Source organism: Silene latifolia, chromosome 10 (assembly GCF_048544455.1).
Source record: "Silene latifolia isolate original U9 population chromosome 10, ASM4854445v1, whole genome shotgun sequence".
Classification (NCBI taxonomy): domain Eukaryota; kingdom Viridiplantae; phylum Streptophyta; class Magnoliopsida; order Caryophyllales; family Caryophyllaceae; genus Silene; species Silene latifolia.
This window is the reverse complement of record NC_133535.1, coordinates 8,079,318-8,151,406: the sequence shown is the minus strand read 5'-3', so window position 1 is coordinate 8,151,406 and position 72,089 is coordinate 8,079,318.

Sequence of the window (72,089 nt, the reverse complement as noted above, 5' to 3'; positions counted from 1 at the left end):
TTAAAGCTCGTTATTTGAGGTTGAAATCGAATAGGTTGATTCCTGAAATAAGCTCGGACACGTGATTAAAAAACAGGGTGAAAAAGAAATAAGGTCCAGAGACGACATTTCGAACGGCCGAAATTGAAGTGTATAATACACGGTTATTCGGGATTCCGGGGTCCGGAACAAAATTCTCCGGAAATCACATAGAAAGTTCATCGGGTCGATAAAGCGGCCCCGCAATGTTTGAGCACCAACGGAAGACATTTGGGGGTGCCGGTGTGCCACAAGCCAAAGATTCGCCGAAACTCGGATTATCATGAAAAATGTGTTAAAGCTCGTTATTTGAGGTTGAAATCGAACAGTTGATTCGAAATGAGCTCGGACGCGTGATTGAAAAACAGGGAGAAAAAGAAACAGGGTCCGGTACGACCTTCCGAACGGCTGAAATTGAAGTGTATAATACACGGATTTACGGGATTCCGGGGTCCCGGACAAAATTCTCCGGAAATCACATAAAAAGTTTCTCGGGTCAGATAAAGCGGCCACGCAAAGTTTGAGCACCAACGGAAGATATTTGGGGGTGCGGTGTGCCCACAAACCAAAGATTCGCCGAAACTCGGATTATCGTGAAAAATGTGTTAAAGCTCGTTATTTGAGGTGAAATCGACAGGTTTATTTCGAAATCGAACAGGTTGATTCCGAAATGAGCTACGACGCGTGATTGAAAAACAGGGAGAAAAAGAAACAAGGTCCGGTATGACCTTCCGAACGGCTGAAATTGAAGTGTATAAATACACGGTTTTTCGGGATTCCGGTGTCCCGGAACAAAATTTTTCGGAAATCACATAGAAAGTTCATCGGGTCAGATAAAGCGGCCACGCAAAGTTTGAGCACCAACGGAAGACATTTGGGGGTGTCGGTGTGCCACAAGCCAGCATTCGCCGAAACTCGGATTATCATGAAAAATGTGTTAAAGCTCGTTATTTGAGGCTGAAATCGAACAGGTTGATTCCTGAAATGAGCTCGGACGCGTGATTGAAAAACAGGGAGAAAAAGAAACAGGGTCCGGTACGACCTTCCGAACGGCTGAAATTGAAGTGTATAAATATACGGTTTTCGGGATTAAGGGGTCCCGGAACAAAATTCTCCGTAAATCACATAGAAAGTTCATCGGGTCAGATAAAGCGGCCACGCAAAGTTTGAGCACCAACGGAAGACATTTGGGGGTACCGGTATGCCACAAGCCAGCATTCGTCGAAACTCGGATTATCGTGAAAAATGTGTTAAAGCTCGTTATTTGAGGTGAAATCGAAACAGTTGATTCTTGAAATGAGCTCGGACGCGTGATTGAAAAACAGGGAGAAAAAGAAACAGGCTCCAGTATGACCTTCCGAACGGCTGAAATTGAAGTGTATAATACACGGTTTTTCGGGATTCCGGGGTCCCGGACAAAATTCTCCAGAAATCACATAAAAAGTTCCTCCGGTCAGATAAAGCGGCCACGCAAAGTTTGAGCACTAACGGAAGATATTTGGGGGTGCCGGTGTGCCACAAACAGCATTCGCCGAAACTCGGATTATCGTGAAAAATGTGTTAAAGCTCGTTATTTGAGGCTGAAATCGAACAGGTTGATTTCTGAAATCGAACAGGTTGATTCCCGAAATGAGCTTCGACTCGTGATTGAAAAACAGGGAGAAAAAGAAACAGGGTCCGGTATGACCTTTCGAACGGCTGAAATTGAAGTGTATAAATACACGGTTTTTCGGGATTCCGGGGTCCCGGATTAAAATTCTCCGGAAATCACATAGAAAGTTCCTCGGGTAAGATAAAGCGGCCACGCAAAGTTTGAGCACCAACGGAAGAAATTTGGGGGTGACGGCGTGCCGCAAACCAGCATTCGCCGAAACTCGGATTATCGTGAAAAATGTGTTAAAACTCGTTATTTGAGGCTGAATTTGAACAGGTTAATTCCTGAAATGAGCTCGGACGCGTGATTGAAAAACAGGAGAAAAAGAGACAGGGTTCGGTACGACATTCCGAACGGCTGAAATTGAAGTGTATAATACACGGTTTTCCGGGATTCCGGGGTCCCGGAAAAAAATTCTCCGGAAATCACATAGAAATTTCCTCGGGTCAGATAAAGCGTCCATACAAAGTTTGAGCACCAACGGAAGATATTTGGGGGTGCCGGTGTGCCACAAACCAGCATTCGCCGAAACTCGGATTATCGTGAAAAATGTGTTAAAGCTCGTTATTTGAGGCTGAAATCGAACAGCTTGATCCCTGAAATCGAACAGGTTGATTCCTGAAATGAGCTCGGACGCGTGATTGAAAAACAGGGTCCGGTACGACCTTCCGAACGGCTGAAATTGAAGTGTAATACACGGTTTTTCGGGATTTCGGGGTCCCGGAACAAAATTCTCTGGAAAACACATAGAAAGTTCCTCGGGTCAGATAAAGCGGTCACGCAAAGTTTGAGCACCAACGGAAGACATTTGGGTGTGCGGTGTGCCACAAACTGAAGTCGCCGAAACTCGGATTATCGTGAAAAATGTTTTAAAGCTCGTTATTTGAGGCTGAAATCGAACAGGTTGATTCCTGAAATGAGCTCTGACACGTGATTAAAAAACAGCAAGAAAAAGAAACAGGGTCCGGTACGACATTCGAACGGCTGAAATTGAAGTGTATAATACACGGTTTTTCGAAATTCCGGGGTCCCGGAACAAAATTCCCCGGAAATACCATAGAAAGTTTCTCAGGTCAGATAAAGCGGCCACGCAAAGTTTGAGCACCAACGGAAGACATTTGGGGGTGTCGGTGTGCCACAAGCCAGAATTCGCCGAAACTCGGATTATCGTGAAAATGTGTTAAAGCTCGTTATTTGAGGCTGAAATCGAACAGGTTGATTCCTGAAATGAGCTCGGACGCGTGATTGAAAAATAGGGAGAAAAAGAAACCGGGTCCGAGACGACCTTCCGAACTGAAATTGAAGTGTATAATATACGGTTTTTCGAAATTCCGGGGTCCCGGAACAAAATTCCCCGGAAATCACATAGAAAGTTTCTCAGGTCAGATAAAGCGGCCACGCAAAGTTTGACCACCAACAGAAGACATTTGGGGGTGCCGGTGTGCCACAAACCAGAATTCGCCGAAACTCGAATTATCGTGAAAAATGTGTTAAAGCTCGTTATTTGAAGCTGAAATCGAACAGGTTGATTCCTGAAATGAGCTCGGACACGTGATTAAAAAACAGAGAGAAAAAAAAGTGGTCCGCACGACATTCCGAACTATTTGAAATTGAAATGTATAATACACACGGTTTTTCGGGATTCCAGGGTCCCGGAACAAAATTCTCCGGAAATCACATAGAAAGTTCATCGGGTCAGATAAAGAGGCCACGCAAAGTTTGAGCACCAACGGAAGACATTTGGGGATGCCGGTGTGCCACAAGCCAGCATTCGCCGAAACTCGGATTATCGTGAAAAATGTGTTAAAGCTCGTTATTTGAGGCTGAAATCGAACAGGTTGATTCCTGAAATGATCTCGGACGCGTGATTGAAAAACAGGGAGAAAAAGAATCAGGCTCCGGTACGACCTTCCGAATGGCTGAAATTGAAGTGTATAATACACGGTTTTTCGGGATTCCGGGGTCCCGGAACAAAATTCTCCGGAAATCACATAGAAATTTCCTTGGGTCAGGTAAAGCGTCCACACAAAGTTTGAGCACCAACGGAAGATATTTGGGGGTGCCGGTGTGCCACAAACCAGCATTCGCCGAAACTCAGATTATCGTGAAAAATGTGTTAAAGCTCGTTATTTGAGGCTGAAATCGAACAGGTTGATTTCTGAAATCGAACAGGTTGATTCCCGAAATGAGCTTCGACGCGTGATTGAAAAACAGGGAGAAAAAGAAACAGGTTCCGGTATGACCTTCCGAACGGCTGAAATTGAAGTGTATACACGGTTTTTTGGGATTCCGGGGTCCCGGATTAAAATTCTCAGGAAATCACATAGAAAGTTCCTCGGGTAAGATAAAGCGGCCACGCAAAGTTTGAGCACCAACGGAAGACATTTGGGGGTGACGGTGTGCCACAAACCAGCATTCGCCGAAACTCGGATTATCGAGAAAAATGTGTTAAAGCTCGTTATTTGAGGCTGAAATCGAACAGGTTGATTCCTGAAATCGAACGGACATGTGATAGAAAAACCGGGGGGAAAAGAAATTGGGTCAGGTACGACCTCCCGAACGGCTGAAATTGAAGTGTATAATACGCGGTTTTTCAGGATTCCAGGGTCCCGAAACAAAATTCTCCGGAAATCACATAGAAAGTTTCTCGTGTAAGATAAAGCGGCCACACAAAATTTGAGTAGCAACGGAAGACATTTGGGGGCGCCGGTATGCCATAAACCAGCATTCGTCGAACCTCGGATAATCGTGAAAAATGGATTAATGCTCGTTATTAAAGACTGAATCGAATAGGCTAACTCCTGAAATGACCTCGGACGCGTCATAGAAAAACGTGGAGAAAAAGAAACCGGGTCTGGTATGACCTCCCGAACAGTTCAAATTGAAGTGTAATACATGATTTTTCGGGATTCTGGGGTCCCAGAACAAAATTCTCCGGAAATCAGATAGAAATTTCCTCGGGTAAGATAAAGCGGCCACGCAAAATTTAAGTAGCAACGGAAGACATTTGGTGGTGTCGGTATGCCATAAACCAACAATTGTCGATCCTCGGATAATCGTGAAAAATAAATTAAAGCTCGTTTAATGCTCGTTATTAGACACTGAATCGAATAGGTTAACTCCTGAAATGACCTCGGACGCATGATAGAAAAACCGGGAGAAAAAGAAATTGGGTACGGTACGACCTCCCGAACGGCTCAAATTAAAGTGTATAATACCCGGTTTTTCGGGATTTAAGGATCCCGGAACAAAATTCTCCGGAAATCACATAGAATGTTCCTCGGGTGAGATAAAGCGGCCACGCAAAATTTGAGTAGCAACGGAAGATATTTGGGGGTGCCGGTATGCCATAAACCAGCATTAGTCGAACCTCGCATAATCGTGAAAAATGGATTAATGCTCGTTATTGGAGGCTGAATCGAATAGGTTAACTCCTGAAATGACCTCGGACGCATGGTAGAAAAACCGGGAGAAAAAGAAAGCGGGTGCAGTACGACCCTGGGAACGACTCAAATTGAAGTGTATAATACACGGTTTTTCGGGATTCCAGGGTCCCGGAACAAAATTCTCCGGAAATCACATAGAAAGTTCCTCGGTCAGATAAAGCAGCCACGGAAAACTTGAGTAGCAACGGAAGACATTTGAGGGTGTCGGTATGCCATAAACCAGCATTCGTCGAACCTCGGATAATCGTGAAAAATGGATTAATGCTCGTTTAATGCTCGTTATTGTAGGAATATGTGTCCTCTGACAATAATGCGATCACAACTGTTGATGATGATGATCACATGTTTAAGTCTCATTTTAAAGAATACAATTGGGAAGTAATATTTTACAGTCAACTGGTCCACACATATCGGTAATGATTGGCTGACTAGAGTTTGACATTGCTGTCGTGAGACGGTGGTGACCAGTTGATCCCCTTAGGTCATATCTAAAGGGTAACACTCTTAATTGATCATTTAATTGATCGTATAACGTTACGAGTCAATTAAATTATTTAAAATTGACGGAAGATTTTGGAAGTAATATTTACGTGTCTCATTGAAATTTGATTAAATGAGATACGGTCTGAGTAATCGAATTGTTTCATTACTCAAATGAAATTATTGTTAAGGAAACAATTGAAATTGAATGAATTATTATAAATACAAATTATTGTGATTTATAATTGGTAAAATGTTTTGGTACAAGTAATTGCGAATTACTAAGTCGATTTTGTATATGACGAATTTTTATTAATACGTTGATTTTTAATATGTTAAAAATACATAACAAATTTATGTAACATATGACATGTGACATAAGACAAATTGACATTTTGACAAAGATAATATGGAGTCCATATTATCTATGTGTGCCGAAATTAAGAGGAGGATTAGGCAAAAATTGTGTTGATTATGTTAGTGGAAAACATGATCATTACCTACTAAACTAGCCATGCAAAACCTAGTTGTCATTGTGAAGACAAAGTAGTGCATGCATTGGTCCCTCCTCTTCCCCTTATCCGGATTCCCATAGGAGAAAAACCAAGGGTTTTGCCATCTAATTTTATGATTTGCATACTTCATTTTAGTGTATTAGCTAATTCATTCACTCATCTAAAAATTGATTTTTAGAAAGATAAAAACTCTTCCTTCTCTTCCTTCTCTCTAACCGAATTAATAGAGAGTTCCATAATATTTTTGGGTCAATTTTTCACTAAATTAATATTATTCTAGAATACATAATATTAATTTGATTAAGAGTTTGCCTTGGGTATTTTACTTTGGGAGGGATCCTACACTTGGAACCTAGTTCATCCATTAAGGAGAGCACAAGAACAAGAGAGAAGGAGATCTCTCTTGTGCCCATATAAACCGAAATACCAATGTAAGATAAAGATTTCTTCTTTAAATTGTTTATAGTTTGCATGCATAAGATCACCAACTAATTTTATGATTAAATTAACATGAAACATATATGAATATGTTAGTATAGAGATCTAGATTTCTTACAAGCGGTATCAAGAGCCTTGGTTGTTTGCATGCAAATCGGTTAAAAGTTTTTCCGAGTTATACGATTAACATATAAAACTTGTTTAATTTGTGTTAATATGATATATCACGATAATAATTATGCATGTTAAAGTTTCTGGTCCTAAAATGTTTTTAGGATATTTTTGTTATTTTATGGATTTTTATTGTTCTTCTTATATAATAATGGCATTAAAATATGATTTTATGAAGAAAATGTCATTTTCGGACTAAAATTATCTAAACTTCGAATTTTTCAGTGATTTTTGGATATGTAATCACATATATTATTTTGAGATGACCTGTAAATTTTCAATATTTTTGGATTTCTTATGCTCGAAAAATGGATTTTTCATTATTAAAATCGGATTTAGATGAAAAATAGGTTAATATGAGATAAATTTCGAATCTGGTCATAGAAAGTTAGTATGTTGTCACATGCAATTTTACAAGATTTGTGGAAAATGATAGGCTATATTGAAGTCTTTATGCATGATTTATAATTTTTCTCATGTTTTTATGATTATTTTTGTTAAAACCGATAAACCGCAACATTGTTTTTCCGGATAGGTTAACACCTGAAATGACCTCGGACGCGTGATAGAAAAACGGGAGAAAAAGAAACTGGGTTCGTACGACCCCCCGAACGGCTCAAATTGAAGTGTATAATACACGGGTTTTCGGGATTCCAGGGTCACGGAAAAAAATTCTCCGGAAATCACATAGAAAGTTCCTCGGGTCATATAAAGCGGCCACACAATATTTGAGTAGTTACGGAAAAATTTGGGGGTGCCGGTATACCATAAACCAACATTCGTCGAACCTCGGATAATCGTGAAAAATGGATTAATGCTCGTTTAATGCTCTTTATTAGAGGCTGAATCGAATAGGTTAACTCCTAAATGACCTCGGACGCGTGATAGAAAAACCGGGAGAAATAGAAACTTGGTCCAGTACGACCTCCCGAACGCCTCAAATTGAATTGTATAATACACGGGTTTTCGGGATTCCAGGGTCCCGGAACAAAATTCTCCGGAAATCACATAGAAAGTTCCTCGGGTCAGATAAAGTGGCCACGCAATATTTGAGTAGCAACGGAAAAATTTGCGGGTGCCGGTATACCAAAAACCAGAATTCGTCGAATCTCGGATAATCGTGAAAAATGTATTAATGCTCATTTAATGCTCTTTATTAGAGGCTGAATCGAATAGGTTAACTCCTCAAATGACCTCGGACACGTGATAGAAAAACCGGGAGAAAAAGAAACTGGGTCCGGTACGACCTCCCGAACGGCTCAAATTGAAGTGTATAATACACGGTTTTTCGGGATTCCAGACTCCCGGAACAAAATTCTCCGGAAATCACATAGAAAGTTCCTCGGTCAAATAAAGCGTCGACGGAAAACTTGAGTAGCAACGAAAGACATTTGGAGGTGCCGGTATGCCATAAACCAGCATTAGTCGAACCTCGGTTAATCGTAAAAAATGGATTAATGCTTGTTATTGGAGGCTGAATCGAATAGGTTAACTTCTGAAATGACCTCGGACGCATGGTAGAAAAACCGGGAGAAAAAGACTTTGGGTCCGGTACGACCTCCCGAACGACTCAAATTGAAGTGTATAATACACGGTTTTTCGGGATTCCAGGGTCCCGGAACAAAATTCTTCGGAAATCACATAGAAAATTCCTCGGTCAGATAAAGCGGCCACGGAAAACTTCAGTAGCAACGGAAGACATTTGAGGGTGTCGTTATGCCAAAAACTAGCATTCGTCGAACCTCGGATAATCGTGAAAAATGGATTAATGCTCGTTTAATGCTCATTATTAGAGGCTGGATCGAATAGGTCAACTCCTGAAATGACCTGGGACGCGTGATAGAAAAACCGGGAGAAAAAGAAACTGGGTCTTGTCCGACCTCCCGAACGACGCAAATTGAAGTGTATAATACACGGTTTTCGGGATTCCAGGGTCCCGGAACATAATTCTCCACAAATCACAAAGAAAGCTCGTCTGGCCAGATAAAGCGGCCACGAAAAATTTGAGTAGCAACGGAAGACATTGGGGGGTGCCTGTATGCCATACACTAGCATTCGTCGAACCTCGGATAATCGTGAAAAATGGATTAATGCTCGTTTAATGCTCGTTATTAGAGGCTGAATCGAATAGGTTAACTCCTGATATGACCTCGGATGCGTGATACAAAACCGGGAGAAAAAGAAACTAGGTCCGGTACGACCTCCCGAACGACTCAAATTGAGGTGTATAATACACGTTTTTTCGGGATTCCAGGGTCCCGGAACAAAATTCTCAGGAAATCAACAAGAAAGCTCGTCGGGCCAGATAAAGCGGCCACGAAAAATTTGAGTAGCAACGGAAGACATTTGGGGGTGCCCGTATGCCATACATTAGCATTCGTCGAACCTCGGATAATCGTGAAAAATGGATTAATGCTCGTTTAATGCTCGTTATTAGAGGCTGAATCGAATAGGTTAACTCCTGCAATGACCTCGGACGCGTGATAGAAAAACGGGGAGAAAAAGAAACTTGGTCTTGTACGACCTCCCGAACGGCTCAAATTGAAATGTATAAATACACGGTTTTTCGGGATTTTAGGGTCCTGGAATAAAATTCTCCGGAAATCACATAGAAACTTCATCGGGTCAGATAAAGCGGCCACGCAAAATTTGAGTAGTAACGGAAGACATTTGAGGGTGTCGGTATGCCATAAATCAGCATTCGTCGAACCACGGATAATCGTGAAGAATGGATTAATGCTCGTTATTAGAGGCTGGATCGAATAGGTTAACTCCTGAAATGACCTCGGATGCGTGATAGAAAAACTGGGAGAAAAAGAAACTCGGTCTTGTACGACCTCCCGAACGGCTCAAATTGAAGTGTATAATACACGGTTTTTCGGGATTCCAGGGCCCCGGAACAAAATTCTCCGGAAATAACATAGAAAGTTTCCAGTGTCAGATAAAGCGGCCACGCAAAATTTGAGTGGCAACAGAAGACATTTGGGGTGCCGGTATGCCATAAACCAGCTTTCGTCGAACCTCGGATAATCGTGAAAAATGGATTAATGCTCGTTTAATGCTCGTTATTAGAGGCTTAATCGAATAGATTAACTCCTGAAATGACCTCGGATGCGTGATAGAAAAACCGGGAGAAAAAGAAACTGGGTCCGGTACGACCTCTCGAACGGCTCAAATTGAATTGTATAGTACACGGTTTTTCGGGATTTTAGGGTCCCGAACAAAATTCTCCGGAAATCACATAGAAAGTTCATCGGGTCAGATAAAGCGGCCACGCAAAATTTGAGTGGCAACGGAAGACATTTGAGGGTGTCCGTATGCCATAAACCAGCATTCGTCGAACTTCGGATAATCGTGAAAAATGAATTAATGCTCGTTATTAGAGGCTGAATCAAATAGCTTAACTTCTGAAATGACCTCGGACGCGTGATAGAAAAGTCTGGATGAAAAGAAACCGGGTCTTGTACGACCTCCCGAACGGCTCAAATTGAAGTGTATAAATACACGGTTTTTCGGGATTCTAGGGTCCCGGAACAAAATTCTCCGGAAATAACATATAAAGTTCCTCGGGTCAGGTAAAGCGGCCACGCAAAATTTTATTAGTAACGGAAGACTTTTGGGGCTGTCGGTATGCCATAAATCAGCATTCGTCGAACTTCGGATACTCGTGAAAATGAATTAATGCTCGTTTAATGCTCTTTATTAGAGGCTTAATCGAATAGATTAACTCCTGAAATGACCTCGGATGCGTGATAGTAAAACCGGGAGAAAAAGAAACTGGGTCCGGTACGACCTCCCGAACGGCTCAAATTGAAGTGTATAATACACGGTTTTTCGGGATTTTAGGGTCGAGGGACAAAATTCTCTGGAAATCACATAGAAAGTTCCTCGGGTCAGATAAAGCGGTCACACAAAGTTTGAGTAGCAACGGAAGACATTTGAGGGTGTCGGTATGCCATAAACCAGCATTCGTCGAATATCGGATAATCGTTAAAAATGAATTATTGCTCGTTTAATGCTCATTATTAGACGCTGAATCGAATAAGTTAACTCCTAAAATGACCTTGGACGCGTGATATAAAAACCGGGAGAAAAAAAACTGGGTCCGGTACGACCTCCCGAACAGTTCAATACACGGTTTTTCAGGATTTCAGGGTCCCAGAACAAAATTCTCCGGAAATCACATAGAAAGTTCGTCGGGCGAGATAAAGCGGCCACGGAAAATTTGAGTAGCAACGGAAGACATTTGGGGGTGCCGGTATGCCATAAACCATCTTTCGTCGAACCTCGGATAATCGTGAAAAATGGATTAATGCTCGTTTAATGCTCGTTATTAGAGGCTTAATCGAAAGATTAACTCCTGAAATGACCTTGGATGCGTGATAGAAAAACCGGGAGAAAAAGAAACTGGGTCCGGTACGACCTCCCGAACGGCTCAAATTGAAGTGTATAATACACGGTTTTTCGGGATTTTAGGGTCCAGGGACAAAATTCTCTGGATATCACGTAGAAAGTTCCTCGGGTCAGATAAAGCGGTCACACAAAGTTTGAGTAGCAACGGAAGACATTTGAGGGTGTCGGTATGCCATAAACCAGCATTCGTCGAATATCGGAAAATCGTGAAAAATGGATTAATGCTCGTTTAATGCTCGTTATTAGCGGCTGGATCGAATAGGTTAACTTCTGAAATGACCTCGGACGCGTGATAGAAAAACCAGGAGAAAAAGAAACTGGGTCTTGTACGACCTCCCGAACGGCTCAAATTGAAGTGTATAAAACACAGTTTTTCAGGATTCTCAAGTCCCGGAACAAAATTCTCCAGAAATCACATAGAAAGTTCCTCGGGTCAGATAAAGCGGCCATGCAAAATTTTAGTAGCAACGGAAGATATTTAGGGGTGTCGGTATGCCACAAACCAGCATTCGTCGAATCTCGGATAATCGTGTAAATGGATTAATGCTTGTTATTAGAGACTAAATCGAATAAGTTAACTCCTGAAATGACCTCGGACGCGTGATAGAAAAACCGGGAGAAAAAGAAACTGGGTCCGGTACGACCTCCCGAACGGCTCAAATTGAAGTATATAATACACGGTTTTTCGGGATTACAAGGTACCGGAACAAAATTCTCCGTAAATCACATAGAAAGTTCCTCGCGTCAGATAAAGCGGCCACGCAATATTTGAGTAGCAACGAAAAACATTTGGGGGTGCCGGTATGCCATAAACCAGCATTCGTCGAACCTCGGATAATCGTTGAAAATGAATTATTGTTCGTTAATGCTCATTATTAGAGGCTGAATCGAATAGGTTAACTCCTGAAATGACCTCGGACGGGTGACAGAAAAACAGGGAGAAAAAGAAACTGGGTCCGGTACGACCTCCCGAACGGTTCAAATTGAAGTGTATAATACATGGTTTTTCAGGATTCCAGGGTCCAGGAACAAAATTCTCCGGAAATCACATAGAAAATTCGTCGGGCCAGATAAAGCGGCCACTTAAAATTTAAGTAGCAACGGAAGACATTTGAGAGTGTCGGTATGCCATAAACCAGCATTCGTCGAATCTCAGATAATCGTGAAAAATGGATTAATGCTCGTTATTAGAGGCTTAATCAAATAGATTAACTCCTGAAATGACCTCGGATGTGTGATAGAAAAACCGGGAGAAAAAGAAACTGGGTCAGGTACGACCTCCCGAACGGCACATATTGAAGTGTTTAATACACTTCAATTTCAGCCATTCGGGAGGTCGTACCGGACCCGGTTTCTTTTTCTCCCTGTTTTTCAATCACGCGTCCTAACTCATTTCAGGAGTTAACCTGTTCGATTTCAGCCTCAAGTAACGATCTTTAACGCATTTTTCACGATAATCCGAGTTTCGGCGAATCTTTGGTTTTCGCACACCGCACCCCAAATGTCTACCGTTGGTGCTCAAATTTTGCGTGGCCGCTTTATCTGACCCCAGGAACTTTCTATGCGATTTCCGGAGAATTTTGTTCCGGGACCCCGGAATCCCGAAAAACCGTGTAATGCTGGTTTCTGGCACACTGGCACCCCCAAATGTCTCCCGTTGGTGCTCAAATTTTCCGTGGCCGCTTTATCTTACCCCAGGTACTTTCTATGCGATTTCCGAAGAATTTTATTCCGGGACCCCGGAATCCCGAAAAACCGTGTATTATAAACTTCAATTTCAGCCGTTCGGGAGGTCGTACCGGACCCGGTTTCTTTTTCTCCTTGTTTTTCAATCACGCGTCCTATCTCATTTCAGGAGTTAACCTGTTCGATTTCAGCCTCAAATAACGAGCTTTAACGCATTTTTCCGATAATCGGAGTTTCGGCGAATCGCCGGTTTTCGCACACCGCACCCCAAATGTCTTCCGTTGGTGCTCAAATTTTGCGTGGCTGCTTTATCTGACACCAGGAACTTTCTATGCGATTTCCGGAGAATTTAATTCCGGGACCCCGGAATCCCGAAAAACCGTGTATTATACACTTCAATTTCACTAGTTCGGAAGGTCGCACGGACCCGGTTTCTTTTTCTCCCGTTTTTCAATCACGCGTCCTACCTCATTTCAGGAGTTAACCTGTTCGATTTCACCCTCAAATAACGAGCTTTAACGCATTTTTCACGATAATCCGAGTTTCGCGAATCTTTGGTTTTCTAGCACACCAAGCACCCCAAATGTCTTCCGTTGGTGCTCAAATTTTGCGTGGCCGCTTTATCTGACCCCAGGAACTTTCTATGCGATTGCCGGAGAATTTTGTTCCGGGACCCCGGAATCCCGAAAAACCGTGTATTATACACTTCAATTTCAGTCGTTCGAGAGGTCGTACCGGACCCGATTTCTTTTTCTCCCTGTATTTCAATCACGCGTCCTACCTCATTTCAGGAGTTAACCTGTTCGATTTCAGCCTCAAATAACGAGCTTTAACGCATTTTACACGATAATCCGAGTTTCGGCGAATGCTGGTTTCTGGCACACCGGTACCCCCAAATGTCTTCCGTTGGTGCTCAAATTTTGCGTGGCCGCTTTATCTGACCCCAGGACCTTTCTATGCGATTTCCGGAGAATTTTGTTCCGGGACCCCGGAATCCCGAAAAACCGTGTAATGTTGGTTTCTGGCACACCGGCACCCCCAAATGTCTTCCGTTGGTGCTCAAATTTTGCGTGGCCGCTTTATCTGACCCCAGGACCTTTCTATGCGATTTCCGGAGAATTTTATTCCGGGACCCCGGAATCCCGAAAAACCGTGTATTATACACTTCAATTTCGGCCGTTCGGGAGGTCGTACCGGACCCGGTTTCTTTTTCTCCCAATTTTTCAATCATGCGTCCTACCTCGTTTCAGGAGTTAACCTGTTCGATTTCAGCCTCAAATAACAAGCTTTAACGCATTTTTCACGATAATCCGAGTTTCGGCGAATTTTGGTTTCTGGCACACCGGCACCCCCAAATGTCTTCCGTTGATGCTCAAATTTTGCGTGGCCGCTTTATCTAACCCCAGAAACTTTCTATGCGATTTCCGGAGAATTTTGTTCCGGGACCCCGGAATCCCGAAAAACCGTGTAATGCTGGTTTCTGGCACACCGCCACCCCCAAATGTCTTCCGTTGGTGCTCAAATTTTGCGTGGCCGCTTTATCTGACCCCAGGAACTTTCTATGCGATTTCCGGAGAATTTTGTTCCGGGACCCCGGAATCCCGAAAAACCGTGTATTATACACTTCAATTTCAGCCGTTCGGGAGGTCGTACCGGACCCGGTTTCTTTTTCTCCCTGTTTTTCAATCACGCGTCCTACCTCATTTCAGGAGTTAACCTGCTCGATTTTAGCCTCAAATAACGAGCTTTAACGCATTTTTCACGATAATCCGAGTTTCGACAAATGCTGGTTTTTTGGCACACCGGCACCCCTAAATGTCTTCCGTTGGTGCTCAAATTTTGCGTGGCCGCTTTGTCTGACCCCATAAACTTTCTATGCGATTTCCGGAGAATTTTGTTCCGGGATCCTGGAATCCCGAAAAATCGTGTAATGCTGGATTCTGGCACACTGGCACCCCCAAATGTCCTCCGTTAATGCTCAAATTTTGCGTGGCCGCTTTATCTGACCCAAGGAACTTTCTATGCGATTTCCGGATAATTTTATTCCGGGACCCCGGAATCCCGAAAAACCGTGTATTATACACTTCAATTTCAGCCGTTCGGGAGGTCGTACCGGACCCGGTTTCTTTTTCTCCCTGTTTTTCAATCACGCGTCCTACCTCGTTTCAGGAGTTAACCTTTTCGATTTCAGCCTCAAATAACGAGGTTTAATGCATTTTTCACGATAATCCGAGTTTCGGCGAATGCTGGTTTCTGGCACACCGGCACCCCAAATGTCTTCCGTTGGTGCTTAAATTTTGCATGGCCGATTTATCTGACCCCAGGAACTTTCTATGCGATTTCCGCAGAATTTTGTTCCGGGATCCCAGAATCCCCAAAAACCGTGTATTATACACTTCAATTTCAGTCGTTCGGGAGGTCGTACCGGACCCGGATTCTTTTTCTCCCTGTTTTTCAATCACGCGTCCTACCTCATTTCAGGAGTTAACCTGCTCGATTTCAGCCTCAAATAACGAGCTTTAACGCATTTTTCACGATAATCCGAGTTTCGGCGAATGCTGGTTTCTGGCACACCGGCATCCCCAAATGTCTTCCGTTGGTGCTCAAATTTTGCGTGGCCGCTTTGTCTGACCCCAGAAACTTTCTATGCGATTTTCGGAGAATTTTGTTCCGGGACCCCGAAATCCCGAAAAACCGTGTATTATACACTTCAATTTCAGCCGTTCGGGAGGTCGTACCGGACCCGGTTTCTTTTTCTCCTTGTTTTTCAATCACGCGTCCTACCTCATTTCAGGAGTTAACCTGCTCGATTTCAGCCTCAAATAACGTGCTTTAACGCATTTTTCACGATAATCCGAGTTTCGGTGAATGCTGGTTTCTGGCACACCGGCACCCCCAAATGTCTTCCGTTGGTGCTCAAATTTTGCGTGGCCGCTTTGTCTGACCCCAGAAACTTTCTATGCGATTTCCGGAGAATTTTGTTCCGGGACCCCGGAATCCCGAAAAACCGTGTAATGCTGGATTCTGGCACACTCGCACCCCCAAATGTCCTCCGTTAGTGCTCAAATTTTGCGTGGCCGCTTTATCTGACCCCAGGAACTTCCTATGCGATTTCCGGAGAATTTTATTCCGGGACCCCGGAATCCCGAAAAATCGTGTATTATACACTTCAATTTCAGCCGTTCGGGAGGTCGTACCGGACCCGGTTTCTTTTTCTCCCTATTTTTCAATCACGCGTCCTACCTCGTTTCGGGAGTTAACCTTTTCGATTTCAGCCTCAAATAACGAGCTTTAACGCATTTTTCACGATAATCCGAGTTTCGGCGAATGCTGGTTTCTGGCACACCGGCACCCCCAAATGTCTTCCGTTGGTGCTTAAATTTTGCATGGCCGATTTATCTGACCCCATGAACTTTCTATGCGATTTCCGGAGAATTTTGTTCCGGAACCCCGGAATTCCGAAAAACCGTGTATTATTACACTACAATTTCAGCCGTTCGGGAGGTCGTACCGGACCCGGTTTCTTTATCTCCCTATTTTTCAATCACGCGTCCTACCTCGTTTCAGGAGTTAACCTGGTCGATTTCAGCCTCAAATAACGAGCTTTAACGCATTTTTCACGATAATCCGAGTTTCTGCGAATGCTGGTTTCTGGCACACCGGCACCAACAAATGTCTTCCGTTGGTGCTCAAATTTTGCGTGGCCGCTTTATCTGACACCAGGAACTTTCTATGCGATTTCCAGAGAATTTTGTTCCGGGACCCCGGAATCCCGAAAAACCGTGTAATGCTGGTTTCTGGCACACCGGCACCACCAAATGTCTTCCGTTGGTGCTCAAATTTTACGTGGCCACTTTATCTGACCCTAGGAACTTTCTATGCGATTTCCGAAAAATTTTGTTCCGGGGCCCCGGAATCCCGAAAAACCGTGTATTATACACTTCAATTTCAGCCGTTCGGGAGGTCGTACCGGACCCGGTTTCTTTTTCTCCCTGTTTTTCAATCACGCATCCTACCTCATTTCAGGAGTTAACCTGCTCGATTTCAGCCTCAAATAACGAATTTTAACGCATTTTTCACGATAATCCGAGTTTCGGCGAATGCTGGTTTTTGGCACACCGGCACCCCCAAATGTCTTCCGTTGGTGCTCAAATTTTGCGTGGCCGCTTTTTCTGACCCCAGTAACTTTATATGCGATTTCCGGAGAATTTTATTCCGGGACCCCGCAATCCCGAAAAACCGTGTATTATACACTTTAATTTCAGCCGTTCGGAAGGTCGTACCGGACCCGGTTTTTTTTTTCTCCTTGTTTTTCAATCACGCATCCTACCTCATTTCAGGAGTTAACCTGCTCGATTTCAGCCTCAAATAACGAGCTTTAACACATTTTTCACGATAATCCGAGTTTCGGCGAATGCTGGTTTCTGGCACACCGGCACCCCCAAATGTCTTCCGTTGGTGCTCACATTTTGCGTGGCCGCTTTATCTGACCCCAGGAAATTTCTATGCGATTTCCGGAGAATTTTGTTCCGGGACCCCGAAATCCCGAAAAACCGTGTATTATACACTTCAATTTCGGCCGTTCGGGAGGTCGTACCGGACCCGGTTTCTTTTTCTCCCTGTTTTTCAATCACGCGTCCTACCTCGTTTCAGGAGTTAACCTGTTCGATTTCAACCTCAAATAACGAGCTTTAACACATTTTTCACGATAATCCGAGTTTCTGCGAATGCTGGTTTCTGGCACACCGGCACCCCCAAATGTCTTCCGTTGGCGCTCAAATTTTGCGTGGCCGCTTTATCTGACCCCAGGAACTTTCTATGCGATTTCCAGAGAATTTTGTTACGGGACCCCAGAATCCCGAAAAACTGTGTAATGCTGGTTTCTGGCACACCGTCAATAGTCACTCTGTAACTCGAGTCTATACCACGAGGTAGGGAAGGTAATCGAACCGGTATCTTGGCTCAGCGGTTAATATTAATAAAACATGGCCAAGACACAACACAACCCTAGCCTAAAATCATGCGCAGACCTAGACATGCGGATACACACCACCGCACCCAAGACCCACAATTTTTCTAAAACAAAGTGAGTACCCTAAGGAGTCCACCAAAGGGTTGGCTAGTACTTAAGCTGACCACTTACTATCAAAATAAGTAACGAGGTCATGCCCTAACTTGGATATAAATCCACTAGTCAGGAACACAAAGGCTATTAAGCAGTGAACATATACTCGTCAGAGACTATAAAGACCTATCTATGACAAACACAACAACCTGCAAGAAAGTATTTAATACCAATACCATTTCTAGCAATATTAACAATATTAAAGGCTTCAGGGAATCTAAGGCCGTTTCTACAATATAAGAAGCTACTCAAATCAACTAACTACACATGTGAAATAAAAATATAATAAATGGCCTAAAACAAGAAAAAGGCCGATTATCCAATTCATATAAAACTTCATCCAACCGAATTTTTACCCGCAACCCGGATCTGCGACAGTGCACGGGTTAAATTGCGGCTGACCAATCACACAATTGACTGACATCGAATCAGTCAAAGGGACCAAGGCTCAGTTTTCGGCACAATCATCAAAACATTACAATTATCGCTATAAAATTCATTTTGAGCCTAATCATTACAATTTCATTTTATAATCTACCCTAACATGTGCAACTACCAATATAAATATAATTTTTACCATTAACATTATTCATTTCAAAGGTTTAACCATATGTTACTTATTCTAACTATAACATTAATGAACCTAAAGTGATGAACAAAGCATGAAAAACCGCGAAACAAGCAACGGGTCAACCCGGGCCAAGCACGGGCCTGCCGCGGCCTGTCACGGGCCTGTTTCACTGCTGTGAACAGTACCGCGGGTCTGTGAACAGTAACTTTTCTATAAATTTTTCGGTAAAACGACGCCAAATACTCATACGGACTCCGAATTGAGTGATTCAAGTGGCTAAACCACCTAATTTTTCGACGCCGTTCAATCTGTCATATTTTTGGAAACATTGGAAAATGTCTCGGTCCGGTACTGACACGTTCCAGCCAACCCGCGGATTTGTCCCATCAAATAATTACTCATCCAAATTTGTTCTAAACAATAATATACAAATGGTTAACTTAAACTAACAAAAGACAAACATTAGACATGCATGGAACCCATTTTATCATGTGAAAATTTACTACTCAAACAAAAATCACAAAAACATATAAAAAAAGCAAAGATTGTGACGATTATTCGTCGAGTAACTCGAAATATGTTACCTTAAGCTAGAAAATGAGCAATTAGCACCTTAAAAACCAAACCCTAACAAGCAACTAGCCGCTATCTTCGACAATATACGAGTCCCCAAACTCGTCTTCCAATTCTTCACCTAAATAAACCATAAAAACACAAAAATAAGTATAAATACCGAAATTTGCCCAAAATTCGTCTTAAAACAACTTCAAGAAAACCGAAATTAAAATATACCAGGTTGTATATCTCGACGAGAGGATTCCGGAAATATAAATTATGTGAAAATCCGATAAGAAATGAGGAAGTTATGATGATTTCTAGCTTGAATTTTGTAGACAATGGTGTTTTTGTCTTTAGAGAATGAAGAATGACGATGGACAAAGAAAACAAAATCAGAAAAGAAAAGAAAGGAGGAAGGGAGGTGTCCGCGGAAAAGGAAAGGAAAGAAAGGAAAGGAGCGGGTTTGAGTCGGGATTTTACGAGTCGGTTTTGACTCGTTTCGATAATAATTAGAACCGCTTGTCAAACGCAAATTCCGACAAGACCAAAGTTCTTAAACACGAGATTACAAGAAAATTGAATACTCATACGACCCATTTCCAAATTCGTTTACCCAATGTTCAAAAGAATTGTCATTCCCACCCCCTCCCAACCCCCCCCCCGATATACCCTTATTTCGAACTAAAAGATTTTTACACGGTTTAAACTATTTTTAAACATTTCGAAACTATCAAAATAAATACTTTTCTTCAAAATAAAATAAAATTATATTTCTTTGAATTATTTTTACTTTAAATACATTAATGTCAAATTTTACTTGATTAATTAATTATTTTCGAAATATATTAACGGTCCGAAATTACGGGGCGTTACATTATATGCGATTTCCGGAGAATTTTGTTCCGGGACCCCGGAATCCCGAAAAACCGTGTATTATACACTTCAATTTCAGCCGTTCGGGAGGTTGTACCGGACCCGGTTTCGTTTTCTCCTTGTTTTTCAATCACGCATCCTACCTCATTTCAGGAGTTAACCTGCTCGATTTCAGCCTCAAATAACGAGCTTTAACACATTTTTCACGATAATCCGAGTTTCGGCGAATGCTGGTTTCTGGCACACCGGCACCCCCAAATGTCTTCCGTTGGTGCTCACATTTTGCGTGGCCGCTTTATCTGACCCCAGGAAATTTCTATGCGATTTCCGGAGAATTTTGTTCCGGGACCCCGGAATCCCGAAAAACCGTGTATTATACACTTCAATTTCAACCGTTCGGGAGGTCGTACCGGACCCGGTTTCTTTTTCTCCTTGTTTTACAATCACGCGTCCTACCTCATTTCTGCAGTTAACCTGTTCGATTTCAGCCTCAAATAACGAGCTTTAACACATTTTTCACGATAATCCGAGTTTCGACGAATGCTGGTTTCTGGCACACCGGCACCCCCAAATATCTTCCGTTGGTGCTCAAAATTTGCGTGGCCGCTTTATCGACCCCGGGGAACTTTATATGCGATTTCGGAGAATTTTGTTCCGGGACCCCGAAATCCCGAAAAACCGTGTATTATACACTTCAATTTCGGCCGTTCGGGTGGTCGTCGGACCGGTTTCTTTTTCTCCTGTTTTTCAATCACGCGTCCTACCTCATTTCTGCGCAGCTTAACCTGTTCGATTTTTGACCTCAAATAACGAGCTTTAACGCATTTTTCACGATAATCCGAGTTTCGGCGAATGTTGGTTTCTGGCACACCGGCACCTCCAAATATCTTCCGTTGGTGCTCACATTTTGCGTGGCCGCTTTATCTGACCCCAGGAACTTTCTATGCGATTTCCGGAGAATTTTGTTCAGGGACCCCGAAATCCTGAAATACCGTGTATTATACACTTCAATTTGGTAGTTCGGGAGGTCGTCCGGACCGGTTTTTTTTCTACCTGTTTTTCAATCACGCGTCCTACCTTGTTTCAGGAGTTAACCTGTTCGATTTCAACCTCAAATAACGAGCTTTAACGCATTTTCACGATAATCCGAGTTTTGCGAATTTGGTTTTCGCACACCGGCACCCCAAATGTCTTCCGTTGGTGCTCAAATTTTGCGTGGCCACTTTATCTGACCCCGGGAACTTTCTATGCGATTTCCGGAGAATTTTGTTCCGGAATCCCGAAAAACCGTGTATTATACACTTCAATTTCGGCCGTTTGGGAGGTCGTAAACGGACCGGTTTCTTTTTCTTTCTGTTTTTCAATCACGCATCCTACCTCATTTCAGGAGTTAACTGCTCGATTTGACCTCAAATAACGAGCTTTAACGCATTTTTCACGATAATCCGAGTTTCGGCGAATCTTTGGTTTTCGCACACCGGCAACCCCAAATGTCATCCGTTGGTGCTCACATTTTGCGTGGCCGCTTTATCTGACCCCAGGAACTTTCTATGCAATTTCCGGAGAATTTTGTTCCGGGACCCCGGAATCCCGAAAAACCGTGTATTATACACTTCAATTTCAGCCGTTCGGGAGGTCGTACCGGACCCGGTTTCTTTTTCTACCTGTTTTTCAATCACGCGTCCTACCTCGTTTAGGGAGTTAACCTGTTCGATTTCAACCTCAAATAACGAGCTTTAACGCATTTTCACGATAATCCGAAGTTTTGCGAATCTTTGGTTTCGCACACCGGCACCCCCAAATGTCTTCCGTTGGTGCTCAAATTTTGCGTGGCCACTTTATCTGACCCCAGGAACTTTCTATGCGATTTCCGGAGAATTTTGTTCCGGGACCCCGGAATCCCGAAAAACCGTGTATTATACACTTCAATTTCAGCCGTTTGGGAGGTCGTACCGGACCCGGTTTCTTTTTCTTTCTGTTTTTTAATCACGTATCCTACCTCATTTCAGGAGTTAACCTGCTCGATTTCAGCCTCAAATAACGAGCTTTAACGCATTTTTCACGATAATCCGAGTTTCGGCGAATGATGGTTTCTGGCACACCGGCACCCCCAAATGTCTTCCGTTGGTGCTCAAATTTTGCGTGGCCGCTTTATCTGACCCCAGGAACTTTCTATGCGATTTCCGGAGAATTTTATTCCGGGAACCCGGAATCCCGAAAAATCGTGTATTATACACTTTAATTTCAACCGTTCGAGAGGTAAACTGAGGACCGGTTTCTTTTTCTTCCTCTTTTTCAATCACGTGTCCTACCTCGTTTCAGGAGTTAACCTGTTCGATTTCAGCCTCAAATAACGAGCTTTAACGCATTTTCACGATAATCAGGAGTTTTCTGCGAATCTTTGGTTTACGCACACCAAGCACCAACAAATGTCTTCCGTTGGTGCTTAAATTTTGCATGGCCGATTTATCTTACCCCATGAACTTTCTATGCGATTTCCGGAAAATTTTGTTCCGGGACCACGGAATCCCGAAAAACCGTGTATTAATACACTTCAATTTCAGCCGTTCGGGAGGTCGTACCGGACCCGGTTTCTTTTTCTCCCTATTTTTCAATCACGCGTCCTACCTCGTTTCAGGAGTTAACCTGTTCGATTTCAGCCTCAAATAACGAGCTTTAACGCATTTTTCACGATAATCCGAGTTTCTGCGAATGCTGGTTTCTGGCACACCGGCACCAACAAATGTCTTCCGTTGGTGCTCAAATTTTGCGTGGCCGCTTTATCTGACACCAGAACTTTCTATGCGATTTCCAGAGAATTTTGTTCCGGGACCCGGAATCCCGAAAAACCGTGTAATGCTGGTTTCTGGCACACCGGCACCCCCAAATGTCTTCCGTTGGTGCTCAAATTTTGCGTTACCGCTTTATCGACCCCAGGGAACTTTCTATGCGATTTCCAGGAGAATTTTATTAGGGACCGAAAAACCGTGTATTATACACTTCAATTTCGGCCGTTCGGGAGGTCGTACCGGACCCGGTTTCTTTTTCTCCCTGTTTTTCAATCACGCGTCCTACCTCGTTTCAGGAGTTAACCTGTTCGATTTCAACCTCAAATAACGAGCTTTAACGCATTTTTCACGATAATTCGAGTTTCGGCGAATGCAGGTTTCTAGCACACCGGCACCCCCAAATGTCTTCCGTTGGTGCTCAAATTTTGCGTGGCCGCTTTATCTGGACCCAGAAACTTTATATGCGATTTCGGCGAATTTTGTTCGGGACCGGAATCCGAAAAGCCGTGTATTATACACTTCAATTTCGGCCGTTCGGGGAGGTCGACGGACCCGGTTTCTTTTTCTCCTGTTTTTCAATCACGCATCCTACCTCATTTCAGGAGTTAACTGCTCGATTTGACCTCAAATAACGAGCTTTCACGCTTTTTCACGATAATCGAGTTTGGCGAATCTTGGTTTACAGCACACCGGCACCGCCAAATGTCTTCCGTTGGTGCTCAAATTTTGCGTGGCCGCTTTATCGACCCCAGGAACTTTCTATGAGATTTCAGAGAATTTTGTTACGGGACCCCGTAATCCCGAAAACCGTGTAATCTTTGGTTTCGCACACCGGCACCCCCAAATGTCTTCCGTTGGTGCTCAAATTTTGCGTGGCCACTTTATCTGACACTAGGAACATTCTATGCGATTTCCGGAGAATTTTGTTCAGGGACCCCGGAATCCCGAAAAACCGTGTATTATACACTTCAATTTCAGCCGTTCGGGAGGTCGTACCGGACCCGGTTTCTTTTTCTCCCTGTTTTTCAATCACGCATCCTACCTCATTTCAGGAGTTAACCTGCTCGATTTCAGCCTCAAATAACGAGCTTTAACGCATTTTTCACGATAATCCGAGTTTTAATGGCGAATCTTTGGTTTTCGGCACACCGGCACCCCCAAATGTCTTCCGTTGGTGCTCACATTTTGCGTGGCCGCTTTATCTGACCCCAGGAACTTTCTATGCGATTTCCGGAGAATTTTGTTCCGGGACCCCGAAATCCCGAAAAACCGTGTATTATGCACTTCAATTTCGGTAGTTCGGGAGGTCATACCGGACCGGTTTCTTTTTCTCCTGTTTTTCAATCACGCGTCTGCCTCGTTTCAGGAGTTAACCTGCTTGAGTTCAGCCTCAAATAACGAGCTTTAACGCATTTTTCAAGATAATCCGAGTTTCGACGAATGCTGGTTTCTGGCACACCGGCACCCCCAAATATCTTCCGTTGGTGCTCAAAATTTGCGTGGCCGCTTTATCTGACCCCAGGAACTTTATATGCGATTTCCGGAGAATTTTGTTCCGGGACCCCGAAATCCCGAAAAACCGTGTATTATACACTTCAATTTCAGCCGTTCGGGTGGTCGTACCGGACCCGATTTCTTTTTCTCCCTGTTTTTCAATCACGCGTCCTACCTCGTTTCAGGAGTTAACCTGTTCGATTTCAACCTCAAATAACGAGCTTTAACACATTTTTCACGATAATCCGAGTTTCTGCGAATGCTGGTTTCTGGCACACCGGCACCCCCAAATGTCTTCCGTTGGCGCTCAAATTTTGCGTGGCCGCTTTATCGACCCAGGAACTTTCTATGCGATTTCGAGAATTTTGTTACGGGACCCTTAATCCCGAAAAAGCGTGTAATCTTTGGTTTTTCGGCACACCGTCAATAGTCACTCAGAACTCGAGTCTATACCACGAGGTAGGGAAGGTAATCGAACCGGTATCTTGGCTCGGCGGTTAATATTAATAAAACATGGCCAAGACACAACACAACCCTAGCCTAAAATCTTGAGACCTAGACATGCGGATACACACCACCGCACCCAAGACCCACAATTTTTCTAAAACAAAGTGAGTACCCTAAGGAGTCCACCAAAGGGTTGGCTAGTACTTAAGCTGACCACTTACTATCAAAATAAGTAACGAGGTCATGCCCTAACTTGGATATAAATCCACTAGTCAGGAACACAAAGGCTATTAAGCAGTGAACATATACTCGTCAGAGACTATAAAGACCTATCTATGACAAACACAACAACCTGCAAGAAAGTATTTAATACCAATACCATTTCTAGCAATATTAACAATATTAAAGGCTTCAGGGAATCTAAGGCCGTTTCTACAATATAAGAAGCTACTCAAATCAACTAACTACACATGTGAAATAAAAATATAATAAATGGCCTAAAACAAGAAAAAGGCCGATTATCCAATTCATATAAAACTTCATCCAACCGAATTTTTACCCGCAACCCCAGTCCTGCGACAGGTACGGGTTAAATTGCGGCTGACCAATCACACAATTGTCGACATCGAATCGATCAAAGGGACCAAGGCTCGATTTTTCGGCACAATCATCAAAACATTACAATTATCGCTATAAAATTCATTTTGAGCCTAATCATTACAATTTCATTTTATAATCTACCCTAACATGTGCAACTACCAATATAAATATAATTTTTACCATTAACATTATTCATTTCAAAGGTTTAACCATATGTTACTTATTCTAACTATAACATTAATGAACCTAAAGTGATGAACAAAGCATGAAAAACCGCGAAACAAGCAACGGGTCAACCCGGGCCAAGCACGGGCCTGCCGCGGCCTGTCACGGGCCTGTTTCACTGCTGTGAACAGTACCGCGGGTCTGTGAACAGTAACTTTTCTATAAATTTTTCGGTAAAACGACGCCAAATACTCATACGGACTCCGAATTGAGTGATTCAAGTGGCTAAACCACCTAATTTTTCGACGCCGTTCAATCTGTCATATTTTTGGAAACATTGGAAAATGTCTCGGTCCGGTACTGACACGTTCCAGCCAACCCGCGGATTTGTCCCATCAAATAATTACTCATCCAAATTTGTTCTAAACAATAATATACAAATGGTTAACTTAAACTAACAAAAGACAAACATTAGACATGCATGGAACCCATTTTATCATGTGAAAATTTACTACTCAAACAAAAATCACAAAAACATATAAAAAAAGCAAAGATTGTGACGATTATTCGTCGAGTAACTCGAAATATGTTACCTTAAGCTAGAAAATGAGCAATTAGCACCTTAAAAACCAAACCCTAACAAGCAACTAGCCGCTATCTTCGACAATATACGAGTCCCCAAACTCGTCTTCCAATTCTTCACCTAAATAAACCATAAAAACACAAAAATAAGTATAAATACCGAAATTTGCCCAAAATTCGTCTTAAAACAACTTCAAGAAAACCGAAATTAAAATATACCAGGTTGTAGATCTCGACGAGAGGATTCCGGAAATATAAATTATGTGAAAATCCGATAAGAAATGAGGAAGTTATGATGATTTCTAGCTTGAATTTTGTAGACAATGGTGTTTTTGTCTTTAGAGAATGAAGAATGACGATGGACAAAGAAAACAAAATCAGAAAAGAAAAGAAAGGAGGAAGGGAGGTGTCCGCGGAAAAGGAAAGGAAAGAAAGGAAAGGAGCGGGTTTGAGTCGGGATTTTACGAGTCGGTTTTGACTCGTTTCGATAATAATTAGAACCGCTTGTCAAACGCAAATTCCGACAAGACCAAAGTTCTTAAACACGAGATTACAAGAAAATTGAATACTCATACGACCCATTTCCAAATTCGTTTACCCAATATTCAAAAGAATTGTCATTCCCACCCCCCCTCCCAACCCCCCCCCCCGATATGCCCTTATTTCGAACTAAAAGATTTTTACACGGTTTAAACTATTTTTAAACATTTCGAAACTATCAAAATAAATACTTTTCTTCAAAATAAAATAAAATTATATTTCTTTGAATTATTTTTACTTTAAATACATTAATGTCAAATTTTACTTGATTAATTAATTATTTTCGAAATATATTAACGGTCCGAAATTACGGGGCGTTACATTATATGCGATTTCCGGAGAATTTTGTTCCGGGACCCCGGAATCCCGAAAAACCGTGTATTATACACTTCAATTTCAGCCGTTCGGGAGGTTGTACGGACCGGTTTCGTTTTCTCCTTGTTTTTCAATCACGCATCCTACCTCATTTCAGAGTTAACTCGCTCGATTTTGACCTCAAATAACGAGCTTTAACACATTTTTCACGATAATCCGAGTTTCGGCGAATCTTTGGTTTCGCACACCGGCACCCCCAAATGTCTTCCGTTGGTGCTCACATTTTGCGTGGCCGCTTTATCTGACCCCAGGAAATTTCTATGCGATTTCCGGAGAATTTTGTTCCGGAATCCCGAAAAACCGTGTATTATACACTTCAATTTCAACCGTTCGGGAGGTCGTACCGGACCCGGTTTCTTTTTCTCCTTGTTTTACAATCACGCATCCTACCTCATTTCAGGAGTTAACCTGCTCGATTTCAGCCTCAAATAACGAGCTTTAACACATTTTTCACGATAATCCGAGTTTCGGCGAATGTTGGTTTCTGGCACACCGGCACCCCCAAATGTCTTCCGTTGGTGCTCACATTTTGCGTGGCCGCTTTATCTGACCCCAGGAACTTTCTATGCGATTTCCGGAGAATTTTGTTCCGGGACCCCGGAATCCCGAAAAACCGTGTATTATACAATTCAATTTCAGCCGTTCGGGAGGTCGTACCGGACCCGGTTTCTTTTTCTCCCTGTTTTTCAATCACGCGTCCTGCCTCGTTTCAGGAGTTAACCTGCTTGATTTCAGCCTCAAATAACGAGCTTTAACGCATTTTTCACGATAATCCGAGTTTCGGCGAATGATGGTTTCTGGCACACCGGCACCCCCAAATGTCTTCCGTTGGTGCTCAAATTTTGCGTGGCCGCTTTATCTGACCCCAGGAACTTTCTATGCGATTTCCGGAGAATTTTATTCCGGGACCCCGGAATCCCGAAAAATCGTGTATTATACACTTTAATTTCAACCGTTCGAGAGGTCGTACCGGACCCGGTTTCTTTTTCTTCCTCTTTTTCAATCACGTGTCCTACCTCGTTTCAGGAGTTAACCTGTTCGATTTCAGCCTCAAATAACGAGCTTTAACGCATTTTTCACGATAATCCGAGTTTCTGCGAATGCTGGTTTCTGGCACACCGGCACCAACAAATGTCTTCCGTTGGTGCTTAAATTTTGCATGGCCGATTTATCTTACCCCATGAACTTTCTATGCGATTTCCGGAAAATTTTGTTCCGGGACCACGGAATCCCGAAAAACCGTGTATTATTACACTTCAATTTCAGCCGTTCGGGAGGTCGTACCGGACCCGGTTTCTTTTTCTCCCTATTTTTCAATCACGCGTCCTACCTCGTTTCAGGAGTTAACCTGTTCGATTTCAGCCTCAAATAACGAGCTTTAACGCATTTTTCACGATAATCCGAGTTTTCGCGAATCTTTGGTTTCGCACACCGCACCAACAAATGTCTTCCGTTGGTGCTCAAATTTTGCGTGGCCGCTTTATCGACACGGAGAACTTTCTATGCGATTTCCAGAGAATTTTGTTCCGGGACCCGGAATCCCGAAAAACCGTGTAATGCTGGTTTCTGGCACACCGGCACCCCCAAATGTCTTCCGTTGATGCTCAAATTTTGCGTTACCGCTTTATCTGACCCCAGGAACTTTCTATGCGATTTCCGGAGAATTTTATTCCGGGACCCCGAAATCCCGAAAAACCGTGTATTATACACTTCAATTTCGGCCGTTCGGGAGGTCGTACCGGACCCGATTTCTTTTTCTCCCTGTTTTTCAATCACGCGTCCTACCTCGTTTCAGGAGTTAACCTGTTCGATTTCAACCTCAAATAACGAGCTTTAACGCATTTTTCACGATAATTCGAGTTTCGGCGAATGCAGGTTTCTAGCACACCGGCACCCCCAAATGTCTTCCGTTGGTGCTCAAATTTTGCGTGGCCGCTTTATCTGACCCCAGAAACTTTATATGCGATTTCCGGCGAATTTTGTTCCGGGACCCCGGAATCCCGAAAAGCCGTGTATTATACACTTCAATTTCAGCCGTTCGGGAGGTAAACGGACCGGTTTCTTTTTCTCCTGTTTTTCAATCACGCATCCTACCTCATTTCAGGAGTTAACCTGCTCGATTTCAGCCTCAAATAACGAGCTTTCACGCTTTTTTCACGATAATCCGAGTTTCGGCGAATGCTGGTTTCTGGCACACCGGCACCCCCAAATGTCTTCCGTTGGTGCTCAAATTTTGCGTGGCCGCTTTATCTGACCCTAGGAACTTTCTATGAGATTTCCAGAGAATTTTGTTACGGGACCCCAGAATCCCGAAAAACCGTGTAATGCTGGTTTCTGGCACACCGGCACCCCCAAATGTCTTCCGTTGGTGCTCAAATTTTGCGTGGCCACTTTATCTGACACTAGGAACATTCTATGCGATTTCCGGAGAATTTTGTTCCGGGACCCCGGAATCCCGAAAAACCGTGTATTATACACTTCAATTTCAGCCGTTCGGGAGGTCGTACCGGACCCGGTTTCTTTTTCTCCCTGTTTTTCAATCACGCATCCTACCTCATTTCAGGAGTTAACCTGCTCGATTTCAGCCTCAAATAACGAGCTTTAACGCATTTTTCACGATAATCCGAGTTTCGGCGAATGCTGGTTTCTGGCACACCGGCACCCCCAAATGTCTTCCGTTGGTGCTCACATTTTGCGTGGCCGCTTTATCTGACCCCAGGAACTTTCTATGCGATTTCCGGAGAATTTTGTTCAGGGACCCCGAAATCCCGAAAAACCGTGTATTATACACTTCAATTTCACCGTTCGGGAGGTCATACCAGGACCGGTTTCTTTTTCTCCCTGTTTTTCAATCACGCGTCCTGCCTCGTTTCAGGAGTTAACCTGCTTGAGTTCAGCCTCAAATAACGAGCTTTAACGCATTTTTCAAGATAATCCGAGTTTCGACGAATGCTGGTTTCTGGCACACCGGCACCCCCAAATATCTTCCGTTGGTGCTCAAAATTTGCGTGGCCGCTTTATCTGACCCCAGGAACTTTATATGCGATTTCCGGAGAATTTTGTTCCGGGACCCCGAAATCCCGAAAAACCGTGTATTATACACTTCAATTTCAGCCGTTCGGGTGGTCGTCGGACCGGTTTTTTTTCTCCTGTTTTTCAATCACGCGTCCTACCTCATTTTCTGCAGTTAACCTGTTCGATTTGACCTCAAATAACGAGCTTTAACGCATTTTTCACGATAATCCGAGTTTCGGCGAATGTTGGTTTTCGCACACCAAGCACCTCCAAATATCTTCCGTTGGTGCTCACATTTTGCGTGGCCGCTTTATCTGACCCCAGGAACTTTCTATGCGATTTCCGGAGAATTTTGTTCAGGGACCCCGAAATCCTGAAATACCGTGTATTATACACTTCAATTTCAGCCGTTCGGGAGGTCGTCCGGACCGGTTTCTTTTTCTACTGTTTTTCAATCACGCGTCCTACCTGTTGTTTCAGGAGTTAACTGTTCGATTTCAACCTCAAATAACGAGCTTTAACGCATTTTTCACGATAATCCAGTTTCTGCGAATCTTTGGTTTTTCGCACACCGGCACCCCCAAATGTCTTCCGTTGGTGCTCAAATTTTGCGTGGCCACTTTATCGGACCCCAGGAACTTTCTATGCGATTTAGGAGAATTTTGTTCGGGACCGGAATCCCGAAAAACCGTGTATTATACACTTCAATTTGCGCCGTTTGGGAGGTCGACGGACCGGTTTCTTTTTCTTCTGTTTTTCAATCACGCATCCTACCTCATTTCAGGAGTTAACCCGCTCGATTTGACCTCAAATAACGAGCTTTAACGCATTTTCACGATAATCCGAGTTTCGGCGAATCTTTGGTTTTCGCACACCGGCACCCCAAATGTCATCCGTTGGTGCTCACATTTTGCGTGGCCGCTTTATCTGACCCCAGGAACTTTCTATGCGATTTCCGGAGAATTTTATTCCGGGACCCCGGAATCCCGAAAAATCGTGTATTATACACTTTAATTTCAACCGTTCGAGAGGTAAATCAGGACCGGTTTCTTTTTCTTCCTCTTTTTCAATCACGTGTCCTACCTCGTTTCAGGAGTTAACCTGTTCGATTTCAGCCTCAAATAACGAGCTTTAACGCATTTTTCACGATAATCCGAGTTTCTGCGAATGCTGGTTTCTGGCACACCGGCACCAACAAATGTCTTCCGTTGGTGCTTAAATTTTGCATGGCCGATTTATCTTACCCCATGAACTTTCTATGCGATTTCCGGAAAATTTTGTTCCGGGACCACGGAATCCCGAAAAACCGTGTATTATTACACTTCAATTTCAGCCGTTCGGGAGGTCGTACCGGACCCGGTTTCTTTTTCTCCCTATTTTTCAATCACGCGTCCTACCTCGTTTCAGGAGTTAACTGTTCGATTTTGACCTCAAATAACGAGCTTTAACGCATTTTCACGATAATCCGAGTTTTGCGAATCTTTGGTTTTCGCACACCGGCACCAACAAATGTCTTCCGTTGGTGCTCAAATTTTGCGTGGCCGCTTTATCTGACACCAGAACTTTCTATGCGATTTCCAGAGAATTTTGTTCCGGGACCCGGAATCCCGAAAAACCGTGTAATGCTGGTTTCTGGCACACCGGCACCCCCAAATGTCTTCCGTTGATGCTCAAATTTTGCGTTACCGCTTTATCTGACCCCAGGAACTTTCTATGCGATTTCCGGAGAATTTTATTAGGGACCGAAATCCCGAAAAACCGTGTATTATACACTTCAATTTCGGCCGTTCGGGAGGTCGACGGACCGGACCGGTTTCTTTTTCTCCTGTTTTTCAATCACGCGTCCTACCTCGTTTCAGGAGTTAACCTGTTCGATTTCAACCTCAAATAACGAGCTTTAACGCATTTTTCACGATAATTCGAGTTTCGGCGAATGCAGGTTTCTAGCACACCGGCACCCCCAAATGTCTTCCGTTGGTGCTCAAATTTTGCGTGGCCGCTTTATCGACCCAGAGAAACTTTATATGCGATTTCCGCGAATTTTGTTCCGGGACCGGAATCCGAAAAGCCGTGTATTATACACTTCAATTTCGCCCGTTCGGGAGGTCGGACCCGGTTTCTTTTTCTCCTGTTTTTCAATCACGCATCCTACCTCATTTCAGGAGTTAACTGCTCGATTTGACCTCAAATAACGAGCTTTCACGCTTTTTTCACGATAATCCGAGTTTCGGCGAATCTTTGGTTTTTCGGCACACCGGCACCCCCAAATGTCTTCCGTTGGTGCTCAAATTTTGCGTGGCCGCTTTATCGACCCCAGGAACTTTCTATGAGATTTCAGAGAATTTTGTTACGGGACCCCGTAATCCCGAAAAAACCGTGTAATCTTGGTTTTCTGCACACCGGCACCCCCAAATGTCTTCCGTTGGTGCTCAAATTTTGCGTGGCCACTTTATCGACACTAGGAACATTCTATGCGATTTCGGAGAATTTTGTTCGGGACCCCGAATCCCGAAAACCGTGTATTATACACTTCAATTTCAGCAGTTCGGGAGGTCGTACGGACCGGTTTCTTTTTCTCCCTGTTTTTCAATCACGCATCCTACCTCATTTCAGGAGTTAACCTGCTCGATTTCAGCCTCAAATAACGAGCTTTAACGCATTTTTCACGATAATCCGAGTTTCGGCGAATGCTGGTTTCTGGCACACCGGCACCCCCAAATGTCTTCCGTTGGTGCTCACATTTTGCGTGGCCGCTTTATCTGACCCCAGGAACTTTCTATGCGATTTCCGGAGAATTTTGTTCCGGGACCCCGGAATCCCGAAAAACCGTGTATTATGCACTTCAATTTCAGCCGTTCGGGAGGTCATACCGGACCCGGTTTCTTTTTCTCCCTGTTTTTCAATCACGCGTCCTGCCTCGTTTCAGGAGTTAACCTGCTTGAGTTCAGCCTCAAATAACGAGCTTTAACGCATTTTTCAAGATAATCCGAGTTTCGACGAATGCTGGTTTCTGGCACACCGGCACCCCCAAATATCTTCCGTTGGTGCTCAAAATTTGCGTGGCCGCTTTATCTGACCCCAGGAACTTTATATGCGATTTCCGGAGAATTTTGTTCCGGGACCCCGAAATCCCGAAAAACCGTGTATTATACACTTCAATTTCAGCCGTTCGGGTGGTCGTACCGGACCCGGTTTCTTTTTCTCCCTGTTTTTCAATCACGCGTCCTACCTCATTTCTGCAGTTAACCTGTTCGATTTCAGCCTCAAATAACGAGCTTTAACGCATTTTTCACGATAATCCGAGTTTCGGCGAATGTTGGTTTCTGGCACACCGGCACCTCCAAATATCTTCCGTTGGTGCTCACATTTTGCGTGGCCGCTTTATCTGACCCCAGGAACTTTCTATGCGATTTCCGGAGAATTTTGTTCAGGGACCCCGAAATCCTGAAATACCGTGTATTATACACTTCAATTTCAGCCGTTCGGGAGGTCGTCCCGGACCCGGTTTCTTTTTCTACCTGTTTTTCAATCACGCGTCCTACCTTGTTTCAGGAGTTAACCTGTTCGATTTCAACCTCAAATAACGAGCTTTAACGCATTTTTCACGATAATCCGAGTTTTGCGAATCTTTGGTTTTTCGCACACCAAGCACCCCAAATGTCTTCCGTTGGTGCTCAAATTTTGCGTGGCCACTTTATCTGACCCCAGGAACTTTCTATGCGATTTACGGAGAATTTTGTTACGGGACCCCGAAAAACCGTGTATTATACACTTCAATTTCGGCCGTTTGGGAGGTCGTTAGGACCGGTTTCTTTTTCTTTGTTTTTCAATCACGCATCCTACCTCATTTCGGGAGTTAACTGCTCGATTTCAGCCTCAAATAACGAGCTTTAACGCATTTTTCACGATAATCCGAGTTTCGGCGAATGCTGGTTTCTGGCACACCGGCACCCCCAAATGTCTTCCGTTGGTGCTCAAATTTTGCGTGGCCGCTTTATCTGACCCCAGGAACTTTCTATGCAATTTCCGGAGAATTTTGTTCCGGAATCCCGAAAAACCGTGTATTATACACTTCAATTTCAGCCGTTCGGGAGGTCGTACCGGACCCGGTTTCTTTTTCTACCTGTTTTTCAATCACGCGTCCTACCTCGTTTAGGGAGTTAACCTGTTCGATTTCAACCTCAAATAACGAGCTTTAACGCATTTTTCACGATAATCCGAGTTTCTGCGAATGCTGGTTTCTGGCACACCGGCACCCCCAAATGTCTTCCGTTGGTGCTCAAATTTTGCGTGGCCACTTTATCTGACCCCAGGAACTTTCTATGCGATTTCCGGAGAATTTTGTTCCGGGACCCCGGAATCCCGAAAAACCGTGTATTATACACTTCAATTTCAGCCGTTTGGGAGGTCGTACCGGACCCGGTTTCTTTTTCTTTCTGTTTTTCAATCACGCATCCTACCTCATTTCAGGAGTTAACCTGCTCGATTTCAGCCTCAAATAACGAGCTTTAACGCATTTTTCACGATAATCCGAGTTTCGGCGAATCTTTGGTTTTCGGCACACCGGCACCCCCAAATGTCATCCGTTGGTGCTCACATTTTGCGTGGCCGCTTTATCTGACCCCAGGAACTTTCTATGCAATTTCCGGAGAATTTTGTTCCGGGACCCCGGAATCCCGAAAAACCGTGTATTATACACTTCAATTTCAGCCGTTCGGGAGGTCGTACCGGACCCGGTTTCTTTTTCTACCTGTTTTTCAATCACGCGTCCTACCTCGTTTAGGGAGTTAACCTGTTCGATTTCAACCTCAAATAACGAGCTTTAACGCATTTTCACGATAATCCGAGTTTGCGAATCTTTGGTTTCGCACACCTAAGCACCCCCAAATGTCTTCCGTTGGTGCTCAAATTTTGCGTGGCCACTTTATCTGACCCCAGGAACTTTCTATGCGATTTCCGGAGAATTTTGTTCCGGGACCCCGGAATCCCGAAAAACCGTGTATTATACACTTCAATTTCAGCCGTTTGGGAGGTCGTACGGACCGGTTTTTTTCTTTGTTTTTCAATCACGCATCCTACCTCATTTCAGGAGTTAACCGCTCGATTTTGACCTCAAATAACGAGCTTTAACGCATTTTTCACGATAATCCGAGTTTCGGCGAATTGGTTTCGCACACCGGCACCCCAAATGTCATCCGTTGGTGCTCACATTTTGCGTGGCCGCTTTATCTGACCCCAGGAACTTTCTATGCAATTTCCGGAGAATTTTGTTCCGGGACCCCGGAATCCCGAAAAACCGTGTATTATACACTTCAATTTCAGCCGTTCGGGAGGTCGTATCGGACCCGGTTTCTTTTTCTCCCTGTTTTTTCAATCACGCGTCCTACCTCATTTCAGGAGTTAACCTGCTCGATTTCAGCCTCAAATAACGATCTTTAACGCATTTTTCACGATAATCCGAGTTTCGGCGAATGCTTGTTTCTGGCACACCGGCACCCCCAAATGTCTTCCATTGGTGCTTACATTTTGCGTGGCTGCTTTATCTGACCCTAGGAACTTTCTATGAGATTTCCAGAGAATTTTGTTACGGGACCCCAGAATCCCGAAAAACCGTGTAATGCTGGTTTCTGGCACACCGGCACCCCCAAATGTCTTCCGTTGGTGCTCAAATTTTGCGTGGCCACTTTATCTGACACTAGGAACATTCTATGCGATTTCCGGAGAATTTTGTTCCGGGACCCCGGAATCCCGAAAAACCGTGTATTATACACTTCAATTTCAGCCGTTCGGGAGGTCGTACCGGACCCGGTTTCTTTTTCTCCCTGTTTTTCAATCACGCATCCTACCTCATTTCAGGAGTTAACTGCTCGATTTGACCTCAAATAACGAGCTTTAACGCATTTTCACGATAATCCGAGTTTCGGCGAATGCTGGTTTCTGGCACACCGGCACCCCCAAATGTCTTCCGTTGGTGCTCACATTTTGCGTGGCCGCTTTATCTGACCCCAGGAACTTTCTATGCGATTTCCGGAGAATTTTGTTCCGGGACCCCGAAATCCCGAAAAACCGTGTATTATGCACTTCAATTTCAGCCGTTCGGGAGGTCATACCGGACCCGGTTTCTTTTTCTCCCTGTTTTTCAATCACGCGTCCTGCCTCGTTTCAGGAGTTAACCTGCTTGAGTTCAGCCTCAAATAACGAGCTTTAACGCATTTTTCAAGATAATCCGAGTTTCGACGAATGCTGGTTTCTGGCACACCGGCACCCCCAAATATCTTCCGTTGGTGCTCAAAATTTGCGTGGCCGCTTTATCTGACCCCAGGAACTTTATATGCGATTTCCGGAGAATTTTGTTCCGGGACCCCGAAATCCCGAAAAACCGTGTATTATACACTTCAATTTCAGCCGTTCGGGTGGTAAACGGACCGGTTTCTTTTTCTCCTGTTTTTCAATCACGCGTCCTACCTCATTTTGCAGTTAACCTGTTCGATTTCAGCCTCAAATAACGAGCTTTAACGCATTTTTCACGATAATCCGAGTTTCGGCGAATGTTGGTTTCTGGCACACCGGCACCCCCAAATATCTTCCGTTGGTGCTCAAATTTTGCGTGGCCGCTTTATCTGACCCCAGGAACTTTCTATGCGATTTCCGGAGAATTTTGTTCAGGGACCCCGAAATCCTGAAATACCGTGTATTATACACTTCAATTTCAGCCGTTCGGGAGGTCGTCCCGGACCCGGTTTCTTTTTCTACCTGTTTTTCAATCACGCGTCCTACCTTGTTTCAGGAGTTAACCTGTTCGATTTCAACCTCAAATAACGAGCTTTAACGCATTTTTCACGATAATCCGAGTTTCTGCGAATCTTTGGTTTTCGCACACCGGCACCCCAAATGTCTTCCGTTGGTGCTCAAATTTTGCGTGGCCACTTTATCTGACCCCAGGAACTTTCTATGCGATTTCCGGAGAATTTTGTTCCGGAATCCCGAAAAACCGTGTATTATACACTTCAATTTCAGCCGTTTGGGAGGTCGTACCGGACCCGGTTTCTTTTTCTTTCTGTTTTTCAATCACGCATCCTACCTCATTTCAGGAGTTAACCTGCTCGATTTCAGCCTCAAATAACGAGCTTTAACGCATTTTTCACGATAATCCGAGTTTCGGCGAATGCTAGTTTCTGGCACACCGGCACCCCCAAATGTCATCCGTTGGTGCTCACATTTTGCGTGGCCGCTTTATCTGACCCCAGGAACTTTCTATGCAATTTCCGGAGAATTTTGTTCCGGAATCCCGAAAAACCGTGTATTATACACTTCAATTTCAGCCGTTCGGGAGGTCGTAACGGACCGGTTTCTTTTTCTACCTGTTTTTCAATCACGCGTCCTACCTCGTTTAGGGAGTTAACCTGTTCGATTTCAACCTCAAATAACGAGCTTTAACGCATTTTTCACGATAATCCGAGTTTCTGCGAATCTTTGGTTTCGCACACCAAGCACCCCAAATGTCTTCCGTTGGTGCTCAAATTTTGCGTGGCCACTTTATCTGACCCCAGGAACTTTCTATGCGATTTCCGGAGAATTTTGTTCCGGGACCCCGGAATCCCGAAAAACCGTGTATTATACACTTCAATTTCAGCCGTTTGGGAGGTCGTACCGGACCCGGTTTCTTTTTCTTTCTGTTTTTCAATCACGCATCCTACCTCATTTCAGGAGTTAACCTGCTCGATTTGACCTCAAATAACGAGCTTTAACGCATTTTTCACGATAATCCGAGTTTGGCGAATCTTTGGTTTTCGCACACGGCACCCCAAATGTCATCCGTTGGTGCTCACATTTTGCGTGGCCGCTTTATCTGACCCCAGGAACTTTCTATGCAATTTCCGGAGAATTTTGTTCCGGGACCCCGGAATCCCGAAAAACCGTGTATTATACACTTCAATTTCAGCCGTTCGGGAGGTCGTACCGGACCCGGTTTCTTTTTCTACCTGTTTTTCAATCACGCGTCCTACCTCGTTTAGGGAGTTAACCTGTTCGATTTCAACCTCAAATAACGAGCTTTAACGCATTTTCACGATAATCCGAGTTTCTGCGAATGCTGGTTTCTGGCACACCGGCACCCCCAAATGTCTTCCGTTGGTGCTCAAATTTTGCGTGGCCACTTTATCTGACCCCAGGAACTTTCTATGCGATTTCCGGAGAATTTTGTTCCGGGACCTCGGAATCCCGAAAAACCGTGTATTATACACTTCAATTTCAGCCGTTTGGGAGGTCGTACCGGACCCGGTTTCTTTTTCTTTCTGTTTTTCAATCACGCATCCTACCTCATTTCAGGAGTTAACCTGCTCGATTTCAGCCTCAAATAACGAGCTTTAACGCATTTTTCACGATAATCCGAGTTTCGGCGAATGCTGGTTTCTGGCACACCGGCACCCCCAAATGTCATCCGTTGGTGCTCACATTTTGCGTGGCCGCTTTATCTGACCCCAGGAACTTTCTATGCAATTTCCGGAGAATTTTGTTCGGGACCCCGGAATCCCGAAAAACCGTGTATTATACACTTCAATTTCAGCCGTTCGGGAGGTCGTACCGGACCCGGTTTCTTTTTCTCCCTGTTTTTCAATCACGCGTCCTACCTCATTTCAGGAGTTAACCTGCTCGATTTCAGCCTCAAATAACGATCTTTAACGCATTTTTCACGATAATCCGAGTTTCGGCGAATGCTTGTTTCTGGCACACCGGCACCCCCAAATGTCTTCCATTGGTGCTTACATTTTGCGTGGCTGCTTTATCTGACCCCAGGAACTTTCTATGCGATTTCCGGAGAATTTTGTTCCGAGGCCTTGAAATCCCGAAAAACCGTGTATTATACACTTCAATTTCAGCCGTTCGGGTGGTCGTACCGGACCCGGTTTCTTTTTCTCCCTGTTTTTCAATCACGCGTCCTACCTCATTTCTGAAGTTAACCTGTTCGATTTCAGCCTCAAATAACGAGCTTTAAAGCATTTTTCACGATAATCCGAATTTCGGCAAATGCTGGTTTCTGGCACACCGGCACCCCCAAATGTCTTCCGTTGGTGCTCAAATTTTGCGTGGCCGCTTTGTCTGACTCCAGAAACTTTCTATGCGATTTTCGGAGAATTTTGTTCCGGGACCCCGAAATCCCAAAAAACCGTGTATTATACACTTCAATTTCAACCGTTCGGGAGGTCGTACCGGACCCGGTTTATTTTTCTCCCTGTTTTTCAATCACGCGTCCTACCTCATTTCAGGAGTTAACCTGCTCGATTTCAGCCTCAAATAACGAGCTTTAACGCTTTTTTCACGATAATCCGAATTTCGGCAAATCTTTGGTTTTCACACACGGCACCCCCAAATGTCTTCCGTTGGTGCTCAAATTTTGCGTGGCCGCTTTGTCTGACCCCAGAAACTTTCTATGCGATTTCCGGAGAATTTTGTTCGGGAATCCCGAAAAACCGTGTAATGCTGGATTCTGGCACACTGGCACCCCCAAATGTCCTCCGTTGGTGCTCAAATTTTGCGTGGCTGCTTTATCAGACCCCAGGAACTTTCTATGCGATTTCCGGAAAATTTTATTCCGGTACCCCGGAATCCCGAAAAACCGTGTATTATACACTTTAATTTCAGTCGTTCGGGAGGTCGTACCGGGCCCGGTTTCTTTTTCTCCCTGTTTTTCAATCACGCGTCCTACCTCATTTCAGGAGTTAACCTGCTCGATTTCAGCCTCAAATAACGATCTTTAACGCATTTTTCACGATAATCCGAGTTTCGGCGAATGCTTGTTTCTGGCACACCGGCACCCCCAAATGTCTTCCACTGGTGCTTACATTTTGCGTGGCCGCTTTATCTGACCCCAGGAACTTTCTATGCGATTTCCAGAAAATTTTGTTCCGGGACCCCGAAATCCCGAAAAACCGTGTATTATACACTTCAATTTCAGCCGTTCGGGAGGTCATTCCGGACCCGGTTTCTTTTTCTCCCTGTTTTTCAATCACGCGTCCTACGTTGTTTCAGGAGTTAACCTTTTCGATTTCAGCCTCAAATAACGAGCTTTAACGCATTTTTCACGATAATCCGAGTTTCGGCGAATCTTTGGTTTTCGCACACCAAGCACCCCAAATGTCTTCCGTTGGTGCTTAAATTTTGCATGGCCGATTTATCGACCCGGGAACTTTCTATGCGATTTCCGAGAATTTTGTTCCGGGACCCCGGAATCCCCAAAAACCGTGTATTATACACTTTAATTTCAGCCGTTCGGGAGGTCGTACCGGACCCGGTTTCTTTTTCTCCCTGTTTTTCAATCACGCGTCCTACCTCGTTTCAGGAGTTAACCTTTTCGATTTCAGCCTCAAATAACGAGCTTTAACGCATTTTTCACGATAATCCGAGTTTCGGCGAATGCTGGTTTCTGGCACACCGGCACCCCCAAATGTCATCCGTTGGTGCTGACATTTTGCGTGGCCGCTTTATCTGACCCCAGGAACTTTCTATGCGATTTCCAGAGAATTTTTTTCCGGGGCCCCGGAATCCCGAAATACCATGTATTACACTTCAGTTTCAGCCGTTCGGGAGGTCGTAGCGGACCCTGTTTCTTTTTCTCCCTGTTTTTCAATCACGCGTCCTACCTCATTTCAGGAGTTAACCTGTTCGATTTCAGCCACAAATAACGAGCTTTAACGCATTTTTCACGATAATCCGAATTTCGGCAAATGCTGGTTTCTGGCACACCGGCACCCCCAAATGTCTTCCGTTGGTGCTCAAATTTTGCGTGGCCGCTTTGTCTGACCCCAAAAACTTTCTATGCGATTTCCGGAGAATTTTGTTCCGGGACCCCGCAATCCCGAAAAACCGTGTAATGCTGTATTCTGGCACACTGGCACCCCCAAATGTTCTCCGTTGGTGCTCAAATTTTGCGTGGCCGCTTTGTCTGACTCCAGAAACTTTCTATGCGATTTCCGGAGAATTTTGTTCCGGGACCCCGAAATCCAGAAAAACCGTGTATTATACACTTCAATTTCAGCCGTTCGGGAGGTCGTACCGGACCCGGTTTCTTTTTCTCCCTGTTTTTCAATCACGCGTCCTACCTCATTTCAGGAGTTAACCTGCTCGATTTCAGCCTCAAATAACGAGCTTTAACGCATTTTTCACGATAATCCGAATTTCGGCAAATGCTGGTTTCTGGCACACCGGCACCCCCAAATGTCTTCCGTTGGTGCTCAAATTTTGCGTGGCCGCTTTGTCTGACCCCAGAAACTTTCTATGCGATTTCCGGAGAATTTTGTTCCGGGACCCCGGAATCCCGAAAAACCGTGTAATGCTGGATTCTGGCACACTGGCACCCCCAAATGTCCTCCGTTGTTGCTCAAATTTTGCGTGGCTGCTTTATCTGACCCCAAGAACTTTCTATGCGATTTCCGGAAAATTTTATTCCGGGTCCCCGGAATCCCGAAAAACCGTGTATTATACACTTTAATTTCAGCCGTTCGGGAAGTCGTACCGGAATCGGTTTCTTTTTCTCCCTGTTTTTCAATCACGCGTCCTACCTCATTTCAGGAGTTAACCTGCTCGATTTCAGCCTCAAATAACGATCTTTAACGCATTTTTCACGATAATCCGAGTTTCGGCGAATGCTTGTTTCTGGCACACCGGCACCCCCAAATGTCTTCCATTGGTGCTTACATTTTGCGTGGCCGCTTTATCTGACACCAAGAACTTTCTATGCGATTTCTAGAAAATTTTGTTCCGGGACCCCGAAATCCCGAAAAACCGTGTATTATACACTTCAATTTGGTAGTTCGGGAGGTCGACTAGGACCGGTTTCTTTTTCTCTCTGTTTTTCAGTCACGCGTCCTATCTCATTTTCGGAGTTAACTCGCTTCGATTTCACCTCAAATAACGAGCTTTAACGCATTTTTCACGATAATCCGAATTTCGGCAAATCGGTTTTCGGCACACCGGCACCCCCAAATGTCTTCCGTTGCTGCTCAAATTTTGCGTGGCCGCTTTGTCTGACCCCAGAAACTTTCTATGCGATTTCCGGAGAATTTTGTTCCGGGACCCTGGAATCCCGAAAAACCGTGTAATGCTGGATTCTGGCACACTGGCACCCCAAATTTCCTCCGTTGGTGCTCAAATTTTGCGTGGCCACTTTATCTGACCCCAGGAACTTTCTATGCGATTTCCGGAGAATTTTATTCCGGGACCCCGGAATCCCGAAAAACCGTGTATTATATACTTTAATTTCAGCCGTTCGGGAGGTCGTACCGGACCCGGTTTCTTTTTCTCCCTGTTTCTCAATCACTCGTCGTACCTCATTTCAGGAGTTAACTTGCTCGATTTCAGCCTCAAATAACGAGCTTTAACGCATTTTTCACGATAATCCGAGTTTCGGTAAATGTTGGTTTCTGGCACACCGGCACCCCCAAATGTCTTCCGTTGGTGCTCAAATTTTGCGTGGCCGCTTTGTATGACCCCAGGAACTTTCTATGCGATTTCGGCAGAATTTTGTTCCGGGACCCCGGAATACCCAAAAACCGTGTATTATATACACTTCAATTTCAGCCGTTCGGGAGGTCGTAACAGACCCGGTTTCTTTTTCTCATTGTTTTTCAATCACGCGTCCTACCTCATTTCAGGAGTTAACCTGCTCGATTTCAGCCTCAAATAACGAGCTTTAACGCATTTTTCACGATAATCCGTGTTTCGGCGAATGCTGGTTTCTGGCACACCGGCACCTCCAAATGTCTTCCGTTGATGCTTAAATTTTGCATGGCCGATTTATCTGACCCGAGGAACTTTCTATGCGATTTCGGCAGAATTTTGTTCCGGGACCCCGGAATACCCAAAAACCGTGTATTATATACACTTCAATTTCAGCCGTTTGGGAGGTCGTACCGGACCCGGTTTCTTTTTCTCCCTGTTTTTCAATCACGCGTCCTACCTCATTTCAGGAGTTAACCTGCTCGATTTTAGCCTCAAATAACGAGCTTTAACGCATTTTTCACGATAATCCGAGTTTCGGCGATTGCTGGTTTCTGGCACACCGGCACCCCCAAATGTCTTCCATTGGTGCTTATATTTTGCGTGGCTGCTTTATCTGACCCCAGGAACTTTCTATACGATTTCCGGAGAATTTTGTTCCGGGACCCCGAAATCCCGAAGAACCGTGTATTATACACTTCAATTTCAGCCGTTCGGGAGGTCGCACCGGACCCAGTTTCTTTTTCTCCCTGTTTTTCAATCACGCGTCCTACCTCATTTCAGGAGTTAACCTTCTCCATTTCAGCCTCAAATAACGAGCTTTAACGCATTTTTCACGATAATCCGAGTTTCGGCAAATGCTGGTTTCTGGCACACCGACACCCCCAAATGTCTTCCGTTCGTGCTCAAATTTTGCGTGGCCGCTTTGTCTGACCCCAGAAACTTTCTATGCGATTTCCGGAGAATTTTGTTCGGGACCGGAATCCCGAAAAACCGTATAATCTCGGATTCGCACACCGGCACCCCAAATGTCGTCCATTGGTGCTTACATTTTGCGTGGCCGCTTTATCTGACACCAAGAACTTTCTATGCGATTTCTAGAAAATTTTGTTCCGGGACCCCGAAATCCCGAAAAAACCGTGTATTATACACTTCAATTTCAAACTGTTCGGGAGGTCGACGGACCCGGTTTCTTTTTCTCCTGTTTTTCAATCACGCGTCCTACCTCATTTCGGAGTTAACGCTCGATTTCACCTCAAATAACGAACTTTAACGCATTTTTCACGATAATCCGAATTTCGGCAAATCTTTGGTTTTCGCACACCGGCACCCCCAAATGTCTTCCGTTGGTGCTCAAATTTTGCGTGGCCGCTTTGTCCGACCCCAAAACTTTCTATGCGATTTCCGGAGAATTTTGTTCCGGACCTCTAATCCCGAAAAACCGTGTAATCTTTGGATTTCGCACACTGGCATCCCCAAATTTCCTCCGTTGGTGCTCAAATTTTGCGTGGCCACTTTGTCTGACCCCAGGAACTTTCTATGCGATTTCCGGAGAATTTTATTCCGGGACCCCGGAATCCCGAAAAACCGTGTATTATACACTTTAATTTCAGCCGTTCGGGAGGTCGTACTGGACCCGGTTTCTTTTTCTCCCTGTTTCTCAATCACGCGTCGTACCTCATTTCAGGAGTTAACCTGCTCGATTTCAGCCTCAAATAACGAGCTTTAACGCATTTTTCACGATAATCCGAGTTTCGGTAAATCTTTGGTTTCGGCACACCGCACCCCCAAATGTCTTCCGTTGGTGCTCAAATTTTGCGTGGCCTGGCCCCTTAAACTTTCTATGAGATTTCCGGAGAATTTTGTTCCGGAGCCGGAATCTAAAAACCGTGTAATCTTTGGATTTCGCACACCGGCACCCCCAAATGTCCTCCGTTGGTGCTCAAATTTTGCGTGGCCGCTTTATCTGACCCCAGGAACTTTCTATGCGATTTCCGGAGAATTTTATTCCGGGACCCCGGAATCCCGAAAAACCGTGTATTATACACTTCAATTTCAGCCGTTCGGGAGGTCGTAGCGGACCCGGTTTCTTTTTCTCCCTGTTTTTCAATCACGCGTCCTACCTCATTTCAGGAGTTAACTTGCTCGATTTCAGCCTCAAATAACGAGCTTTAACGCATTTTTCACGATAATCCGTGTTTCGGCGAATGCTGGTTTCTGGCACACCGGCACCCCCAAATGTCTTCCATTGGTGCTTACATTTTGCGTGGCCGCTTTATCTGACCCCAGGAACTTTCTATGCGATTTCCGGAGAATTTTGTTCCGGGACCCCGAAATCCCGAAAAACCGTGTATTATATATACACTTCAATTTCAGCCGTTCGGGTGGTCGTACCGGACCCGATTTCTTTTTCTCCCTGTTTTTCAATCACGCGTCCTACCTCATTTCAGGAGTTAACCTGCTCGATTTCAGCCTCAAATAACGAGCTTTAACGCATTTTTCACGATAATCCGAATTTCGGCAAATGCTGGTTTCTGGCACACCGGCACCCCCAAATGTCTTCCGTTGGTGCTCAAATTTTGCGTGGCCGCTTTGTATGACCCCAGAAATTTTCTTTGCAATTTCCGGAGAATTTTGTTCCGGGACCCCGGAATCCCGAAAAACCGTGTAATGCTGGATTCTGGCACACTGGCACCCCCAAATGTCCTCTGTTGGTGCTCAAATTTTGCGTGGCCGCTTTATCTGACCCCAGGAACTTTCTATGCGATTTCCGGAGAATTTTATTCCGGGACCCCGGAATCCCGAAAAACCGTGTATTATACACTTTAATTTCAGCCGTTCGGGAGGTCGACCGGACCCGGTTTTTTCTCCTGTTTTTCAATCACGCGTCCTACCTCGTTTCAGGAGTTAACCTTTTCGATTTCAGCCTCAAATAACGAGCTTTAACGCATTTTTCACGATAATCCGAGTTTCGGCGAATGCTGGTTTCTGGCACACCGGCACCCCAAATGTCCTCCGTTGGTGCTCAAATTTTGCGTGGCCGCTTTATCTAACCCCAGGAAATTTCTATGCGATTTCCGGAGAATTTTATTCCGGGACCCCGGAATCCCGAAAAACCTGTTGGAATATGTGTCCTCCGACAATAATGCGATCACGACTGTTGATCATGATGATCACATGTTTAAGTCTCATTAAAATGAATACAATTGGGAAGTAATTTTGTTACTGTCAACTGGTCAACATATATCGGTAATGATTGGCTGACTAGAGTTTGACATTACTGTCGTGTGACGGTGGTGATCAGTTGACCCCCTAGGTCATACCTAAAGGGCAATACTCTTAATTGATTATTTAATTAATCGTATAATGTTACGAGTTAATTAAATTACTTGAAAATTGACGGACGATTTTGGAAGTAAAATTTACGTATCATATTGAAATGTGATTAAATATGATACGGTCTGAGTAATTGAATTGTGTCATTACTCGGATGAAATAATTGTTTAATGTAACAATTAAATTGAATGAATTATTATAAATACAATCAGTTGTGATTTATAAATTGGTAAAATTTTTGGCACAAGTAATTATGAAATTACTAAGTCAATTTTTTGTATGTGACGTATTTTTATTAATACGTTGATTTTTAATATGTTAAAAATACATAACAAGTATATGTTACATGTGACATGTAACATATAGACAATTGACAAAATAATATGGAATCCATATTATAGAGTGGGCCGAAAATTAGAAGGATTGAAGCTAATTATAAGTTGTTTGTAATTAGTGGAAAACACAATGATTAAAAAGAAAACCTAGCCATGCAAGCCTAATATTCTTGTGAAGACAAATGTGTTCATGCATTGGCTCACCCTAAAGGCTCCATCCACACGGTTTTAGGGAAGTAAAAATGATCATTGTTTCTTCATAATTTTACCTAATAATATACTAAGTGTAGATTATTATTTTCATTCTAATTCCATCATCAAAAATACAAGTTCTAGTGAGAAGAAAAATCCTCTCTTCTTCTCTCTTAAAAACCGAAACTTTTATGTGATTTATAAAGTTTTGGTTCAATTTTCTACTAAGATTAATATTATACTAGATCTTATAATATTAATTAGATTAAGTGTTAAGCCTTGGGTATAAAGCATAGGGAGAGATCTTACACTTAGATCTTTATTCTTCCATTGGAAAAGCTCAAGAACAAGAAGAGAAAGGTGATCTCTCTTGTGCCCTAATAGCCGAAATCTACAATGTAAGGACATGATTTCTCCTCTATTTATATTATTGTTTGCATGCATAAGATCCGTTTTAATTTTATGACAAATTAGTTTAGACATATATGAGTATGTTAGTTTGTATATGAATCTACATTTCTTTCAATCGGTATCAAGAGCCACGGTTGTTTGCATGCAAATTGGTTAAAAGTTTTTCCGAGTTATATGAATAACAAATAAAACTTGTAAAATTTGTGTTATTATGATATATCACGAAATTATTACATGCATGTTAATATTTCTGGTCCTAAAGTGTTTTAGTATATTTTGGTTAATTTTTCGGATTTTTATTGTTCATAATTTACAATAATGGCATTTAAATGTGATTTTATGAGTAAAAATGTCATTTTTGGTCTAAAAATAGCTATACTTCGAATTTTCACTTGGTTTTTGGATATGTTGTTACATATATTATTTTGAGATAACCTGCAAATTTTCATAATTTTTGGACTTGTTATGCTCGAAAAATGAATTTTTCATTATTAAATACGGATTTAAGAGAAAAATAGGTTAATATGAGTTAAATTTCGAATCTGGTCATAGAAAATTAATATGTTGTCACATGCAATTTTACAAGATGTGTGTAAAATAATTGGCTATAAAGAAGTCTTTTAGCATGATTTATGAATTTTTGAAGAAAAATAGCATAAATAGTGACATTATTAGTGGAAAATTAATAAAACATAATCTATGACTTAGGAAAAACGTCTAATGTTGCATTTTATTATATTTTTCAGATCTAAAATTGAAAATTTAATGAAAATAATTTTTCCATGTTTTTATGATTATTTTATTAAATATCGATAAACCGCAACATTGTTTTTCCGGAAAAATTTCGAAATTTTTAACCTAAGATTTTGAACATTATGAGTGTCATGGAATTTTTCCAGAATGTTGATGAATTTAAATTTTGAATTTTGAATTTATTTGGAATTTTTGGATTTATTTGAAGTTTAATAGTTTATTTTTGTAATTTTTGGTCCATTTATGAACAATTTTGTATATAAAGGTTAATTATGGTCAAATTTTTTTTAGTGAAGACTAAATTTTGAGTCCTAAAAGGTTAGGGTAATTAACTTATGCATAAATATGAGTTTATGTATTTTTGTGATTATAAAATGTTGAAATCACGCAAATCCGTAAAAACCGAGTAATATACGATATTGGCTAATTAAAAGGCGATTTAGCATAAAATTGAGCATGTTCATACATATTATAATGCTGCATTTCCTTTATGATTGTCATAATTTTATTTATGTAATTTTTGAATTATGTAATTTTACTTAGTATGGCCTTAGATTTAATTGGTATTTCCCGAAATGTATGGGAATATCGATTCGGTTGTAATTTTTATTGTGATCTCGTATCACCGTTTTGTAATTTAATAGATTTATTTTATTTTAGTTACATATGTATAATAGGAAATTATGTAATTTATTATGTAATTTTATTCATTCCGGAGTTCCAAAAGACGGATTTCTTCAAGAATGGCGATACATAAAGACGGTGTTACCTCGAGATGTGTGCCACAACCGAAGTTCAAGGGACCAATGGAGTTGGTTTCCGAATATGTAATAGATTAATAGTTTTTCTATTTTAGGAAAGGCCATACTAGGATTTATTTATCTTTATGCTTGCATTTTATTTTATGTCACATGCATCGCTAAATCGCCATAACTAAACATGCATTGTCTTCTTTTATCGAGTTTATCGACCGTGTCAATTCGAATTATCGTAGTTCACCGCTTTAGTTCACTTAAAACGTGATAGATAATAAATTGACATGACCTCTCGCTAAAACTATCAATTGAGACATAGCCTTACCAAATAGTAGAAACCATGAAAACCTATTTCGCGAGGGAGTGCGCTCGGCCCCACCGGGGTACAAACCTTGTTACGTAGGGGAAGTGGGTGATGAATGTTAATCCACCGAATTCATGTTGATGAGGGATATATCGGCCACACCGTGCCCAAGTTAATGTGGGTTTGGATCATGGACACATTTATTCGAAATTTGGATTGAACTCAACAAAAGTATTTGATAAGGGATGTATCGGCCCCACCGTGCCCTTGTCGATGTGTTTTGGGCTATAGATAATTATCAATGTAATATTATCGACCAAGAGTTCTAAAAGTAGAATCGATTAAACGTTAATCCACCGAGTTATATTGATAAAGGATGTATCGGCCCCACCGTGCCTAAGTCGATATGAATTTGGGTCTTGGAATCATTTATCTAGTTGGGTAGAGGTCACTAGAAAAATGCGTAAAACTTGTTTAAATCATACATTTTTACGAGTATAATTAAAACGACATTTGTTTTACTCCTTATATTTTGTTTTGTAGACCACTTCTTATTCATAACAAATGACAACACCAACTCCTAATGCTACACCACTCGCTACTTTATCTTGGCTCCGATCCTTCATGGATCGATGTAAACTTGAAAAGAATGGGTCAAATTTCTCCGAGTGGGATGCCCAACTCAAATTAGCCGCCGAAGGTGACGACAAGCTTCGTTACCTTACCGAGGCCTCTCCACCCGAGCCCTCCACTAGGTCCACCGCGGCCACTAGGGAAGCCTATGAGGCTTACCAAAAGGAGTCCGCCGCAATGAAAAATGTCTTAATATTTGCGATGGAGGCGGAACTCCAAAGGAGAGCCTTCAAAATGGGCAATGCTAATGAGATTTACTCCAAACTTGTGACCATGTTTTCACAAACTCCGCGGATCGTCCAATATGAGGCGGCCGCGGCATTCTTTGATCTCGACTTCAAAGAGGGCCAAAAGGTTAGCCCTCATGTGCTCAAACTCATGGAGCTTGTCGAGACCTTGAAAATTCAAAAGGTTGAAATCCCCAAAGAACTCATCGTAGATAGGATTCTACACTCCTTGTCCAAAGTCAAGGCATATGTACAATTCCGGGTGAATTTCAACATGCAAGACAAGGACATGTCTCTTGAGGAGTTGCACAAGTTACTTGTGCAAGCCGAGAGGGACATGGGGTTAAATGTGAACCCTCCCAAGGATGTGCTTAACATAAGCACAAAGAGTAAGGGGAAGTTCAAGAAGAATGGGAGAAAGGGCAAGAAGCAAGCTCCCACATTCACCAAAGCTAAGTCTTGTGAAGCTAGCACCTCCAAAGTCAAGAAGGGTCCTCTTGATAAGTGCCATTATTGTAATGGCATGGGACATTGGAAAAGAAATTGTTCCAAATACCTTGGTGATATCAAAGCTGGAAAGATCACTCCAGTAGGTAAATGACTAACCTTCTTTTATGTTTCTAATACAACTATGGTAATGTGATGCAAAGTTGTGATAATGTATCTCCCTTTTTATTGTAAATAGGGCCTCCACCAAGCAAAGACAAGGGAAAAGAAAAACAAGCATAAGAAACCATGGAGAAGCTAAGGATAGCTTTTGTGGAGCTTTGTTTTTCATTGTCTTATTTTAAGTTATGTTTTGAATTTTTAGAACTTTAAGTTTCCGTGTTCGACATGGAAAGGTATTTTGGATAATGGTTTGTATTTTGGATGATGGTGACTTGGTTTGCAACCCAAGTCACCCGTTTTTATCATTTATCCTTTATGTTCTAAAATTTCATCTTTAAATGCTTGCGTTTTGAAACATAAGATCATTCACTTAAAGGTGATCTAATAGACAATTATAGTGACGGGTTTCATTATATGTCCACATGCTTAAGGCTTGTGTATGATCATTTATAAAGTAATTTTGAGTCTATGAACTCTCTTAAAGGTATGTCAATCACCAAGTACACATATAAAATCAATAACAATTAGTCTACCTATGAGGTAGTTCTCCTTATAATTCAACATCATTAATTTGTGTCTCATATGCTATCTTTGAATGTTTAGTGTATTTATTCTAAAGATAGAGTGGGAGAAAAATGAGGACACATCACACAAGGCAAGATAAATTTGTGTACTTGTGTATATGAAGATCTACACAAGAGAGAATGATTTGAATAAAGGTATATTTTGGATAATGAGTATGCCAAATAGATGAGATCAATGGTCTCAAGTTAGTTCTATTCAACTAAAGAGACCAAGTGTAGTAATCATAAGAAAATTTTCTCAAGATAACTACACGAGGAGACCAAAAGAAAGTTTTGGAAGAAAAATAACTAATGTATAGTCTTAACAAGTTTTTGACTAAGTTTATGAAACATTTGACCAATAGTTTCAATCATGAGTTTTACTTAAGAGCCTAAATGAATCATAGTAACATACTAGTTATGATCAAAATCAAGTTGCAAAATTGATATTCCGATATCTTCTATAGCCAACGTTTTAACCATACAAATGTCATTGCTTAACCTCCCTATGAAATGGTTAAATCTCCTTCCAAAAGGGTATTTGCGAGGGACGTATTCTAAATATTATTTGTATTTGAATAATGACATTGCTACACATCATTATGACATGAGTGTGTTAGAGAATTAAAATCTCTTTCCGTAAGGTTGAGATAAGACCACTTCAAAATAGGCATTTTGAAAGGATATGATGGGACATATATGGTTTTATCCTAGTAACTTGGCAAGGCAATTTATATTTATATTCTTGATAAATTTCGATTGAGAAGTCAATTTCGAAATGTGTTGAATTGAGTGGGAGTTAGGAAATTCTCATGTGAAGACATGGAATTTAGTGGGAGCTATCATCCTTGAATGTATAAAACTCATTACTCATTAAAGAATGACGAGCCAATGCCTTCTTTCATAAAGAAGCTTTTGAGTTTTCAATTCTGGATGAAAATGGACAATGATGAATCCAATTACATCATGGGATGTTGGATTAGTATTAAAGAGATACACATCGTATCAACATATACATAGGTTATTCATATGAATGAAAATGGGATTACCATTAGCAGTCATGGTAGTTCATTGAACCTGAGAACGGTTGATCTCATGATTATTAGTGACTAATGTTTCCGCCATTAGAATAATCATGTACATGTCCAATAATGAATCATATGCATAAGAGCATGATGAATGATTTGTGAGCCATAATAGAAACGTCATGAATTCTCAGGTAGAATCCAATGAACGATTTCAAAGCTTGACGGAATGTTCCATTATGTGATAAGAGGTTGCACATTTTGTAGAAGATCCGAGCACATATAAGGATTTATGAGAATCCCAAATCTTTCAAACTTGAAAAGAGAAATGAGAAGTTTTGGAAAGATGGTTGGTTGAATAAGAAGTTATTCAAAGATAATCTTTTCTAGTTAAGCTAGGACTTGTGAGAAGTACTAAGCTAATAATCTTGTCAATTGTTACAAGATTCTACAAAACATATACCTAGTGCATTGTGTGTGGATGGAATACTTGATCGGTACAAGTTGTATTATTCATCGCAAATTCGTTCGTTATGAGATGATCGATAAGAAAGTTCTTTCAAGTTAAAGAACCAAAACCAAGGTCGAGAACCTTGATGTGTACTTGGTAAAATTCATGGTATGAGAACATGAATGTGAAGGAAATTGCAAGTGTAAGAAGTTTTGAACACATGGACACATGAGATGTTAAACTTCTATTGCAATCAATAAGTGTTTACACTTATGATAAACATCACAAGGTTGTAATATGATATAGACTACCCGAGTGTGATGTCGACATTTGTCGTTTGAGTTATTATTAACTCACTTTGAACATTGTTATATCCAAACGGGTTGTAGAGACAATTGAACCCCGTTAAAGTGAACATGGATTAACATTGTTTTTGCCCATAGTTACTTATATGAGGTGACGTCTCGAAGTGACTAGAGTGTGATGCGATTGATGGCAAGTTCAAGTGCCATAGAGTCATGTGAGATGACTAGTCGATCACATAGGCGATTGTTAGGAACTTTTGTCGGGCCTTATGACCGCTTATAGAGTTCTGGCAAATTTATAAAGCCTGGTCGTGGCGAGAGCTACTATAGTATTCGAATGAGTCGATTCTTTTGACTAAAGACTATTCTCCTAAGATGGCACAGTTTCAGATTAACTTTGATTTGTGTTACTACGACCTTCGTAAATGGGGTCAAATGGGCATATTTTGGGTTATGATGGCTGTGGCTAGTCGAAGGGAATGAGTGCGATAGGAATTGTCCACCCCTAGTCAGGGTTATAACAATATCTCAGGGCCACTCGAGGAGTAATGAACTGGAAATGCGTGGCCACGCTCGGAAGATATCCAGAGTGGATAAATCCGGTCAATCAGTTATTCTCCAGATCGAGGAAACCACTCTCGATGTGATCACTTGCAAGTACGACCTGAAAGACACCTTGCATTGAGTGGGAGATAGTAATAGGACAAGAGAATTGGTGACGCACACTTGTCGAGGACAAGTGGGAGATTGTTGGAATATGTGTCCTCCGACAATAATGCGATCACGACTGTTGATCATGATGATCACATGTTTAAGTCTCATTAAAATGAATACAATTGGGAAGTAATTTTGTTATTGTCATTTGGTCAACATATATCGGTAATGATTGGTGACTAGAGTTTGACATTCTTTTGTCGTGTGACGGTGGTGATCAGTTGACCCCTAGGTCATACCTAAAGGGCAATACTCTTAATTGATTATTTAATTAATCGTATAATGTTACGAGTTAATTAAATTACTTGAAAATTGACGGACGATTTTGGAAGTAAAATTTACGTATCATATTGAAATGTGATTAAATATGATACGGTCTGAGTAATTGAATTGTGTCATTACTCGGATGAAATAATTGTTTAATGTAACAATTAAATTGAATGAATTATTATAAATACAATCAGTTGTGATTTATAAATTGGTAAAATTTTTGGCACAAGTAATTATGAAATTACTAAGTCAATTTTTTGTATGTGACGTATTTTTATTAATACGTTGATTTTTAATATGTTAAAAATACATAACAAGTATATGTGACATGTGACATGTAACATATAGACAATTGACAAAATAATATGGAATCCATATTATAGAGTGGGCCGAAAATTAGAAGGATTGAAGCTAATTATAAGTTGTTTGTAATTAGTGGAAAACACAATGATTAAAAAGAAAACCTAGCCATGCAAGCCTAATATTCTTGTGAAGACAAATGTGTTCATGCATTGGCTCACCCTAAAGGCTCCATCCACACGGTTTTGGGGAAGTAAAAATGATCATTGTTTCTTCATAATTTTACCTAATAATATACTAAGTGTAGATTATTATTTTCATTCTAATTCCATCATCAAAAATACAAGTTCTAGTGAGAAGAAAAATCCTCTCTTCTTCTCTCTTAAAAACCGAAACTTTTATGTGATTTATAAAGTTTTGGTTCAATTTTCTACTAAGATTAATATTATACTAGATCTTATAATATTAATTAGATTAAGTGTTAAGCCTTGGGTATAAAGCATAGGGAGAGATCTTACACTTAGATCTTTATTCTTCCATTGGAAAAGCTCAAGAACAAGAAGAGAAAGGTGATCTCTCTTGTGCCCTAATAGCCGAAATCTACAATGTAAGGACATGATTTCTCCTCTATTTATATTATTGTTTGCATGCATAAGATCCGTTTTAATTTTATGACAAATTAGTTTAGACATATATGAGTATGTTAGTTTGTATATGAATCTACATTTCTTTAAAAACCGTGTATTATACACTTTAATTTCAGCCGTTCGGGAGGTCGTACCAGACCCGGTTTCTTTTTCTCCCTGTTTTTCAATCACGCGTCCTACCTCGTTTCAGGAGTTAACCTTTTCGATTTCAGCCTCAAATAACGAGCTTTAACGCATTTTTCACGATAATCCGAGTTTCGGCGAATGCTGGTTTCTGGCGCACCGGCACCCCCAAATGTCTTCCGTTGGTGCCTAAATTTTGCATGGGCGATTTATCTGACCCCAAGAACTTTCTATGCGATTTCCGCAGAATTTTGTTCCGGGACCCCGGAATCCCCAAAAACCGTGTATTATACACTTCAATTTCAGCCGTTCGGGAGGTCGCACCGGACCCAGTTTCTTTTTCTCCCTGTTTTTCAATCACGCGTCCTACCTCATTTCAGGAGTTAACCTACTCCATTTCAGCCTCAAATAACGAGCTTTAACGCATTTTTCACGATAATCCGAGTTTCGGCAAATCTTTGGTTTCGCACACCGGCACACCCAAATGTTTTCCGTTGGTGCTCAAATTTTGCGTGGCCGCTTTGTCGACCCAGAAACTTTCTATGCGATTTCCGGAGAATTTTGTTCAGGGACCAGGAATCCCAAAACCGTATAATCTTTGGATTCTCGCACACCGGCACCCCAAATGTCGTCCATTGGTGCTTACATTTTGCGTGGCCGCTTTATCTGACACCAAGAACTTTCTATGCGATTTCTAGAAAATTTTGTTCCGGAACCCCGAAATCCCGAAAAACCGTGTATTATACACTTCAATTTCACTAGTTCGGGAGGAGGTCGTACGGACCGGTTTCTTTTTCTCCTGTTTTTCAATCACGCGTCCTACCTCATTTCTGGAGTTAACTGCTCGATTTCACCTCAAATAACGAGCTTTAACGCATTTTTCACGATAATCCGAATTTCGGCAAATGCTGGTTTCTGGCACACCGGCACCCCCAAATGTCTTCCGTTGGTGCTCAAATTTTGCGTGGCCGCTTTGTCTGACCCCAAAAACTTTTTATGCGATTTCCGGAGAATTTTGTTCCGGGACCTCGGAATCCCGAAAAACCGTGTAATGCTGGATTCTGGCACACTGGCATCCCCAAATTTCCTCCGTTGGTGCTCAAATTTTGCGTGGCCACTTTATCTGACCCCAGGAACTTTCTATGCGATTTCCGGAGAATTTTATTCCGGGACCCCGGAATCCCGAAAAACCGTGTATTATACACTTTAATTTCAGCCGTTCGGGAGGTCGTACTGGACCCGGTTTCTTTTTCTCCCTGTTTCTCAATCACGCGTCGTACCTCATTTCAGGAGTTAACCGCTCGATTTGACCTCAAATAACGAGCTTTAACGCATTTTTCACGATAATCCGAGTTTCGGTAAATGCTGGTTTCTGGCACACCGGCACCCCCAAATGTCTTCCGTTGGTGCTCAAATTTTGCGTGGCCTGGCCCCAGAAACTTTCTATGAGATTTCCGGAGAATTTTGTTCCGGGAGCCCGGAATCCAGAAAAACCGTGTAATCTTTGGATTCGCACACCGGCACCCCCAAATGTCTTCCGTTGGTGCTCAAATTTTGCGTGGCCGCTTTATCTGACCCCAGGAACTTTCTATGCGATTTCCGGAGAATTTTATTCCGGGACCCCGGAATCCCGAAAAACCGTGTATTATACACTTCAATTTCAGCCGTTCGGGAGGTCGTACCGGACCCGGTTTCTTTTTCTCCCTGTTTTTCAATCACGCGTCCTACCTCATTTCAGGAGTTAACCTGCTCGATTTCAGCCTCAAATAACGAGCTTTAACGCACTTTTCACGATAATCCGTGTTTCGGCGAATGCTGGTTTCTGGCACACCGGCACCCCCAAATGTCTTCCATTGGTGCTTACATTTTGCGTGGCCGCTTTATCTGACCCCAGGAACTTTCTATGCGATTTCCGGAGAATTTTGTTAGGGACCCGAAATCCGAAAAACCGTGTATTATATACACTTCAATTTCGGCCGTTCGGGAGGTCGACCAGGACCCGATTTCTTTTTCTCCCTGTTTTTCAATCACGCGTCCTACCTCATTTCAGGAGTTAACCTTTTCGATTTGACCTCAAATAACGAGCTTTAACGCATTTTCACGATAATCCGAGTTTCGGCGAATTTGGTTTCGGCACACCGGCACCCCAAATGTCCTCCGTTGGTGCTCAAATTTTGCGTGGCCGCTTTATCTGACCCCAGGAAATTTCTATGCGATTTCCGCAGAATTTTATTCCGGGACCCGAAATCCGAAAAACCGTGTATTATACACTTCAATTTCACCGTTCGGGAGGTAAATGGGACCCGGTTTTTTTTTCTCCCTGTTTTTCAATCACGCGTCCTACCGCATTTCACGAGTTAACCTGCCCGATTTTAGCCTCAAATAACGAGCTTTAACGCATTTTCACGATAATCCGAGTTTCGGCAAATCTTTGGTTTTCGCACACCAAGCACCCCTAAATGTCTTCCGCTGGTGCTAAAATTTTGCGTGGCCACTTTGTCTGACCCCAGAAACTTTCTATGCGATTTCCGGAGAATTTTGTTCCGGGACCTCGGAATCCCGAAAAACCGTGTAATGCTGGATTCTAGCACACTGGCACCCCCAAATGTCCTCCGTTGGTGCTTAAATTTTGCGTGACCGCTTTATCTGACCCCAGGAACTTTCTATGCGATTTCCGGAGAATTTTATTCCGGGACCCTGGAGTCCCGAAAAACCGTGTATTATACACTTCAATTTCAGCCGTTCGGGAGGTCGTACCGGACCCGGTTTCTTTTCTCCCTCTTTTTCAATCTCGCGTCCTACCTCGTTTCAGGAGTTAACCTTTTCGATTTCAGCCTCAAATAACGAGCTTTAACGCATTTTTCACGATAATCCGAGTTTCGGCGAATGCTGGTTTCTGGCACACCGGCACCCCCAAATGTCTTCCGTTGGTGCTTAAATTTTGCATGGCCGATTTATCGACCCCGGGAACTTTCTATGCGATTTCCGAGAATTTTGTTCCGCGACCCGGAATCTCCAAAAACCGTGTATTATATACTTTAATTTCAGCCGTTCGGGAGGTCGACGGACCGGTTTCTTTTTCTCCCTGTTTTTCAATCACGCGTCCTACCTCATTTCAGGAGATAACCTGCTCGATTTCAGCCTCAAATAACGAGTTTTAACGCATTTTTCACGATAATCCGAGTTTCGGCGAATCTTTGGTTTTCGCACACCGGCACCCCCCAAATGTCTTCCATTGGTGCTTACATTTTGCGTGGCCGCCTTATCGACCCCGGGAACTTTCTATGCGATTTCCGGAGAATTTTGTTCGGGACCCCGAAATCCCGAAAAACCGTGTATTATACACTTCAATTTCGTACCGTTCGGGAGGTCGACCAGGACTGGTTTCTTTTTCTCCTGTTTTTCAATCACGCGTCCTACCTCGTTTCAGGAGTTAACCTTTTCGATTTCAGCCTCAAATAACGAGCTTTAATACATTTTTCACGATAATCCGAGTTTCAACGAATGCTGGTTTCTGGCACACCGGCACCCCCAAATATCTTCCATTGGTGCTTATATTTTGCGTGGCCGCTTTATCTGACCCCAGGAACTTTCTATGCGATTTCCGGAGAATTTTGTTCCGGGACCCCGAAATCCCGAAAAACCGTGTATGTCTCCAAACCGGCCCGTAGGCCCTCAATCAAGGCCCAAAGTTATTTCGGCAAATTGGACAGATCGAGACCCCGCAAACAACAACGTTCCTTCCCCATATGGAGTTCGGAACCCAAAGGCAATCGTTGAGTGAACTGTATCTTCTTTGTGTTAGTTGACCTAAGCCGCACCATTACTGCTGGAGTGGGGCTCGGCCTTCGAACCGTACGTGAGACGAGTTTCTGCCTCATACAGCTCAGGCCGAAGACCGGGGGAAGTTAAGAAGAGATGAGGAGACCCAGCAGCTGCCTATTTACAAGGGCGGGGCGGGGTTAAGCTTGCTTCTTCACAAGCTTATCCCCCCAAAAACCGACCCTATAGCGCTAGCGCTTCGCGTTCTTTCTATCCCATTCCATTCCGGGATAGGCGGCTAATACTAATCTAATAAGTTAAGTGAAGTAGTCGTCTGATCAATCGGCTCGGACACTAGACCGCTCGTGCCCGCCCATTCTGTCTCGTCCTAAATGGAAGGGCTCTTTTAGTTACGCTGCGCTCCGACCCGAGTCCCCACGTCCGCTTTTTTACGCCCGCAACCCAAGAAGTTGGCTTTGCCAACACAACATTAGGGGCGTCCCCTTCATTCTATCTTGACCCCGGCCGGTGGCTTTTGGGAAGCCCGTTCCCACCGCGCTCACGGCCCGGGCCGGCTGCCCGGCGGTAGTGGGAATTCTCCGTTCCCTGGTCAAAGACTTAGTTGGATGCGGGATCTACTCCACGAGGAGCGGTACGGACGTAGATGATATCATCACGACCTCTCTTTTCGTACCGCTAGGGATGCTTAACGCCACTTCGCCAAGCGGCGTTACTGCGCGTTCGTGTCTCTCGGTGTGGTCAGACTGGGTGTTTTCGAGCGACAAAGCTTACACCCATTCGCATTAGTTCATCCAAAGTTCCTTACCCTTATGCACGAATTATTGAAAAAGCCATCTTCCTACCAAGGTTAAGGATTCAACCGAGCACCTCGGCGGCGGGATTGAATACCGGATCGAATCGAGTTCACGCCGCCCGCCCGAACAAATAGGAGGCGTGGGCCACAGTCGCACATAAGCCGCCGGGTCGCACGACAGAAGAACACCCAAGATAAAGATGCACACTCCTCCATGTGAAATAGTCATCCTCATGTTCACTTTTTGGTAGTAGTCGTGACCAATGACCATCATTTGTCGGCTCGTTGGTAAGGCGGGAGCTTCAAGCCCGATTTCAGGTAGCACACCCCCCATGCAAGCACCACCCGACGAAGGGGGCACGGGGAAAGCTACAGGTCCAAACCCTTCGACCCTTCTTTCTAAATGGGGCGCCGGGGCACTTTATCTTGTCATTTCGTCGTTGCTCATTCCCATTAGTCCGAAGTGTTTGGCGTTTTCTTCTCCGCGCCCGCTCACGCTTCGTTGACCTATCGCGTGATAAAGAGAAGAAAGTACGAAAGAATAGTAAACGGAGCACACCGCAAAAAGATTCTAAATAGGGTAAGTCCCCTAAGTTATAAGATTCGAGAAGAAGAAAATGAAGAATGGGAACGAAACTAAATAAGGCGTTTCTAGCTCTAGTTTAGAAGGAGCTTCTCCCAATTATGTCCAGTAATAAAATAGGGCAGCTTGCTCGACCAAGACTCCACTTTTTACTCTGTCCATGGAGCGTATGAATTTCCTGGAATGTAGATAAACCAAAAGAAGGAATGAAGGGATAAGAATAGGAATTAAAGTACCATTGGAAAAAGGGGCACCTGTGGGAACATCTCTCTTGACGAACCATTTCAATAGTACGGGTCTTTGCCGTGCCACAAGGCACGACCATGGGAGTAATGAAAAAGAAAAAGTTATGTAGTTGGACCATCTGCTCTATCCGTTTGAGAAAACTAGAGAAGATGAAAGACTCAAAAAGAAAGTGTTCGCAAGGCATACCGAAAGGATACCAATTAAGCCAACCATTAATGACTAGTTCAAACACCGGGAGGGGTCGATCCCTTACTTGATCAGACCGCTCTTAGAAAGATAAAACAAAAGAAAACTCTCCTAGTTGAGCCCGGCTCAACTACTTCTTCGTAAGTGAGGTGAGGTACTTTTTCGGTTTGAATAGGGGATCGCCCTTTTTTGATTGAAGTAGCCTTGGTCGTAGTCAGTTTAAACACATAAACTTAGTCCACTTGCAGCCATGTTGATAAAAAGAACTAAGTTTAATGACTTTGAGTCACTCGCCCTCGTATTAGAAGATCATCTTACCCTGTGGTCGACATTCTATTCTTCTTAGTCGTAGGTGCTCGTTCTATTTTGATTTGATTTGAATGGGCCGAGTCTCCCGGGGTACATATGGCCGGCCCTTCGGGTGTCTCGATGATACAAAGAAAAGACGAATTCCAATCACATCCCCTATCACTTAAAGCCAATCCTTACCAAAGGAGGAAAGAAAATCGAAACACTGGTGCCTTATTTTATATTTTCCTTCCGACAATCAAGTGCACTTCCTTCTCTTCTAACAAGTGGTGAGAGTTAGCAAGCAACCTTTGCCTCTTGGCGGGAACTCCGCTAATCAGCGTAAACGAAACAGAGTTTATGAAAGATTCTTACTACGGACGCTACTATGCTCTCTTCATTTGGGAAATGAGCTTAAAATTAAAATGGCTTTAAACAGATTCCCTATCCTACACCTACATATGGCATATGGAATGGTCCTATCTCTATCTAATGCTAGAGGACGAGACACTTTTAGCTCCGATCCGGCTAAGCTTAGGCCTTAGGTTATTAGTGCTTCTGCCAGATACTACTCTCTCTATAGGGTGGGGCATTGTGTAAATGACTTTGTAAGGGGGAGATGACTCAACCCTCTGAAGCTTGCCCTACCCTTCGCATCTATTGATCGCTATCCATTCTCATTGCATCCATCCTGGGGGGCGGAGTGACCGAAAAAGATTGTGATAATTCATATCGGTCTTCTATATTCTCACCCTCTCTGTTCCGATAGTGAGGGTTCGCGCGGATTTTCTCTTTATGTAAGGAATAGACCAAGCCAACATCTTAGCCTGCTGATTGAGTCGCGTGAGCGAAGATATAGTAAACATCGAACGAGCATTTTCCGTGATGACTCTGACTTCCACCCGCTAGATTGATTCGGTCAAGCGATTGAATCACCAAAGCACGTAAAGAAGTGAGTAAGCCCATTCGTCGATCCACCAAAAGAGCTTATCCGTGCACCCTGAGATTACAGAAAACCATAGAATGAGTTTGAGTATGCCCTCCCTTTGCCCAAGCACGCAGATTGGATAGATCGGTCGCATATCGGGGGAGTCAGATACCAATGCGCGCATTAATCTCCTTCTGCTCGCTACATATCTTTGGCTTGCTACACTAGATGCCTCCCCTTCGTGAATACACTTGCTAGCTAGCCTAAGTCCGTAGTCCAAAGACAGGAGCGGGAGTTGTGCCACCAATCTACTCAACTTCGTTTGTATGCTTTGCTATAGGATGAGGCATTAAGGTAGGCCCCTACATGAGATCCCAGATCTCCTGCTATGAGTAAGGAAGCAGTATAAGAATAGGTGAAGTCGCATTTGAATTTTAACATGAGGCTAGCATTCGGAACAAAGATCCCTGCTGATGCGTCAAGAGCTATTCCTCGAAAAGATGCCCGAAGTGATTTAGAAAGATTCTTCTTTATCGATATCGATGGTGATCGGTCATGGTATCCATAGCGTTGCTTCTTTTTTGGCCAAACCCTGATTTCGTTTTGCTTTTTCTGGTCGTCGAGTCGATCAGGCTCGACTCTTTTCCCGGCCCTCCGGCCTCTCACTTCGTTTCGTTCTTCTTTTCTTTTTGATCTAGCGCTTGAATAAAGACACTCAATCGGCCCTACTTTCCCAAATTCCCACCACCGGCCCTTTAAAAATATGAAAGGTCTGGATTTTTTGCGTCGTTTCCGTTTTAAATCTGATAGAAAGAGTCGACGAGGAAGAAAAAAATTAATGAATGTTCTTTTTTGAAAATTAATGAATGTTCTTTTTTGAAAATTAATGAATGTTGTTCAGGTCGATTACAAGGTGCAGAAATTGCTAGAACTGAATGCGGAAAGTATGGAAAAACATCTTGTAATGTATTACACCAGAAAAGAGATTATGCTTCTGCTCTAGTATCTACTCGTTACGGAATCGTAGGTGTCAAAGTGTGGATTTCTTATAGTAAAAAAGAAAGTAAATATCGTAAAGTTAGCCGGTTCGCTAATATTTTTTTTGGGGGGGAGGGCACTTTTCATGACTTATTCTAGATTCTGTATCAGAATTCCTAGCCGACGGCGAAGGAGAGCTTTAATTCCGAGGGAAAGGGCTGGTCAAGCCAGCTTCATCTGATCTCACGAGGCCCCTTTTTCCATCTAATCATTCTCTTAAGTCATTGAACGGGGCCTTTTGGCCGCTCGGGGAACAGTAAAAGCTGATGGTTCAATTTAAGATCTTGAAACCTCATATTTTTATGTATCTGCAGTTGGATCGAAGCCTGGTAAGGGTCTCGGGAGTTTAGAAGTCTCTTTATTAAAGCATTTGCCCGGACACAGGTCGAGCAAGGCAATTAGGCAAGTCATTTGGGCGCTACTTATCTGCGGTCTAAAAGAGAGGCATCACCAGCCCTGGCCTATCGAGCGGGTCTTTCACTTTCTTCATTTTCTGTGAAATAAGTTCTATCAAAGCATTTAATATATATATGTTCTACTACTCTTCTAGAATCCCAGAAGGGTGTGACAGTTGAACCAGCCTATCTATCGTAATTAATCTATCGAGAGGGCTGGCACTTCTTCAATTGCATTCGATCTTTTTCCTGGTTCCACTAGTGAGCGAGTGGAATGTATGGAACGATGACAAAGTAAGGCTCGAGCAGATGTGAGGCGATAGCGAGCTCGACTAGAACCCGCCCTTGCCCTCTTCTATTCCCTTCTTTTTCTTTCCGGCCAATTAAGACTCCTTCGACCGAATCCGACAAAAACCGTGATAAAGAAAGATCCTAAATTTAATTCGGTATTTTATCATCCGGCCTTAGTGCCTAAACCGATGATTCCCTTCATAGAAATGGAAGGGTCTTTCGCCAGAAGCAGCTATTTTCATGAAGGATAAAACCTCTCCTAAAATGGCACTTGCTATCTTAGTATAATAGTTCGAAAATGAGCTCAAATCCGTTTTATGCCGAAAATACCGGGTCCCCCCCTACACAAGCAAATTGTTGATAAAACTCCAAAATGGCATTTTCCTTTGACCCAAAATTTTTTTTATCTTTATCATTCAAGAAAGACAAGAAAATTTCCGGGTAACAAACATTATACAGAATTTCTTTTAGATTCGAACCCATAGCTGATGATAGAACTAGAATAGATATTTTCTGTTTCCTACTCACACGAGCCCATATCCTTGCTTTTCTATCAATCTCTAATTCTGATCTTCCTCCCCAATCTTCATTTAATTTTATTTCTTTTTAATTCTTTTAAACTTTTGTCTTTTTTTTTGAAGGTAAGGGACCGAGATTATATACTGCTGCAGAAGCGGAATCTAAGGGGTTGGTTGAAAGGTAAGGATAGCGTGATTGGCCGATTGGTTGGAAGGTAAGGATAGCATGATTAACTGCTTTCAGGTCCCTTGCATGGGCCACAGCTACTTGGGTAGAGACCGCTGAACTTGGACAGACCGAGGCTATAATATGGGCTTAGGCCTTTTGTTTTGATGGCTGTCATTTTCTGGGCTATTTATATAGATTAAGATCCTTTTCATGATTTCATATGAGGAGCCGCCTTGACAAAAGCAATCTTGAGAGGCAGAAACCCGTATAGTATAATAGGCTAGGGGTGCTCCAAAAACTCTATTGAGAAAAGTACACCCACTATTAAAGACATCTTTAGGGATATAAAGCATATATAAAAAGTACACCACCACTTTTGTCTTGTCTCTCTTTAGGGATAAGAAAGCAAATAGAATAATCCAGTGATCAAGTTGCTCTGATGGGAAGGGAATAGATGCTGATCCATTAGAGATATATGTAAGATCATCCCATTACCTCGCGCGTCTGGAAGGCCCTACCTCGTATGAAACCTATTCTCGACTAAAGGAAAGGGGATAGGATCTATTACTAAGAAATTAGGCACTTCACATAGGGAGAGGGCTCAGGACTATAAAAGCAGAAAGTTATATATTTATGATATTAGGGAAAAAGTAAGAGAAGCATATCTAAGGGTAGGCCCGGGATTAGTAGCCCCTTCTTCACCTTATTACTGCTATTACTCTAAACCCTTTCTTGATTGTTATGCTACTTAGGCACGTTATCTCGGTAGTAAGGCAAGGATAAAAATATGTAAAATATGTCAGATAACTTTAAAGAATTAATATATGAATTAAAAGTCAATAAGTGAGTTTGGGAAGCTCTCTTCGGGCAAGGGAGTATAGGCTTCGCTATAATGCACATATATAGCTGCGATTACGACTAACCTGCCCTCTTTTAGATCATATTTAAGATGAATACCTAGATCTAATTATAAGCCCAAGGAGAGCTCTTAGCAACGTTGTTTAAGAATAAGAATTAACATATATAAGACATAGAGGAAGTGGCTGTTGAATCCCATTATAACCATAATAATTTTATAAAGGGTGCTGCAACTCCTGTTGCGGATGTGTGTTGGTTAAGCTAAGACTTATCCTTTCCCTGGTCTATTTTATAGAGGAACGAACTAAGCTAACACTAAGACAGTTGTAAAGTCAAAGTCAAAGGCATCCGTTCGACAATGCCTTGCAGTCTTGGTTCCCTCCCCGACACAAACAAGCTTCAAACTTTCTTTCTAAGGCTCGCAACAGCCTGCATTTTCATCTCTTACTACACAAGGCACCGCGAACTCTATCTATAGAGAGACTTCCTCGAGCTGTCTTTCTTAACACAAGCAAAGCTTGCTCTCCTTTACCCCTTGGTATACGCTGTCCTAGATACTACGAACCGCATCTACATTAGGGATCGACTTGCACTAAGCTATGGAAATCATTCCCTGAGAAACCAGTAATGAAATCCTCTGCTTAAAACACAGAAATTACGCGGCGAACCTTACAAAGAAGACCTCAAGGGAAGGGTTAAACATTCTTATTCTTCCCACTCACCATCCTACTCTCTTAGTTGGACTGGCTCACATTCTTGACTTGAGGGCTCTTGAAGTTCAAAGGGACAGAGGCGAGGCTAGCTGATGCGCATGTGGGAAAGGCAACTCTAAGACAGCTAAGCTCAATCCTTCTTAATAGTCACAAGAATAATGGCTCTCTCTTAGAATATCTTAAAGGACAGGATAGAAGAGGGGAGAGGAGCTTAGGATAGAGGCAGCGAGTTCGAAGTCGAAGGCAGAAGAAGGACGTCAGACCGAGACTAAGGAGAGAAGAGCATCTCCGTCTCGTTCGAGTCAAGGAAGAGTGGTGGTCAAGGCTCATGATCGGAGTCGACAGGCTGGAATGAAGATAGACGCATGCTCCTCCTCTCGGGTAAGCGGTAAAGAGGCTGGGGTCAAGACAGGAACCACTGAAGTCAGTCTTCTCTTAGGCTACACTACGGGTTCAAGACATACTCAAATAAGAGAGGAAGCACGCCCATACAAAAGAGATCAATCAGGCAAGTCTCCTAGTCAAGTAAGGGATGGATCAAGCCAGTCAAAAAGAGTAAAGAACGAAAGAAGAGGAAAAAGGGAGAAGTAAAGACTGCCTCTTGGCTCTAATGAATTCTTTTTAGCTGATGAGATGGACTCTGATCTCAATTCACACCGGGCCGCTGACTGATTGAACGCACATGTCCTAGCGTAACAGCTTTAGGGGAACCACCTGTTGTAGTACCGGGCTACTCACTGTTGTGGATTAGAACTCCTGTTGAAAGGGCGGGTCACTCCTTTTTTTTGAGGAGCCCACTGGTTTGGTTATTCATTCCCTATATCAAAGAAAGCGGGCGGAGAGTACGAATAAGACGGCTTTAAAGCATTTTCTTTTGGTAAAGGGTGTTTAAGTTTAAAGGAAAGAGTTTGAAATAGTTAAGCGTAGTGATCGGGAGTGAGATCAACAAACAGATTCCCATAGGTTTGAAAAGGGAATCAGTGTTACCCCGGGAAAAGGGGAGTTTCTAAGTGAACCCAAAAAGAGTGAAACCAAAAACGGATTCTGGATGGTTTCGGAAACGAAAGAAGTGCGTCCATTGGAAATGTGAGTGTCGAAGGTAAGTGCAATAGTAGTGGCTATAGTGCCTAAAGGGTTAATAAGCCAGCAGGAAGTGCAGCCAAAGTAGTGTAAACGAGAGGGAAAGTGTTCCAAAAGGCTTCCAAGGGATAGGTTTTCTCGAGAGTTGAATTGATCGCATTAATAGGGAATAGGAAAACATAATGTATTGATTGCCGGTACTGAAAGAGTGACTCCGTTAAAAGGAGCAGATGAGCCCAATACTGAGACTACCGTACCGATAAGAGTGGTTTTGAAAAAGGAGTCATTTTGGTTAATGTGAAGTGTAGAATTGTTCAGCTCCAGGTCTCTAAGGGATTTGAGAATTGGGCTTAACCCTTAGGCAAAGGAGTGTAAATAGGTGCCAACTGGAGCCAAACAAGCGATGGAGCGCGTTAGTCTTAGAGTTGGTTTGTTTGACTTTCCTTTGAGTTAGTAAGAAAGTACCCTATAGAATCTATAAACTCTATTAGTAAGAAAGTATGTAAATACCTATAAACTCTAATAAAAACTCTTCAGCATACAGAAATGCTTTTTTATTTACGATAACGAATCGGCCAATAAGTCAGGTGTGAATGCCTGTTCCACCACTTTAAAGTTTATTTTAGCTTCTTTCTGGGAATACCAACAAGTCTATTCCCAAAAGCAAAGAGAAGAAGAGAAGGAAACTTCAATGCTTAGGCTTGTTCGTTCGAAAAGACCAATATAGTGAGGTCAAAGCATACCTAGCTACTGGACTGAACCCTTCCTATCGTATCAAAAGAAGACTTCAACCTTTTCATTTTAATGTCAAGAGGGTTGTTTTAACGTGTTTTATCGGACTTGCTTCTTCAAAGATGATTAAGAAACTTCATCCGTAAGGCGCCTCTTTTGACTTAGAATTCTCTCTCTAGTTTGATATGATAAGTTATATAAATCAATCACAGGGCTTTAAAATAAGAGTTCTACAGGACCAATCAAAGAGCTTGACAAGCGACTTCACTAGATACAGTAAGGCGGTGTGGGCCAGCTGGTTAGAAAGGATAAAAACGACCTAATGGATTAAGTCTTAAAAAGCCTACCTATTCTATGTGGCTTATATGCTGCTTTAAGACCAATCGTTTACTAGACACCAGTGTTCGACCAAGATGGCTAGGTCACTCGGTTCCTCTTTACACTCCTTTCTTCTTAAACTTAAAATAGTACGCTTCAACAGAGCACTTACGGAATCTGTGATTCCTAAATCTCACCTCACTGGGTTGCTAGGCTAATTGCTACTATCTACTCAGAAGAATCTGAGGCTTGATCTGAGGTACTTCCTGCTTTAGCCTTTCTCGCTCGTTAGGGATAGGACGAATCATAAGATTTACCCATTGTAAAGTAAAGTATAAATTCCACCGGTATTTCCTATTTAAGGAAGGGTCATAGAGTGCATTCAATCTATTATTAATATAAAGTTATAAACGTAAATGTAATTCCATTGTTGATAATTTAATTACCTATCTTTGAATAAGAAGAGTCACCCAGCCAGTTAATCTCTCATCTGGTCAGCCCCAGGCTCACTTGTTAGCCATCCAAACAAAACAATAGGTCATGAAACTAGAAAACATGCTCGCTCCTTTACTAACGAAGGCCCACTCACTACCACTACATAGGCTCACTTCATTAACAACCAGCTCCCTCAACTCAAAGGTCGTCACTGAATGCTTCTTGCTTCTGTCTTTATTTTTAATCTTATTTCATTCATATTATAATAATGATTAATATTTTAAAGAATTTCTTTCATTTTTGTATTCTAATATTTTTATTTAATCTAATTATAATTTCTAAAATATCGTCTTAAAAATTAAAATTTAAATTTAAATTTTTAATAAGTTTATAGTGTTACGTCTCTATAGTAAGCGAGTGTAGTATTCGAAACGAGCAGGTTGTTTGGGGATTGATTTATATGTCTAAAGGGTCCCTAGTCCCCTTTCTCTTTCTTTATTACAACCTTCTTTTTTTTTTTGATGTCAAAGACCAAAAGCTACGCGCAAATTCTCATTGGATCTTGGTTGTTCTTAACAGCGATGGCTATTCATTTAAGTCTTTGGGTAGCACCACTAGATTTTCAACAAGGTGGAAATTCTCGTATTCTCTATGTACAAGTTCCTGTGGCTCGGATGAGTATTCTTCTTTATATCGTTACGGCTATAAACACTTTCTTGTTCCTATTAACAAAACATCCTCTTTTTCTTCGCTCTTCCGGAACCAGTGCATGTAAATGGGTGCTTTTTCTACGCTGTTAACTTTAGTAATCGGGGGTTTCGGGAAGACCTATGTGGGGCACCTTTTGGGTGTGGGACGCTCGTTTAACTTCTGTATTCATCTCATTCCTTATTTACTTGGGCGCACTGTGTTTTCAAAAGCTTTCTGTCGAACCGGCTCCTATTTCAATCCGTCTTTGGACCGATCGATATACCAATAATAAAGTTTCCAATCAATCTGGTGGAATACATCGCATCAACTGGGAGCATTAGCCGATATACACTTCAATTTGGTAGTTCGGGAGGTCGACGGACCGGTTTCTTTTTCTCCTGTTTTTCAATCACGCGTCCTACCTCATTTCAGGAGTTAACCTTCTCCATTTCAGCCTCAAATAACGAGCTTTAACGCATTTTTCACGATAATCCGAGTTTCGGCAAATCTTTGGTTTCGCACACCGGCACCCCCAAATGTCTTCCGTTGGTGCTCAAATTTTGCGTGGCCGCTTTGTCCGACCCAGAAACTTTCTATGCGATTTACGGAGAATTTTGTTCCGGGACCCAGGAATCCCGAAAACCGTGTAATCTTTGGATTCGCACACTTTGGCACCCCCAAATGTCTTCCGTTGGTGCTCAAATTTTGCGTGGCCGCTTTATCTGACCCCAGGAACTTTCTATGCGATTTCCGGAGAATTTTGTTCCGGGACCCCGGAATCCCGAAAAACCGTGTATTATACACTTCAATTTCAGCCGTTCGGGAGGTCGTACCGGACCCAGTTTCTTTTTCTCCCTGTTTTTCAATCACGCGTCCTACCTCATTTCAGGAGTTAACCTTCTCCATTTCAGCCTCAAATAACGAGCTTTAACGCATTTTTCACGATAATCCGAGTTTCGGCAAATGTTGGTTTCTGGCACACCGGCACCCCCAAATGTCTTCCGTTGGTGCTCAAATTTTGCGTGGCCGCTTTGTCTGACCCCAGAAACTTTCTATGCGATTTCCGGAGAATTTTGTTCCGGGACCCCGGAATCCCGAAAAACCGTATAATGCTGGATTCTGGCACACCGGCACCCCCAAATGTCGTCCATTGGTGCTTACATTTTGCGTGGCCGCTTTATCTGACACCAAGAACTTTCTATGCGATTTCTAGAAAATTTTGTTCCGGGACCCCGAAATCCCGAAAAACCGTGTATTATACACTTCAATTTCGGTAGTTCGGGAGGTAAACAGGACCGGTTTCTTTTTCTCCCTGTTTTTCAATCACGCGTCCTACCTCTTTTATGGAGTTAACCTGCTCGATTTCAGCCTCAAATAACGAGCTTTAACGCATTTTTCACGATAATCCGAATTTCGGCAAATGCTGGTTTCTGGCACACCGGCACCCCCAAATGTCTTCCGTTGGTGCCTAAATTTTGCATGGGCGATTTATCTGACCCCAAGAACTTTCTATGCGATTTCCGCAGAATTTTGTTCCGGGACCCCGGAATCCCCAAAAACCGTGTATTATACACTTCAATTTCGGTAGTTCGGGAGGTCGTCTGCAGGACCCAGTTTCTTTTTCTCCTGTTTTTCAATCACGCGTCCTACCTCATTTCAGGAGTTAACCTTCTCCATTTCAGCCTCAAATAACGAGCTTTAACGCATTTTTCACGATAATCCGAGTTTCGGCAAATGCTGGTTTCTGGCACACCGGCACCCCCAAATGTCTTCCGTTGGTGCTCAAATTTTGTGTGGCCGCTTTGTCTGACCCCAGAAACTTTCTATGCGATTTCCGGAGAATTTTGTTCCGGGACCCCGGAATCCCGAAAAACCGTATAATGCTGGATTCTGGCACACCGGCACCCCCAAATGTCGTCCATTGGTGCTTACATTTTGCGTGGCCGCTTTATCTGACACCAAGAACTTTCTATGCGATTTCTAGAAAATTTTGTTCCGGGACCCCGAAATCCCGAAAAACCGTGTATTATACACTTCAATTTCAGCCGTTCGGGAGGTCGTACCGGACCCGGTTTCTTTTTCTCCCTGTTTTTCAATCACGCGTCCTACCTCTTTTCTGGAGTTAACCGCTCGATTTCACCTCAAATAACGAGCTTTAACGCATTTTTCACGATAATCCGAATTTCGGCAAATCTTTGGTTTCGGCACACCTAAGCACCCCCAAATGTCTTCCGTTGGTGCTCAAATTTTGCGTGGCCGCTTTGTCTGACCCCAAAAACTTTCTATGCGATTTCCGGAGAATTTTGTTCCGGGACCTCGGAATCCCGAAAAACCGTGTAATCTTTGGATTCGCACTTGGCATCCCCAAATTTCCTCCGTTGGTGCTCAAATTTTGCGTGGCCACTTTATCTGACCCCAGGAACTTTCTATGCGATTTCCGGAAAATTTTATTCCGGGACCCCGGAATCCCGAAAAACCGTGTATTATACACTTTAATTTCAGCCGTTCGGGAGGTCGTACTGGACCCGGTTTATTTTTCTCCCTGTTTCTCAATCACGCGTCGTACCTCATTTCAGGAGTTAACCTGCTCGATTTCAGCCTCAAATAACGAGCTTTAACGCATTTTTCACGATAATCCGAGTTTCGGTAAATCTTTGGTTTTCGGCACACGGCACCCCAAATGTCTTCCGTTGGTGCTCAAATTTTGCGTGGCCTGGCCCCAGAAACTTTCTATGAGATTTCCGGAGAATTTTGTTCCGGGAGCCCGGAATCCAGAAAAACCGTGTAATGCTGGATTCTGGCACACTGGCACCCCCAAATGTCCTCCGTTGGTGCTCAAATTTTGCGTGGCCGCTTTATCTGACCCCAGGAATTTTCTATGCGATTTCCGTAGAATTTTATTCGGGACCCGAATCGCGAAAAACCGTGTATTATACACTTCAATTTCGGCCGTTCGGGAGGTCGTACCGGACCCGGTTTCTTTTTCTCCTTGTTTTTCAATCACGCGTCCTACCTCATTTCAGGAGTTAACTCGCTCGATTTGACCTCAAATAACGAGCTTTAACGCATTTTTCACGATAATCCGTGTTTCGGCGAATGCTGGTTTCTGGCACACCGGCACCCCCAAATGTCTTCCATTGGTGCTTACATTTTGCGTGGCCGCTTTATCTGACCCCAGGAACTTTCTATGCGATTTCCGGAGAATTTTGTTCCGGGACCCCGAAATCCCGAAAAACCGTGTATTATATACACTTCAATTTCAGCCGTTCGGGAGGTCGTACTGGACCCGATTTCTTTTTCTCCCTGTTTTTCAATCACGCGTCCTACCTCATTTCAGGAGTTAACCTTTTCGATTTCAGCCTCAAATAACGAGCTTTAACGCATTTTTCACGATAATCCGAGTTTCGGCGAATCTTTGGTTTTCGCACACCGGCACACCCCAAATGTCCTCCGTTGGTGCTCAAATTTTCGTGGCCGCTTTATCTGACCCCAGGAAATTTCTATGCGATTTCGCGAGAATTTTATTGCGGGACCCGAAATCCCGAAAAACCGTGTATTATACACTTCAATTTGGTAGTTCGGGAGGTCGTACCGGACCCGGTTTTTTTTTCTCCCTGTTTTTCAATCACGCGTCCTACCGCA